This window comes from Phaseolus vulgaris, chromosome 11, assembly GCF_051622355.1.
Source record: "Phaseolus vulgaris cultivar YP4 chromosome 11, ASM5162235v1, whole genome shotgun sequence".
Taxonomy (NCBI): domain Eukaryota; kingdom Viridiplantae; phylum Streptophyta; class Magnoliopsida; order Fabales; family Fabaceae; genus Phaseolus; species Phaseolus vulgaris.
The window spans coordinates 31,209,644-31,281,732 of NC_143508.1; positions in this window are offsets into that span (position 1 = coordinate 31,209,644).

Genomic DNA, 72,089 nt, shown 5'->3' on the forward strand with positions numbered 1-72,089 from the left:
CAATCTTTGGAAAATATAAATGGTTTGTTTATGTTTTCAAACAAGAAAGAGAAACATTTTTGAGTTTTCCAGTTTTGACAAGTTTGATTCTAAGATTTGAACATTCACATCAAGCTTTGGGTTTTCAAGAGAGTGGAATAAGATTGCAATTGTATTGAATTCAGATTGTACTGTGAACAAGTATAATTCTTTCTAAACCTACTGCATTTCGGGTGCTGTGTTGCTAAGGAGTGTTGTGTGTTCTTGATGTGGTAAAGATCAATACTCTTGGTGTGTTTTTCCAAAGGTAGTGTGTTTATTGAAGGGTTCAAGGTCACTACTTTGGTGGTTTGTGTTTTGTAATCTGGTTTGATTACTTAGTGGATTATCCAGTGGTATTCTGGGGACTGGATGTAGCTCTTGGCTTAAGAGTGAACCAGTATAAATTGTTGGTGTATCTCTCTCTTACTCTGAACTCATTTAATTTTTGTTTTAAGCTTTGCTGATATAAATAACCGATTGTTTCGAAGAAACAACCGATTGTTTTTCTGTTGCTTTGCTGTTTTATTGCTTAAACTCTTGGCAAACTTGATTCCTTTTTCTGGATTCACACAAAGAATTTTGTTAAACCTGAAAAAGTTTTCAAAAGCCTCTCTTAAACAATTTACCCCCTCTCGTTTAAGGCCATATATTCTAACATAGTAGAATTTATTTTCTTGTTAAAATTATATTAGAAATTTTATTTGTAATTTTTCCTTAGATGAAATTTGGCACCTAGAAACAACCTAGGTTAAATTAGGGTTTCTAAAACACCTAATTTAACCAAGGTCAGTTATGATTAAGCCATAAAGAAGAGTACACATTTTCCACACGTTCCATATGATACATGTGCTAAACATTTTTCATCACATGTTAAATATGCTTCATGTGCTCCATGTGCTAAGTTCAAATTAGGAGCCAATTTCAAATTCAATTTCATTTGAATTTGGCTTTGTAATTTCGGCCCTCCATTGCTATAAAAGGAGGTGCTTGGCTCAAGACTTTCTCAAGATTAATGAATGAGTGAAATTGCTACCAAAATATTGAGCCAATTCTCACTTTTGTCTTGCCTCTTTAGGATAGACACTTAGTCTTCAAATTTCCATTAGATGAAGTGATTATGCCTCACCTATCACTCTCCATACTTAGCCTTCAAGGAATCCACAAGCTCTACGTGAGCTCCTTGTCTATTTCAATCCATGAAGCTTCTGCATCTCTCCACCAAGAAAATCCAATCGGAATGAAGGCACAAATCCATCACTAGGTGCCTTGTCTTGAAAAAGTGGGATTGGTACAAGCCCAATTCGCTAAGTACACTCCCTTTTATGCTATGTGATACAACCCAAATAGCTATGAAAATGACCAAGGAAGCAAAAGACAAAGCACATGGTGAACAGTCATCTCAGCGAACAATTCAAGACCCCACCAAGGATTACATGGACCTCACCAGAGGAGCTGAGCATAAACCAACACACCAACTATTCTTCCTTTTGGTCTTCTTATAAGATACAAATATGTTGTAACTAATTTGGTCTCTCTTTAGGGATCCAAATAGCAAAGATAGGTTAGAATAAGGTGCCTTTAGCATAATAGGGGGTGTAGGTATCATTTTAGCTTGTTTCTAGCCCTTTAGGGAAGGATTTTGACCTAGTTTCTAGAAGGACAAGCCAAGGGTGCGGGTTTGACTTAGTCAAACCCTAAGGTTGCCCCTTTTCTAGTGTTTCCCATCCTACCTTTCATGCTTTGTTCTCCGAGGCTCCTTCACCTATAAATAGGAGGCCTCCCTCATTGTATTTTCATGTTGAATTTTGATAAGTAAAGAAACTCTGCACATTTTGTGAAAGCTTATAGTGAGGCTTGTTTCCTCTTTACATGGTCTTATCTTGAAGAGTGTGAGGCTCTCAAGTGGCGGCCCTTCCACTTATCTTGGTGGCCTCCACACCCCAAATGGCGTGATCATCCTCACCATCCCTTCCCTAAGTTTCTTCTTCCATCTTCCTTTCCATTTTCCATTCCATTTATGCTATTAATTTTCATATGTTTCCTTGAATTGTGTTCTTGGGTTTTGGCTCATTTATTGAGTATGGATCATTATTTGGTTTGGCAATGACCACTGTTGATGCTTACCATGTTCCCAATTCATTTCCGCAATTGTATTCCATATTCACCATATCTTGTTTTTCCATATTTGCCTTTGTGAAGTGAACCTTCACACTTACTTCACCATTTGGTTCAGTTTGTGTCCAGTGGGAATCTTCCTTAGGTCCTCACCATTAATTGCTAAAATGTCAATCCTAAGTAAAGTGTCACATCTAAAAATGGCTAAATCTAAAATCAACTCACATCACTATGTGAATCTACTCTAGCCTATTTTGGTATTTAGACCCCCAAAGTGAGCCCAATTTATTTACAAACATGTTTTTGTCTTTTAAGAAGACCAGAAGAAAGAACACTTGATTGTTGAGATGACTGCTCACAATGTGAATTGTCTCTTGAGTCCTTGGTCATCTTCTTGGCTACTTGGATTGTATCATGCCCCCCGAGTTGGAGAGAATTCAACCTCAAATTTATAACTCCTGCAAATAACATAGTTAGTTTGTTCACATATAAGATATTGTGAGGTATGGAATGTGAAGTAAACTTATATTCATTAAGCTTTGGGAGTTCATAAGGGTAAGTTCTAGATACAAGCCAAGTTTGGAAAGAATATTTGGGGATGACACGATGTTTTGCTGAAAATCCTCTTAAAAGGTGAGAACCTTTAGAAGGTGTTTGAATTTCATCCCTATACTTCTTTATCCAAGATGTCAAGTATTTAGAATTATCAAGTAATAAAAACGAGAAGGAGGAAGTATATCTAGGAGACGCAGTGAGTTTTGTATGGGTCAACATTATTGTTTTGATTGTGTGAGATCAGATGTCGAGACCCATTTTACTTTCCTCTCTTTTTTCATTTTCTCTTTTGCTTTTCATTTTTATTTGGTCCTCATGAACTTGCTTGGGACATAGGGGTTTTAAGATAACCTTATGCCCTTGGAAATTGAAAGACATTTTATTGGTATGGCCGTCATGTAAAACTTGTCTATCATATTGTAAAGGTCTTCCCAATAAAATATGTGTTGCTTCCATTAGCACAACATCATATAAAACCTCATATTTATACTTTCCTATAGCAAAAGATATGAGGACTTATTTGTTAACCATGATTTCACCCTTTTCACTAAGCCATTGTATGAGAGATAGTGGGTAATCCAAGCTTTTCCATTGCTCTTATACTTGCCACATTAACACAACTACCCTCATCTATTATCATGGAGCATAACTTGTTGTTGATAAGGCAGTGAGTGTGAAAAATATTTTCTCCTTGGGTTTCATCCAAAGGTTTCAGAATTGTTCCCAACATTCGCCTTACCACCAATAAGTCACCTTCACAAGGTATCTCACAGTCATTTTTCACTAGGGGTTTTTGAAGGGGAAGGGGTGTTAGACTTAAAAGATTGATCATTGTGGTCACTTACTACTTGCCCAACCTTAACCATCATGGTTCTTTTGTTTGGACAATAGGAAGCTATGTGCCCAAAATCTAAACATTTAAAAATTTGGTACTTGAGGTTTTGGTTGGCAATTTAGTCCAAAGATGTATACTCATAAAGTTCTACAACATTTTGAATTTCTCTTCTTAATCCACTCACAAATCTAGCAATCTTTGACTCTTCAGTTTCATGCATATTAATCTTTGTCAAAGTTAATTCTAAATCATTGAAGTATTCATCTACACTCCAAGGTCCTTCTTGAAGTCGTTGGAGCTTCAACAAGAGTTCCTTCCTCCTATAGTGAGGAGGAACAAACCGCGCGCGCATGCATTCCTTTAAATCATACCACGAGACCACAAATGGCCTCTTGTTCAAACCAATGTCCATTACAACTTGATGCTACCACTGCATGGCATGATCTAAAATTTCTAGGGAAGCTAACTTAACCTTTAGGTCCTCTTGGACCTCATACACATTAAAGATTTGTTCTACTTTAGCTTCCCATCCTAAATATACATTTGGGTCACTATCCCTACTAAAACTAGGTAACTTTACAAAAGGAAAAGAATTCTTTGGTGGTGGGTGTTGATGGTGTCTCTCTTCAAAGTTAAGCACTCTCCAGTCTTGGTCTTCTTCTTGGCTGCCATAGTGCGTGTATTTTCTAGAGGCTCTTCTTAGTTCCCATCTCCTTTCTCTAAATTGTCTCTCTTGAGCTGCTTCTAATCTTTGCAACCTTTGAACTAATTGCCTCATCTCCTATTCTTTTTGGGCCAAAGTCCTCTTGGTGTCTGCAAGCTCTCCCAAAAGATATGGCTTTTGAGGAGATTGTGGCTTTGAAGATAATCCTGAAGACAAATGAGGCACAGTTTGCCACATAAAAAGAATCCTCTTTTTAGTAATTTTGAACTTCAAAAGTGAATTGCACTAACTTTTTTTGGTCTTTGCTTTTGTTTTATGGATCCAAAATGTCCATAATCATGGCACGCATATTTTAATTCACTTTTAATTTTCAAAAATTGATTGGGATTCAATTCATATGATCACTTGAATTCTTTGTTTGGAACTAAATCAACTTCTACTCAAACAAATTTCTAGTTGCTTTTAGTTCTTCACAATTAAAAGCAAAATAAGTCGAAAGGATTTAAAGACTCATAGAACACTAAGAACATAAGACTCAAGCAAATGACGTAAGGAAAAAAATTGACACAAAAAATAAATTCAAAAGCAGAATTTATAGTGCCTAATGAATAAAAAGAGGAATTGTAAATGACATGAGTTTAAAGGCAAAAAAAGAAAGGTGTTGAATTGTAAAGCGGAAATTAAATTGCTTGACGGTAAAAGAAAAATTTAAAATGTGATGGAATTTTAAGGGTAGAATATCAACTCAGAAAGATAAGCACAATTAAAACCATGCTCTAAATACCACATGATGTGAGTTGATTTTAAGATTGCACATTTTATTGGTTTCTCTTTGTTTATGAGTTTTTATTTTTAGCAATTCAAGGTGAGAAGCCTAAGAAGATTCCCACTGGACACGAACTTAACCAAGTGGTTAAGTAAGTCTGAAGGTGCACTTCATAAGGGAAAAGAGAAAAAACACAAGTATATGGTGTGGATGATGAAAAAAAGGCGGAAACTAACATAAACAAAGGTGAAGATGAAGAAATTTGGACCAAACATAAAAATATAGCGTAAAGAGGAAGCTAAAAGGAATAATTGGAAAAGATGAAGAGATAGAGAGAGCATATGGAGAAAGGATGATGTCACGCAACTTGGAGTAGAGGGACTCTAATATGAGTGATGCAAGAGCCACTTGAGATATTACCCACTCAAGATAAGACCCAGATAACTAGAGTCACCACTTGAGATACTACCCATCCAAAATAAGACCCAATATGAGCTCACAAGTCTCACAAAATCACTCTTGTAGAGTTTCTTTACTATTCAAATTCAAGTTGTCAATACATAAGGGAAAACACGTTATTTATAGGAATGGGTGCCTTCGTGGGCAAGATGAGGAAGGGTAAAATAGACAAAGGGAGGGGGCGCCCATAGGGTGTTGACTAAGTCAAAACCGCCCCTTTTGGAACATCTTCTAGAAGGTAGGTTAAAAACCTTAACTCTAGGTGCCTTGTCTTGAAAACGTTGGCTTGGTACAAACCCATTTCGTTAAGGACACTCCTTTTTATGCTATGTGAACCTACTCTAGCCTATTTTGCTATTTGGACCCCCAAAGTGAGCCCAATTTATTTACAAACATGTTTTTGTCTTTTAAGAAGACCAGAAGAAAGAAAATTTGATGTTCTAGTCTATGCCCAGTTCTTCTTCTGCTGAGGTCGGTCTGATATTTGGTGGGGCCTTGACTTGATTGCTCAGATGACTGCTCACAGTGTGAATTGTCTCTTGAGTCCTTCGTCATCTTCTTGGCTACTTGAACTGTATCGAATTGTGTATCTAGTTACTCCATGATCTTTTAACTCACAGATTTTTGTAAAAGTGTTGTGGGCAAGGAGCTAATCCAAAGTATTTTAACACACGCACACCAAAACTAGTAATACACACACAATTAAGGTGATCTTCAGTGCCAATAACGATGATCAATATCTCATCATTTTGACGTTGTCAAATAAAACTTCCCTATGAGCTTTGCTCCATTAGGGCATCTTGTAAAGAATAATACATATGTTAATCATAATAGATAGGATACATGTATAACTTAAAAATTAAGACATTATTATGAATTTATGATGAACTTGCAATATATTAGGCAATCTCTAGTGATTTGTGAGATGTCATTTGCCCCTTTCTTTAGTTCCAGCTAACTTCTATTTCTCAAGTCGACTGGGAGGGGATGGAGGACAAAGAACTTCTTCAGCAGAAGATGACTCTTTTTGTTTCTTTAACTTTTCATTAGTTTTATTTTTCAACAAATCATGCTTCCCATTTGTGGGACGGGGGTTAACATTCTTTTATTGGATGTATTAAGATTCCTTCCTTGTTTTTTGTAAATAAATAATACATATAAATTATGGATTTCATTATATGATTCAATAAAGTGTGATGTGAAAAGTAACAAACCTTCCATGAGGGATCCTATCAAATTTGAACAAATTGTTGTCATGTCTTTTCATCTATACCATATTTATCACAAGGGGACTTGTCCTTGTATTTTCCATAGAACTCAAAGAATGTTCTTTTTGAATTTCCTCCATGGTGTAGCTACTGATGATACTATCTTGTTCCAAATGAAATCAGAAATCTTAAACTCATTTTTTCTAAAAAATAATTAAATTTAGCACATTATAATTCATTAAACATTCAACATTTTCAATTCTAAAATTACACAACCTTTAAATAAATAACTTACAAAAACATAATAAGATTCTTTTCTAAAAACCATCACATCATCCAGACAACTACCAAAATAGATACGTTTGATTGAGTTAGGATACCAAAATAACTAACAAATTTGTTGAACCAAGTGGTGTTCAATGTTTTGAAGAATCCAAATCCTTTGAAGGATGATGAAGCCTCTGCTTTGCTTGATGCTGCTGTGCTGGTTTTAGCCTTGTTCTGGGGTAGTTCTATGTTGTAATCAACACTTAGATTAAATCTCAAAGCAATTAGCATCTCAATTATATCAAAGCAAAATGATTTTCAAACTAAGTTGAAACAACCGATTGTTTTGTCGAAACAACCGATTGTTTACACTTAGGTGTTTTGAGAAAGTTTGAAAATTGTTTTTGAATGGTGTATTTTGTTAAGTAACAAAACAACCGATTGATTTGAGGAAACAATCGATTGTTTGTTTTAAAACCATAACAGAAAAACTGTTTTCTTTGACTGAGCTTTAAATGCTTTAACTGAATACGCTCCAGTCATTAAATGCTTTGACCAATCAATTTTAAATGCAATTAAGAGTTTGTTAAGATTTGATAACAAACTATATTCTTAGATATATTCTGGAAAACAGTTTTGATTTATTAAGAATCTTGAAACAAAGTTTTTCAACTAAGAGTTTTTCAAAGCATTCTGAGATTGCTAAAGAGTTGAGAGATTGATCAAGGTGCTGAATAGGATTCTCTTGTATTGATTTCAGATTTCCATCTGTAACAAGTGTAATCTTTTGTAAACTGCTCAACAATTCTTTTGTGTGTGTTGCTGAGATTGGCTGTGTGTTCTTTAGGTGTTCAAGATCAGCAATCTTAGTGTTGACCAAGGAGAGTGTGTGTCTTGAGGTTTTCAAGGTCATTCTCTTGGTTGTGGTGTAAGTAATCAAGGTGTGGTTGCTTAGTGGATATCCTCAAGGTTTCTGAGAAGACTAGATGTAGCTCTAGTTTGGAGTGAACCAGTATGAACAATTGTGTACAATCTTTCTATCCCTAACTCTTTAATTTCAGTTTGTTTGTTGTTTGCTGGTATAAACAACCGATTGTTTTTTCTGGTATTACAGTTTTGCTTGCTGTTTTGGCTAACTGAATTGCTGAATCAATTGGTTTCTGAAATAAGTTCATTCTAGCTTTAAAAAGTTTGCGAAAACCCCTTTAAACAATTCACCCCCCTCTCGTTTAAAGCCATCTTTTCTAACAATTGGCATCAAGAGCTTGGTTCTTGTAAGTCATTCAAGTTGATCCTAAAATCTTTCAAAATGGCTGAAAGACTACCGTTTGGGGAAGGTGCCTCAATTTGAATTACCAGTTTTGGAAAGTTAGAATGAATATATTTATGGAATCTCTTGATAAAGGAATTTGGGATGCAATTGAAAAAAACCCTTTTATCCCAACGTTTGAAAAAAATGGTTCTGTCATTGAGAAGCCATGGTCTCAATGGACTGATGCAGAAAGTAGAAAGGCCAAATTCGATTATTGCCAAAAATATTATAATCTCTGCTTTAAATTCTGATGAGTTTTTCAGGGTCTCACAATGCAAATCATCAAAAGAGATGTGGGATGCTTTAGAAGTAACTCATGAAGGAACAAATGAGGTGAAAAGATCTAGAAAGCATGCTCTCATCCAAGAATATGAGATGTTTAGAATGCTGAAAGGTGAAACCATAGCTGAAGTGCAGAAAAGGTTTACACTCATCATCAATCACCTTATGAGCCTAGACAAGACGTTTGATAAAGAAGAGTTGAACATCAAGATCTTGAAATGTCTTGATAGAGCATGGCAACCAAAGGTAATTGCTATTTCTGAATCTAAAGATCTAACATCATTAAGTGTTGCTTCTTTGTTTGGAAAGCTTAGGGAACATGAGCTAGAGATGAATAGACTCAATGTTCAAGAAAGTGAAGATAAGCACACAAGGAGCATAGCCTTGAAAGCATCCAAACATAAGCGAAAGCAAGATTCAAGTGATGAGGAAAATCTAAGTTTGCTGTCAAGAAAATTCAGCAAATTCCTCAAGAGAAACCACAACAAAGACAACAACAAGGATAGGTATGGAAACAAGAAACCAAATGAATTTAATTCAAATAACTATACTTGTTTTGGTTGTGGTGAGCAAGGTCACATAAAGGCTGATTGTCCCAACAAGAGTAAAGAGAAAAAGACAAGCTACAAGGAGAAGAAAGGCAAAACAAAAAGAGCCTACATAGCTTGGGATGAAAATGAGTGTCATCATCAAGTGAAGATGAAAAAGCCAACATATGCTTAGTTGCTGAGGATGATGATGATGATTCATGCAGTTCAAGTGAGGTAAGTTCATGTGCTTCCTTAAATGAACAAAATTATAGTGAATTGCTTGAAGCTTTTCAAGAAACACATGATGAAGCTAATAGATTGGTTCTTTCAAACAACCGATTGAAAGATCTTAACAATGGGCTTGAAAAGAAAGTTAGATCACTAGAAGAGGAACTGAGAAAAGAAAAAAGTGATTTTGAAAAATTGGAAAAAGATTTCAAAAATACCTCTTACAAGTGTGATACTTTCAATTGCACAAATTGTGAAAATCTTAAGAAAAAGGTTCACTATCTTGTTGAAACTGTGGACAAGCTTTCAAAAGGAAAGTCAAACTTTGAAAATGTCCTAGCATCTCAAAGCTGTGTTTTTGGAAAGGCTGGTTTAGGCTTCAATCCACAGAACAAGCAAGATAGGTTTTCAAAAAGTTTTTTGAAAAAATCATAAAAACAACCGATTGTTAAGACGAAACAACCGGTTGTTACATGCTTTTACTGCATGAAGAAAGGCCACTCTGTTAGATTCTGCAAAATTAGAAAATATTATGTTCCTAAAGGTTTTATGAAATGGATTCCTAAGGGATGTGATGTTTCTAACAGCAAAGAAAAGCCAAATGGACCCAAATTTGTAAGGGGACCAAATCTTGCAACTTGTATTTGATTATGCAGGAAAAATGAAGAGAAAAGGAAGAATTGAGCCTTTTGATCAAGTTGTTGAAGAACAATGAAGTCATTGAAGCTAAATTAATGATATCCAAAAGGTCAAAACAATGAAAAGAAGCTTTCTTGATCAACAAGCAATTGGCTCATTGAAGAAACAACACAAGGATAAGACCTTCCTTTTATTTGTTCTCAATTTCTATTTCAAAGTTCTTTCTTATGATTAATTGTCTTAAAATCAATGTCATGTGCCTTAATCTGTTTCTGTTTATGGTTAAAAATTACAAAATCAATTTTTTAACTGCTGCAGAAAAACAACCGATTGTTTTGAGTCTGACAGCACTGTGAAGAAATTGATTTAACTAATTTTTTTAATTTCTAGCCGTTACAGATATTTTTCTAAGGGAGAATCTTGGTCAAAGGATCTGTGTTGAAAGCTGATCACGTTCAGAAAAGAGTCACAACAGTCATAAAGGAATATATTCCAAAATCTTGGAAATTCAAGAGTTTTAATGACTAGTCAAAGATCACATGTGAAGACCATGTGATTTTCAGCTTTTTCTGACATTTTCAGTGTAGAACAGAGTCAAGTCCTCTCTCTGAAAATCAGGTACCCATTGAATGAAATTAAATTCAGATTGATTTTCTTTCTGCTATAAAATCAGGTGCAGACTTCTTTCATCAAGAACAACCAATTGCAACATCTCTTGCACCATCTCTTGAAATTCTCTGTGAAGTGATTTTTCATCTCTGCTGTCATGGAATCAACCCCTCCCACTGCTAAAAGAGTCAAAACCAGAGTTGTAAGGTCTGGAGGAAGGCTTGAAAGCTGGTTTTCTGGTGACACCGATCTCATTGAGAAGTATAAATATGAAACAAGTGTCAAGAAAATAAACAACCCCAAGGTTGTGTGCTTCAACTGGCTGAAGAGTCAAAAGCTTGACAATGTGAGAAAGCTTCTCATAGACCAGTCACTCAGAAAGTTTCTAGAGCTCAAAGGGAACATATATCCAGATTTGGTGAGAGTCTTCTACACCACTTGAAGTTTGAGGGAAACAACTTGGTCTCTCATGTGAAAGGCGTGGAGATGGAGATAACCCATGAGGTTTGGGCTGCAGTAGCTGGGCTTAAGTTTTCTGGATTAAGAATCAACAAAGGAAACCTTGGTGTGGTAGAAGATTTCAACAAAATCCAGTTCTACAAAAGTTGCTTGAAGAACAATCAATCTCAAGTTAGCACTTGCTCGGTTGGAGGCTTGAAGATTGATGAGAGGTTGCTTGCTCTCATTGTAACTTGGATCCTAACTCCTAGGGGGAGCAACCACTCTGTGTTGACTAAAGAAGATCTGGTTTATATCTTCTGCATCACCAAGAAAGTGAAGATCAATTGGATTCACATAATCAAGGAACATATGCAAAAAGCCATGAGGTTAGCCGATTACCATTATCCCTATGTTGTTTTAATATCTAAGTTTCTACTCTATTTTGAAGTTAATCTTGAAGATGAAACTTCTAAGCTGGTCAAGTCAACTCCAGAGTTGAACAATGGATCACTCAGCAAGATGGGCTTCACAAAAATAGGTGGAAAATGGTTAAGTAAGGATGGTGATCATGGTGCCTCATCAAGTGGTGCTGCTCACCTTGCACAAGATGAACCTGCTGACATGGATGAAGATCTAGCTGAAGATTTTCAAGATGCAGGACCTAGTGCTGATGCTGAACATCAAGGAGAAAGAATGCAAACCATGTCTCCTTTTGAAAGACTTATGGTGAATAGGCTAGATACCTTTGCTGAAAATCAAAGAAGCCTTCATGATCTGTGTGTTAGCAACTTTCAGAGGATTGACACAAGGTTTGACAACATGGATACAAGGTTTATGACACTGGACGAACAGATTGAAGATGTCCAGAATCAAATCTTTGATCTACAATTTGCTGATGAAGAAGATTGAAAGAAAAACAACCGATTGGCCATAGAAACAATCGATTGTTTTTGGCTGTTGCTTGTTTATTCTGATGTAATGTGAACAATGTCTTATTTTATCTCTTATCTTTGTCTATTTGTGAAGACAAATAGGGGGAGATATATGCTGTGTTTTCAATTTGTTTTAAGTTTCTGTTTTTCATGTTGTTAAAAACAGTTTGAGTGATGTTATTTGGTTCTGATATTGAATGTCTTAGCTTTAATTGTTTATCTGTATGCTAACAAAATATCAGAAGTTCAATGTATTGCTCAAAGTTCTATTGCAGGAATTGCCTCAGATTTAATCAAAGAACAACACAAGCATCAGGGATTTGTCTTCATCAAATAGGGGGAGATTGTTGAACCAAGTGGTGTTCAATATTTTGAAGAATCCAAATCCTTTGAAGGATGATGAAGCCTCTGCTTTGCTTGATGCTGTTGTGCTGGTTTTAGCCTTGTTCTGGGGTAGTTCTATGTTGTAATCAACACTTAGATTAAATCTCAAAGCAATTAGCATCTCAATTTTATCAAAGCAAAATGATTTTCAAACTAAGTTGAAACAACCGATTGTTTTGTCGAAACAACCGATTGTTTACACTTAGATGTTTTGAGAAAGTTTGAAAATTGTTTTTGAATGGTGTATTTTGTTAAGTAACAAAACAACCGATTGATTTGAGGAAACAATCGATTGTTTGTTTTAAAACCATAACAGAAAAACTGTTTTCTTTGACTGAGCTTTAAATGCTTTAACTAAATACGCTCCAGTCATTAAATGCTTTGACCAATCAATTTTAAATGCAATTAAGAGTTTGTTAAGATTTGATAACAAACTATATTCTTAGATATATTATGGAAAACAGTTTTGATATATTAAGAATCTTGAAACAAAGTTTTTCAACTAAGAGTTTTTCAAAGCATTCTGAGATTGCTAGAGTTGAGAGATTGATCAAGGTGCTGAATAGGATTCTCTTGTATTGATTTCAGATTTCCATCTCTAACAAGTGTAATCTTTTGTAAACTGCTCAACAATTCTTTTGTGTGTGTTGCTGAGATTAGCTGTGTGTTCTTTAGGTGTTCAAGATCAGCAATCTTAGTGTTGGCCAAGGAGAGTGTGTGTCTTGAGGTTTTCAAGGTCATTCTCTTGGTTGTGGTGTAAGTAATCAAGGAGTGGTTGCTTAGTGGATATCCTCAGGGTTTCTGAGAAGACTGGATGTAGCTCTAGTTTGGAGTGAACCAGTATAAACAACTGTGTACAATCTTTTTATCCCTAACTCTTTAATTTCAGTTTGTTTGTTGTTTGCTGGTATAAACAACCGATTGTTTCGAAGAAACAACCGATTGTTTCGAAGAAACAACCGATTGTTTCGACGAAACAACCGATTGTTTTTTCTGGTATTACAGTTTTGCTTGCTGTTTTGGCTAACTAAATTGTTGAATCAATTGGTTTCTGAAATAAGTTCATTCTAGCTTTAAAAAGTTTACGAAAACCCCTTTAAACAATTCACCCCCCTCTAGTTTAAAGCCATCTTTTCTAACAAAATTAAGCTTGATTAGGGTCTGATACCCTGCTAGTCTGTTGGTCTATTTTGCTGGAACTCTAGCATTACCCAAGCACCTAATAGAAAGATTTAACGATCGTGTAACTTCTCTAGTCTTCTTTGCTGACTCAGCCACGTGACCTGAATAAAAGAAAAATACCTTTAAGTTATATATTCAAATTAAACAAAATCAATGTTAATATTAAAATGAAAAACTAATAAATAAACAAAATTATTTCTATTGTGGAAGTATTAAAATTTTCTTTCACATTTCTTTACTGTGATAATTACATGTAGCATGTACTTCATCAACATCATTTTCCTTATTCAGAGGAGGTATTCATCTTGAGAGTGAAAGATTGTCTACACATTGGAATCTTGAATTATCATGATGATGGACATCATGTTCAATTCTTCCCTACATGACAACTAACCACCATTCATTAGAAGGATCTTTCATATAAAATACATGTTTTGCTTAGTAAGCCATGATGAAAGGATCTCCTTTATAATCTACCTTTGTAAGATCAACCAAAGTAAAACCCAAGTCATCAACATTCACTCCTATGTTTCAACCAATCTATTTACACTGAAATATAGGCACTCTAAATTTGACGTAGTAAACCTCCCAAATTTCTTCAATTATTCCAAAGTAACTTATAGTAGTCATTAAAAGATTGTTATGTTTTGAAATAGCAAAGTGCATAGACTCTACCTCAAGGGTAATACCGCTATTTTACATAGTAAAATTGTCATCTTTAGTCTTTGTATAAAAATATAACATATTAATATCACATCCAATCCATGTTATGACATCGAATTTAGGTCCTTGTGATAACTATTTCAATTCCTTAACATAACAATATTCTTGACCAATTTTATCTTTATTTAAAGAAGTTATTGTTATGCTAATTTAACAACCATTTTTCATTTGCATGGGTGTTCATTGACTTCAACAACATTTTGTGTGCATCTAAGTAAGGAAGAACATCATCAATATTATTCAATATATACAAATGTGCTTGGAGAAATTCATGTTCATCTTTTTGAACCACCCTTACACCTTGTGTACCTTTTACCTTCATCCTTTCCTTCATATTCAGACTTTGAAATGCCTATGACATCTACTTCTGATATATATTGAAGTACTCCAAGCTCGTGGTTGATGGAATGATTGGAGTGGCAGTTGAATTGGAGTGAAGAAAAGGCACCGAAGTTGAGAGAATGTGAGAGAATTTGGTAGAGTTGAAGGTGCAATGAAAGGAAAGAGGTTTGGCCAACTTTCTTTAGGTTCACTGGGCCAATTAGGCTCACTGGCAGGAGATATTTGGGAAAAAATGAGATTTCAATTTCTGAACTCTTCATTCAATATTTGCAAATTTGAATACATGAGTGGGATTTAGGGTATTTACAAATGAAGGTAGCTTGCTCCTTAAGCTACCATAACCCTAGTTAAGTGACTTAAATAAGGTGAGCTGTGGTGACTTTAAGAGGTCATATATGCTCCTTGGAGATACTCTAGGAACCCTTACTTATGTGAAATGTTAGGGTTTCTAGAGTGTTTTTGTTTCATCTACAAAGTACTTTTGAAAAGAAACCTTAATATAGTTCCTATTCGGGTTTGTTCTAGTATTTATATAGACAATTCGCTTGTCTTTTAGTCTTGTGTATGGTGGCTTTGATGGTCCTCCATCAGGTTCCCCCCTTCAAAAGGATTGGTCTTAGATCCAATGAAAGTGCCACCTTTATTTGTAATGAGTGAAGTCAAGATCCACTTGAAAAAGAAAATAAACACAAGTAAAATGAAAAAGACTAAATGTTGATTGTTAAGTAAACATGAAACAAACAAAGTAGGTTGTGTGGGACCCGTATAGATAAATACCACACGAAAAGGAGAAAACAATGTAGAATAAAAAGAAATATAATAGGAAGAAGAATTAACCCGATCAAGGGATACAAGCATGAAAACTATTTTTTTTTGTCAAGGTAAAATGGGTATATGTTTTATTTTGTGTTTGAAGATTAGGGTTTTCTTAATCAAGGTTTGTTTTTAGTGTACTAGTATCCTCTCAAACTTGTTTAGGGGTAAAAGAAGATAATTTCTTGTCTTTGCGAGAGTCGAGATTTACCCTATGGATAACAAAAGAAAAAGGAAAAATGGAAAACGTGTTCTTTGGTTCAAGGTCAATGTACTCCTTACGTAATAGGTTGATCGAATAGATCCAAGGAGGACTGTTATTTTTATGTACAGGTGTTAGGGTTTCTACTTCATGAAGTTTCCTAAATGTTTGATCTTGATCTTCGTGGTGTAGTACAAGCAAGTATTCACAAGGGTATTTAAAGGAATCTGTATCATAATATCCTAAAGAATTCTTGACTTACATTTGTTGATTCATAACAAAATGACCATCATTTTGATGCCATAGATGTTAATAAAATGGACAAGGGGTATTTATGTTGTATTTCAACATTTGAATAAACAAAGGTATAACTTGATAACTATCCATAAGAGAAAACCTTAGAAAAATATGACAAGTATTATGAAAATAATTTTCTCTATCAAAGGTTTTAAGTTGATTAACATTTGTAAATACAATATTAGAATCAAGGAAAAAGTTTTTCGAACTAATATGAACATTGATAGTGCTAGTCTCCTATCTTTCAAGCTCAATATTAATCAACTCCTCAGAACATAGCTCTATTGCTTGCTTTGCATTTCCTAGATTGGAGGAGGTTCTATTGTTGGTGTATCTATAATATGAGAAACCTCTTTTTGATGGTTTAGGGATGGAGAAATTTGTGTCCTTTGAAGAGAGTCTAATTTTTCTCTAAATTCTCTTTCTCTACGGATCTTTGTCTCCATCTATAAATTTTTGACCTATTGTAATAAATTTCTTTAGATTTGGAAAACTAGGTTTACAAACAATAAATTCAGAAAAAGATACATTTTAAGAAGTCTTATACCTAAAATGTGGTTTGGATAAATAACCCTCCCTTTTGTAATCCTTCCTAGGGTAGGTTAAGCTAGAATATTGATCCATAATATAGGAGTTATAAAAGAATTCTTTTCTTCGAGAGTAGGTTTTCTTATAAGGTTCAGTGTTTGTATAATACCGTTCCCCTTGTCCAGTCCTAGCTCTATGTAAAATTTCTCTATGTTTATTCCGATACCTATGTGTTTTACTTTCCTGAGAGTGGGTATATTTTAAAAGCATTTCTTTTATCTTAGAAAAATGTATATCATGTTGGTTTAGTCGTGAATGGATATCTATTTGAGTTTGATAATTTATATTGCCAATAACACTAAACTGATGAAATGGTCCACTCATTGTTGAATGTAAAATATTTGCACAAGTATTTGAAAAAAAAATTCAACTAGAGTGAGAAATGTTCAAATCATGCACCCAGGCTTACAAATTTTCAAATCATAAGAAATTAATATTTTGTCGATGAAGTTAATTAAAGGAATCTAAGGTGAGAAATGTTCAAATTCACTCACAGGAAAGCAAGGTGAGTCACAAGGACTTCTTAAGTACCAATGCTTTCCTAGCCAGAGTTTACTTCAAAGAGATCTCTCAATAGGTTTCAGAAGAAAATTTCAAAATAATTTTCTATAACAGGAAAAGATATGTATGGATGGGAATGATTTTAAAACCAAAGAAAGGTTATCTAATGGCAAGAAAAGGAAAAACCCTAAAGTATCACAAAGACGTAAAAGCAGGAAAAAATAAGAAAGGAAGAAAAATACAAAAAGAAAGCAAAAGAATAAATGCAAATGTAATACTAGACGAGTCCTATTGTGATAGTGCAATGAACACTTAGAGCTCACTGACACACTGTCACTATAGTGTATGTAAAACTATTTAAAGGTTTATTGGATTATCATTGAAGCATTTTCCCAAACAACTAAAAATTAAAGGAAATTACACTAGAAAGAATTGAAGTATACAAAATTTTGTGATACTAAAAAATTACAAAGTTTGAGCATGAGGTGTTTGGTGAAAGCACTATAAGTGTTTGACTTGCTTTTTGAAGTGAAGTAGTCCACAATTGCTTCTCTTTGAGCCCTCTTTGTCCTTGATAGAAAGTCTTGAATACCAAATTAGAACCTATAAATTGTTGATCCAAATGACTTCTTGATGAGCACATCATGCACCACCAACTCAGCAAAATTGGGTAATAAAAGGAAGCCAAAGAACAAAGCAATAAAAGTTAAAATTTTGAAAAGCTAAACTCAAAGGGAATAATAATGTTGTGAAAAAAATAATGGAAAGTAAAGAAAAGACAACCAAAAAATTAAAGCAACCAAGAAAAAGGAAGCATAAGCAAAAGGACCTAAGAAATGCTCTAAAAAAGATTACGAAACAAAAATTCTAGAGAGGACTGACACAAACTGTTCCAAAATTTATATTAATTCTTTCACGAAACTTTTAAATTTGAACTTTTTATGGTATATTCTAAACAGAATAAGTAACAATATGCAAAAAAGTTTAGGCGATTTGGTTATGTAGTCACATATAAACAACTACAACCGGTTTGAGAAAACTGCAAACAATGTGAGGGAATTAAACAAGCTAGGTTTAACACTGGCTGAAAATTTATGGTGAGTGTAAAATTTATGGTAATTTTTCTACAATGAATTTTAAGCTGAAATTTTGGTAAAATTTTTAGGCTAAATCACCAAGGAAAACAAGTGTAGAAAGTTGAAAACCGAGAGATTCAAATGCATTGAAACAAAGTTTGCTACAATAAAACGATCTGGCTTTTTTGATTTTTTTAATTTTTTTAATTTGAGATTAGGAAGTGCCTTTTTTTACTAGGTATTGTATACATCTTTAGGTACATACAAAAAACTTGCACAAAGTTTGGATGTAGAAGAAAATCATAATAAATTTTGGAAGCTAGGTGAAAAATCACATAAATATGGAAACTGAATAGAAACCTAAAGAGTTTAATGATCTAGGAACAAAACTTTCAAGACAACAAGTGGAAATTGATGAAAGAAACTTACTAATGAACTAATAGAAAGTAGAAAGACTCAAGAATGTGAAAATAAAAAGGCACCAAAGCTTATACTCAGAATTATACATAAAACTTTTATCAAACAGTATTTGTGCACTCGAAGCATTTTCTCAAACTCATGGTAAATAGCAAAATACATGAATGATTTTGAAAAATTGAAGCAAAAATTTGATGCAACAAATGACATGGAAGTATTAGAAACAAAAGACAAAACCTAAACTCATAAACAAAATTAAACTTTGAAAACCAAAAAGAATTGAAGAATAAGAAATCAAAAACAGTGAAGAAGATGTTGTAAGAAAAGGTTGGCATGTGAAACTTGTTTGACATAGTTTGAGTGCATATAAGCCGTATACAACACAAAATGAACCGATTAAATTGTTTAAAACAAATAATAAATGGTGAATCATCAAGGAAATAACAAAAACAACCAATGAAATTTCTTAGAACAACAAGCATAAATCATAATAGTGAAGAACAAAACTATGCTGAACAGGTTTGCATGTGGAGGAAATTTTAAGCAATTGGAAGATATTTTGATTGAAAAAAAAAGGCTATATATAGAAGAAATTAAATGGTAAAACAAATAAGAAATGGTAAAAACAACGAATTAAAATGCCTAAAACAACAAGAACAAAGAAGAACAACAAGGTTCGGCAACATAAATTTTCAGAAACAAGGTTCGACAACAAGGTTTTCAAATTTGAATACATGAGTGGGATTTAGGGTATTTATAGATGAAGGTAGCTTGCTTCTTAAGCTATCGTAATCCTAGTTAACTAAGGTGAGGTGTGGTGGCTTATGGAAGTCATGTATTCTCCTTTGAGATGCTCTAGGAACCCTTACTAGTGTGACAAGTTAAGGTTTCTAGAGTTTCTTTATTTCATCTACAAAGTACTTTTGAAAAGAAACCGAAATAGAGTTCCTATACAAGTTTATTCTAGTATTTATACAAATAGTTTATCTGTCTTTTATTCTTGTGTATTGTGTATTTGATGACCCTTCATCAAATATGTTGTTCAAAACTCAATTGCTTCCTCAACAATGCATCTCTCAACAATAGATGTTTTTAGATGATATGGATTCTTCACATACCCTTTCAACATCTTCATGCATCACTCAACTAGGTACACCCTGTTGAAATTTAAGATTGCACTAAGTTATATTTGATGCATCCAAACTCTCATGAAGAACAAAGATGGTTATATCAAGGAGGATGAAGACTATGATTGTCTTAGCATGTGTATTGATTTTATTTAGATGTAATCGATCTATGAGTTTCTTTATATCAAAGTAAATAATCCATGAGAAACTAAGAATAGTGTTTTTTAAATGTTTGTTATTGCCTAGAACTTATTCTTGGTATTAAGGAAATTTCAAATGTATTAAAATTATGTTTTCATATGTTAAAATTACTTAAAACCTGAAATTGTTATGTAGAGATGTTTAGTTTCTTAAAAATGTTGTTTAACAGATTGAAATCTCTTTGTTTTAAGGAGGTTGTTATATGTTATTTTTTTGAACAGATTAAAGACTCAAATTACTCAACTATTTTCACCTTACGTGAAATCAATTGGTTGAATCAATTTTTTAATCCATTAAAAATAACATAACAACTGAAAAATTGTTTTGTGAGGTTTATAAAAACATCTTTTGAAAATCTTTTAGAAGAGAATTTTAACATTTTTCTGTTAGAATATATGACCTTAAACAAGAGGGGAATGAATTGTTTATAAAAGATTTTCGCAAACTTTAAAGGTATAATGAAGTTCAAAGCATAATCACTGATATAGAAATCCAGAAAGCAATCAATTAAAATTGTTTAAGTTGATTAACAGAAAATCAACTGGTTGTTTCTGCGATTCAATCTGTTGTTTATATCAGGAGAATTAAAAAACAACTTAAAAACATAAATGAAATGGGTTAAGGGTAAGAGAAAAGCACACAAACAATTTATACTGGTTCACTCTTATCCCAAGAGCTACATCTAGTCCCCAGAAACCACTGGGTATCTACTATGCAATCAAAATCCATATTACAAATACACCACCAAAGAAGTGACCTTGAACCCCACAAGAAACACACTACCTTTGGCAAACCACACCAAGATTGTTGATCTTGAACACCTCAAGAACACACAACACTCCTTGGCAACACAAATACAGTAATCAAGGAAGAAGAGAATAGAATACACATAGGTATTACAAAGCTTAAAGTTCAGAAATACAACCCAATCCTATTCCACTTCTTTGAGAAAACTCAAAAGCTTGAATGCAAATCTTGAAAACTCAAATCTGTTTTCACACTTTCACAAATGTCTCAAAACTGTTATCTAACTTTAAGAGAGTATAACAACCTCTTTAAATACTCCAAAAGATGTTAAAAACATTTAAAGCAGGAGCTTATTCTGTTAGAAAACATTTAAAGCTGATTTGCAAACATAACAAAAATTTTGTTATGAATTTTCAACAAACATTCGGTTGAATTATCGAAACAATCGATTGAATTGGTTTGACAACAAAGTTAACCAAGTCAAACAGTTTCAAACCCCTTTTAAAAAACTCTAAGTGATAAAACCCCGATTGAAACGACAAAACAACAGGTTATTTTTCCACTTCTTTATAAAACAATCTTTTTCAAAAAGGTTTTGATTCCAAACTGTTTTAGATTCAAACAAAGAGTGGATTACATAATATTCTACCCAAAACCCACCCACACACACAGCAACTCCAGCCTTCCATCAAACACCATGGATTTGGAGACATCAAAGCTTCAAGATCATCCTTGATAAACATTTTCAAAGTGAGAAGTAAGTGATTTTTTTAGAGCACTTTTCTTTGAGTAAGTACTTTTAATTCTTGGAGAATTATTGTTCCATTATTGGATTATATATATTGATTTAAGAATTTTTCCTTGAATTTCTAGAACTTGGTAGTTTTTGTAGTAATTCAGGTTTAGTTGTTCCTAGATTCTTTTGTTTTTAAAGTTTTGGTATTGAAATTAAATAGTGTTTTTGATTTCTTTAGAGTAGTAGTGTGTTGCTTGAGGTTTAGTTCATTCTTTTAGGGTTCAAAACTAATAATCTTGTGTTGTAAAAATTCTTTGTCTTAGTGTTATCTCAGCTAGTATGGCTAAAAAATTAGATGTAGCTCTTAAGGAATAGTGAACTAGTATAAAAACCTATGTGTGTTTCTCTTTATCTCTCTCTTTACATTTTTGTATTCAGATTTTTAAGTATTTTTTGTGTGCTAAATAAATCAACTATTTAATTACTTGACCTGATAAATTTAACTAGTTTGTTTTTCTTATTTCTATTGGTGAAATGTATTTTCAATTTTGTTGTTCTATACTCCAATCACTTATTTTTCTTAAGAATTTAATCTTAACTCATATTTTTAAAGAAATTTTTAAAAGTTTAATTCAAACCCCCTTCTTGAACTCGGCCTATATTTTTAACAACTATGTTTATAGTTGGTTCTTAAAATTTATTCAAGTTTCAGTCCTTGCATTTTCGAAATGGCTGAGAATAAATTGCCTTTTGCTATAGTGCCTCAATAAATTGACCACCTATGTTTGGAGGAGTGAATTATCAATTTTAGAAAGTTAAAATGAAGATTTTTATAGAATCAAATGACTTGGGCACATGGGGATGTGATTGTTAATGGTCGTTTTATGCCTAAACATGTCATGGACAATGAACTTGTTGAAAACCCATGGGCTAACTAGTCTGAGTCTAAAAATAAAATAGCTCAATATGATTGTATGGCAAAGAAAATTATAACCTTTTTATTGAATCTTGATGATTTTTTCAGGGTATCACATCTCGACTAAAGAAATGTGGGACATTTTGGAAGTTACTCATGAAGGGACTTCATATCTTAGACATGCTAGGAAATATGCTCTCATACAAGAATATGAGCTCTTTAGAATGCAAAAGGGAGAACAATCGTAGATGTAAAAAAAATTTACACATATTATAAATCATCTCATTGGTCTTGGAAAAACCATTCACAAGGAAGAACAAAAAATCAAGGTCTTGAAGTGTTTGGATAGGTCATGGAAACCCAAAGTCACAACTATTTCAGAATCAAGAGACTTTACCACTTTCACAACAATTTCTTTGTTTAGTAAGTTGATGGAACATGAAATTGAAAAGAATATACTGAATGAGAAGGAAAATGGAGACAAAAGGTCAAAGAAATAAGATTAAGGTCATTGGTTTGAAAATTCTAGAAGAACAAATGATTGCAGTGACACCGAGACATTAAATCTATTGACCAAATTTAGCAATTTTCTTAAAAAGAAAAGGAAAGACAAGGTATAGTTAACGAAAAAGGTCAATTCTAGAAAACCTACTTAATCTGGTTCTTCAAATTTCACATATTCTTGTTGTCGAAAACAAGGACATATCCAAATTGAATGTCCAAATATTTCAAAAAAAAAAAAAGGCTATGATAGGAAAGAAGAAACATGAGGAAAAAATATAAGAGGTTATGTAGTATGGCAAAACAATGATGATGATTCATCGAGTTCTATGCCAATAGAAGATGAAGAAATAAAATTGTGTTTGATAGCTGAACATGAATCTGACACCAACAATGTAAGTTCAAATTCATCTGAAAGTCATGAAAATTACAATAAATTATTAGATGCATTTAAGGAAACTCATGAGGAAGCTAACAAACTGGCTCTTTCATAAACAAATTGCTAGAAAACAAGGTCAAAAGAGGAACTAAGTAATATTAAATCCGATTTTGAAATTCTAGAAATCATTTACAAAAATTCTTCTCGTAAATGTGCTAAAGAAAGTAAATCTATGAATAATTGTGAAAGTTGTGAAGTTTTACAAAAGAATGTTCATTATCTTATAAAAACTGAGTAAGTTTTCTATGAGAAGAGAAAAACTGTAAACCTTGCTTAGATCTCAAAACTATTTTGGAAAGCTAGTTTGGGAGTACAAATCCAAATAAAAAAACAAAACCAAAAAGTGTTTTTTTAAATACAGTAAAACACATTCCAAACCATTTGTTACCTATTTCCATTATTTGAAGAGAGTTCATAGTGCTAGAAATGGCAAAGTTAAAAAGTATGATATACAAAATGGCTTAGTTAGATGGGTACCTAAATATTTGGTTTGGGCTCATTTTTACAACACCAATACCTCTTGTAGGATCATAAATTTCACAAATATGTTAGTTAATTATGATATTGTACTCCTTTTCTTGTAAGTATCCAACACTTAATAAAATACAGTTCAAAACACAAATATATAGCATGTTAGAAATTATTTAAACAAAACCATTATTGGTTTTTGTTTTAATATAACATTGTCCTATCACTTTCACTATAGAGCAATGACCAAACCGTACAGTAGAATGGATATTTTTATTTAGAAATGAAAAAGGATACTTACTTCCACTGATATAGTTAATGCAACCTATATCTGCATGTCATAAATATGGTTCAACATTCTTTATGTCTTGAACAACCATTAACAAAGCCAATTTTCCTCCGTCATTTCGGCTAGATTTAAACCCTCTCCTTTTTCCTTTGTTATAAGGTAAATTGGTATAACATTCAGAAACATAATGATCAAATTTATGGCATCTAAAACATTATACCTTATATTTTTCATACTTCTTTTTCTTACCTTTTCCTTGAGTTTTATCGTTACTGTTTTTGGAATTGTTGTTGAAATATCTAGCTCCTTGTCCCCTCAATGCTTTGCCTCCACCTCTACGCCATCCTCTGAAATTGTTGGAATAAGTTTTGATAGAAGTCTTCAATGTTTGCTCTTCAAATTCTGATTGCTTAATTTTTGGATTAGGATCCAATACTGAACTTTATTGTTCATCGAGTGAAATATCATAAATATCCTTCAACAATTATATGACACATTCAACAAAATTAAATTTTGGTAATAAATATTAAAGTATCCTTTGAATGACTAGTTATTTTGTTTTGTCATCATAATGCGCATCTTGTTCACAAATGATAAAGTATAATATGATTGATTCTTTATACTTAAATTGTTTTGAACTTGTTCTCACTGGTTGACTTCAGGTTGACTGATGGGCAAGCTCTGCTTCTAGTCTGTCTCCTCCTGGCGCACTGGAACAACGCTCTGTTGAGACAGAGGGGTTTCTACCTGTTGCTCACACTCTGACGATCAAGTCAGTGAAAGCATACAAAATAATAATCAGTTTCAGTCTCTAGTACTCAGAAATAGCGTCCCTTTACGGGGGCTCTAAAGCCCCTTTTATAGTTATTCCTCTAATAGCTTTCACTCACGAGAATATAATCTTTACTGAAAGCACAAAATAATAACAGAAAATCGTCTGCTCACGTGCACCTTTCATGTTTGGGTGCTAACAATAGAAAAATATTCTGTCCACAATCACCTTTAGTCACGGTGTTAACAACAGAAGAGAATCTCGTGCGCCTTTATTCTCGAGTGCTCACCACTTATTTAACAACTTCATATATTCAACTAATAATTTTTTGCTTATATTTATTTAACTAACAACTATGTGCATATTCGTATATATTTTATTCTAACAGCTAAATATATATCGACATATATATATATATATATATATATATATTTAACTAACATCTTTATATTAATATATGACCAAACATATTATTTTCTCTATTATAATTATTTTCCACCGGGCTTACCAACGAAACTGGGTTGAGCCCATGACCCACCCTTTGGGCCCAAAAATCGAGCTGACCATACCTAGATGCTTGGACTGAGGTTCCGAGCACTCATGTCCAGTACACAAACCCCACAGGCTCGAGCCGAGCTTGTCTTGGCGAAGAGTCTTACCAGCGTTGGCAACTGACATGGCACTTCCATAGAGAATAGGTGAGGAGTTTACTTACATTTCTTAACAGAATGTCTACCCTCAAGTAGCAACGTCTACCCTCAAGTAGCGATGCCTTCGCAGTTAGAACAACTCTCTACATCAACTGTTTACCGCATCGATTTCTCAATGCCTAACTTCATAGGGTGCCGATTCAAGTAGTTGCACCTATTTCAAACTCGATCATCTTCATCATATATCGTACCAAGTAGTCTCATCTTCTCAGAGCATCTATATTCGAATGACTCTATTCATTCCGAGCTAGAACGTCTTAACTTGTACCAAATTGAATAAATCATCTTCACAAAGGGCCTATACTCGGATGACTTTATTCATTTTGAAGTAGGTCATCTTACCATGCCTTATTGTTTACCAATGTAGTGCGCCTTCTCAGCTAACCGAGTTACATCTTACCATGCCTTATTGCTTGCCAATCCAGTGCGCCTACTCGGCTGATCGAGTTACGTCTTACAGTGCCCTATTGCTTGCCAATGTAGTGCGTGTACTCGGATGACTGAGTTACGTCTTACCGTGCCTTATTAGGGCGTTAACAGGCTTGGCTATGACGTATAAATACATGCAAAAACATTTTACCACACATACTCAGTTAATTAATCTCATAGGGCGCCTATACTCAATTAACTTTTGTTCCGAGTTAGGTCGACTTACCATGTACTAAACAAATTAATCTCACAGGGCGCCTATGCTTGGGTAGCTATACTTACACCGAGCTAGGTCGATTTACCATGTGCTCAACAACAAATTCATCTTCACAGGGTGCCTATACTCAGATGACTCTATTCATTCTGAGTTAGGTCATCTTACCATGTGCTTAACAAAAAATTCATCTTCACAGGGCGCCTATACTCGGATGACTCTATTCATTCTGATCTAGGTTGTCTTACCATGTGCTAAAACAAACAATCCAACAATAAATTCATCTTCACAAGCCGCCTATACTCTGATGACTCTATTCATTCTGATCTAGGTCGTCTTACCATGTGCTAAAACAAAAATTCAACAACAAATTCATCTACAAGGCGCCTATACTTGGGTAGTCGTTCTTACACCGAGTTAGGACGTCTTACCTTGCCAAATACTTCATCTATTTTACCCACAGGGCGCCTATAATTGGATAGTCGTACTGACGCCGAGCTAGGTCGTCTTACCTAACACTAGATAATCAATTTACGCATAGGGCGCCTATGCTCGGATAGTCGTATTGACACCGAGATAGGGCGCCTCTTCGTGTGCTAACTCAACTAAATCAACTAAACTAATGCACCATCTTTCAAGAACAAATTTATCATTAGATGACCTCATTTAAAAAACCCCTTCAAGGGAAAAAGAGCATCACCTTAAACATCAAATTGTTCAAAAAGGGAGCATTAAAACAAATCATCTTAACTGAAGTAAAACTTGATGTTTGCCACATTCCACTTTCAAGGAATAGCTCCCCTCTCCAGGGTTTCTAGCCTATACACTCCATTCCCGAGCACCTCGACTACGTGAAACGGGCCAGTCCACTTCAGAGACAACTTATTTTCTAACTGGTAAGGATGGGCCTTTCGCATCACCAAGTCGGAAACCTTGAACTGTCAAGTTCTCGTCTTGTTCTTTTGCCTCAGCTCCAGCCTTCTCTTCAAAGCCTCCAAGTTAATGCGGGCATGTTCGTGCACCTCATCTAGCAAGTCCAAGTTCACTTCCTTCCTTTGTTGAATTCCTCAACAATGAAGCTTTGGAATCACGAAGAGCTTTTTTCCCAACGAGGTGCCGAGCTTAAAGTTGTTCCCTTTCTTGAACCTCTGCAACAGGTCCGGGTCGCCTCTCATTAACAACTTCTGCCTCCGCAATCCATTATGGCTCCCCTGCCTGAACAATGATTGCGTAAGTTCCTCTCCTCTTCTTTAGTCTACTCTCGTAGATTTTCCATGTTTTCTTCTAGTCGGACTTTATGGTAATCACTCCTCCCTCAGAAGAAGGTAGCTTCATCTTCATATGGGTCGTTGAGGCCATCACACCCAATCCGTTCAGGGAAGGTCGCCCCAAAAGAAAATTGTAAGCGAATGACATGTTAAAAATGATATAGTTGATGGTGGTCGTCCTAGCCGCGATAACGTCAGAGAAGGTCGTCCTTAGCTCTATGTACCCTCATACTTCTACCTGATCTTCGACGAAGTTGACCAAGCACCCATCGTATGGCCTCAGCTGGTCGGGAGACAACTGCAGACTAGGGAATGTTCCTTAGAACATCACATCAACCGAGCTCCCTTGATCAACCAAGACTCTGTGCACCTTCCTTCCTGCGGTGACAATAGATATCACCATCGGATCATTCTCGTGAGGAACCACGACATCCCGGTTCGAGATTGTGAAGCAGAGAGTGGGCTCTTGGGGATGATCAGGTCTCCTCGCCTCCAGAGACATCACTGCTCGCGCACATCGCTTACGTTTGGAAGTAGAGTTTCCTCCCCCTGAAAATCCTCCCGAGATGGTGTTCAACTCTCCATGAACCGGTATCTCATGTGTTTGGTCTCTGAGAGCGACCTCTCATTTTGGTTCTCCCTAGTTAGCCTCAAGATACTCCTTCATGAACCCTTCCTCCACAAGGCTAGCCAGTTGGTGGCCCAAAGCTATGCATCGCTCGACATTATGCCGAAATGCCTTGTGGAACTCACACCAAGCATCTCTCTGTGATCCCTGATTTTGATCTGTCCTCTAGGGAAACTTCAGCTTGTCCCAGATTCTTTGTAGGATACTTGGAACCTGGGTCAAGTATTTAACTCCTCCCTGCCCTTTGTCTTGGGCTCGTCCCTCTTGGCTACGTATGACACATACATCGAGTTCATTCTCTTCTCGGTTGAGGTTTCGTTGACTCGCAAGGGCCGAGCTCCGGCAATTTACTTAGACCTAGGTTGCCTTAAATGCAAGTTGCCATTCTTTCTGACTACGACCTCCTGTACTTCAATGTGGGCAACAACTCGTTCTCGTATCTCGAAAAATGTCTCTGTCAAATTTCTAATCACCGAATCGCAGAACAGTTCCGCCGTGATCCCTTGTTCGAAAACGGTGACCATCACGACTTCATCATGCGTTTGGAGTCTTATTGTAAGCGCTCAGAATCTATTCGAATAATCCTTCAACGGCTCTTCCTCCCTCTTCCTTACGTTGAAAAGGTCATAAAACTTAAGAGGTTGGACCTGGTTGACAGAGAAATGTTATCTAAACAATATGGAGAAGGCGAATAAGGTGATGTGATCATCGAAAAGCCAGTTGAACCATTGTAGGGTGGTACCTGTAAAAGTACTCATGAACATCTTATAGCAGATGACATTCGTTCCTTCAGAGATAATCATTTGGGCATTGAATGTTGTGAGATGGTTTGCAAGGTCCTCTACCCCTGTGAAAGAGGAAATCTTGGGTGTGATGTAATGAGGTGACACAAGCTCCTCCATGATCGCCTGCAAAATGACTTGGGACTATCTCTCAAAGGCAAGTTAAAATCTCATTCCCTGGTTGAACATTAGTCACGTTGGTGTAGATTTCTACGTAAGTCCTCATTGTACTTGCGCAATTCCTCGTTAGCTACCCGAGAGGCCTCGATCTCTGCCTTCAGCCGATCCTACAGAAGTGCTTGCTCAGCTCTGACTTCCTCTCGGATCCGTTCTTACTCTTGTTTATATTGCTCGTTGGACTCCTGGAAAGCCCTCATGGTCTCCATGAGTTGTTGTAAACTGGGGGCATCACTTCCTTCTTATCCCTGTAGGCCTTGCCTTGTGTTTCTCTTCACGCCAAGAAGCTCAAACATGAATGTGGATTGGATCAAGTTTTATCCGGCCCCACGGTGGGCGCCAAATGTTCTTGCCGGTTGACCTCGGGTTGACTAGATGGGCAAGCTCTACTTCTAGTCTGTCTCCTCCTGGCGCACTGGAACAACGCTCCGTTGAGACAGAGGGGGCTCTACCTGTTGATCACACTCCAACAATCAAGTCAGTGAGAGCATACAAAATAATAATCGGTTTCAGTCTCTAGTACTCAGAAACAACATCTTTTTACCGAGGGTCTCAAGCCCCTTTAATAGTTATTCCTCTAATAGCTTTCATTTACGAGAATATAATTTCTACTAAAAGTATAAAATAATAACAGAAAACCACCTGCTCACGTGCACCTTTCATGTTTGGGTGCTATCAACATGAAAATATTTTGTCCACGAGCACCTTTACTGACGGTGCTAAGAATAAAAGAGAATCTCGTGAACCTTTATTTTCAGGTGATCTCCACTTATTTAAGAACTTTATATATTAAACTAACAGCTTTATGCATATATTTATTTAACTAACAACTTTGTGCATATTCACATATATTCTATTTTAACAGCTAAATATATATCGACGTATATTTAACTAATAACTTTGTATTAATATATGACCAAACTTATTATTTTCTCTATTTTAATTATTCATTATTCTCCATCGGGCTTACCAACAAAACTGGGTCGAGCCCATGACCCGCCCTTTGGGCCCAAAAACCGAGCTGACCATACCCAGATGCTTGGACTGAGGTCCCGAGCAGTCTTGTCTAGTACAGAAATGAACACAAAGAGCTCGAAATTGTTGTCGCCTTGCTATTGCATATCTTTATTAATTCTTATTCATTTAATCTTAAATATCATTGGATGTTTCTTTGTGAAAATGTTAGAAAATTATGTAAATTAATTAAATAATGTGACTCATGTAAAATAAATTTTGGACTTTGAACCTAAATGTGATTTAATAATAATATAAAAGGGTCCATTGGTTAATATGTTTTGAAAATGGATGAAAATCTAATCCGATGAAGATTGAGAAATATTAAGAAAATATGGTTTTGTCTATGCATAGAAGGTTGTTCACTATTGACCATAAAAAAAAGGTGTGACAAGAAAAGAATTGTAAAAAGATAGATTCAGAAAAGGGAATCGAAGAAAGTACTCACATAGGGACTATCATGGATCAAGGCAAATATCTATTTCTATTATAATCAAATGTATGGTATGCGAGACTCATAAATTGTAAGATCGTTATGATGTGCATTATAGTGTGTGTTTATGAGAGAGAGCAAATAACTTTTGAAAGGTAACTTTTCATTTATTTGTTATTTATACATTGTACAAAATTATTTTCTTTATATTTGTGAAATATATGCAACTTTTTAAAATATAGTAATTATTAAAATATTTTCATTAGAAATATCAAAATAATAATTATTAATTTTGATATTTTCCATTAGTAATATATTTTAATTTTTCCTTTTCAAATGTTGTTATAAAGTACATAATAGTAAAAAACAACCCCAAAAAGTAATTTAATAAAATTATTTAATTCAATAGCTTATAATATATAATAAATAGTTAAGAATAACATTTTTTTAAAATAAGTTAAAGAAGTTATTTAGTTCTTTGACTGTGTGTGTCTATATATATATATATCAAATTTACAAATTTTCAATAAATTTTGGAAACATTTTCAAATTTTATGTAATTTGCAATATTTACTTTAAAGTTATGTAAATACTAGATGATGTTTAATTTATTTAAAAATTAGTGTACAATTCTTTATTAGCAAAGAAAAACTTAGTTTACACAAGATAAAAATACAAATTTAAGGACAATTAAAAATTAATATATGCAAATTGTTGTTCTATGTTGCTTATTTTATTTAATTGAGGGAAGCTTGTTAGCAAAACTTGATCATGTTGCTCAGTCAACTCCGATCATCAGGTGTGAATCCACAACGAGTCCATGACTCTCATCTAGAGTAGCTTAATCTAAAACTAAAACTGATATTCAATAATAATAAGATATTTCGAGTGACAATAAACTAATTTACATATACACAAAAAAAAAAAAATATATATATATATATATATATATATTCTCGTCGGTTGATTCTAGTGTGAAGTTCCACCTTTCGATCTATCTCTTCTAAAATCTGTTATACGTCTTGTTGCACTTAAATATGGTTCCGTTGAAACAGAGAGGGTTCTACCTGAGTGTCTCAAACCCCTTTTATAGCTTATCTCTTATAACAGCTTTCTATCATGAGAATCTAATCTCAACCGAAAGCATATGTGACAGAAAAACATTCTGTTTATGGGCACCATCACTCACAGTGCTACAGAATAAAAACTTATGTCTACTCAAAGCATAAAATAACAACAGAAAAACCATCTTCCAACAGGGCACCACCTCAGGCACTAATAGTAGGAAAATACTTTGTTTACTTGGGCACCTTATCATGGTGCAACGTTATCTTTTCAATATGCATGCAATTTAACCACTACTTGTCCTAAAACACACACTTAGGTTAAAATATATTCTTCTAATAACCTTATATTAGCATAAAATAAACCTACTATCTTAATTATTACAATTTTAAATAAATTTATTAAACAAATATAAAAAAATAATAATCCAAACTTCGACCTAGGGTTATATTTCTCATTAAATAAACCAAACTCATTTTATCATCTGCTCTATTATTTTAATAATTTGTGTCATGTCTGTTGGATTCAGAGCCTGATCCAATGTCTTTCGCGCATGACTTAAGTTAATAAGATATTGAAATTAGCTTTATTATCTTACGAAAACATTATTTTATTTTTCTATAAATGTTCATAAACGGGTATTTATGTTTAACTTAATTTCTCAAGTATTTAGTACTTCATTAACATATTTAGGTATTAACTATTAAGAAATAATTAGAATACAGATATAAGATTATTCATGTATTAAACATTAGAGAATTTGATTAATATTTTTCCCTTTCAATTTACGATAAATTAATCCTTAAGTCTTTTAAATTCATTTTTTTTTATTTCTCTTAATTTAAAAAATGTTGTTTTAGTGATATTAAGTTAAAACGTAAAAACTTATTATTTAATATAAAGATTTTAATGGTATTTGAGATAGAGACGGTATTTTTAATTATAAAAAAATATTTTAAAATTGTATAATAGAGAACAAATTTATTTAAAATTTAAAGAATATGTGAATATTAAAATATAATAAAGTGATTTCTTTTAGGGTGGTAGTTTGCTTTCTTAATTTTGTATATGCAACAAGTGTGGGCTAAGGGATGCCAAAGGTCAATTGATGACTCTCTTTTTCTTTACTTAGGGCTTAGATAATCATTCATCCTCTTCTACATGCATGCACTTACCACTCGTGCTCTTCTTCAACTTTGCTTACAATAATGGCTTTGCTCAAAGATTTATGACACCCAACGTGTATCTTGTCGGTCTACCTTTTTGCCAAATTATGCCTTCAAATAATGGCCCTACACATCGATTCACTAGAAAAAAAAACTACTTTAACTGCATGCACACCCTTGGGTGAATATGGTCACATCCAATCAACATATCCCAAAAAATAACCTATGATGCTTAATGGATCACAATCATTATCATTGTATAATGGTTTTGGTGGAAATTTCTGTTTGGTGCATGGGATGAGTATTGGAATGTGACATGTTGGAACAACTTTTGTGTATGTGAGAAGAATTAAGGAAGAGTTACTTGAAATAGTCATCTCTTTCGTTTTCCTCTTCCACCCCCTCTTAAACACCGCAATTCTGCTTATGTGGTGCGAATGCATAACGCTGGAGATTACTCTGGCAGCCGGAGATACAACACACACAACGGGTATGCATAGAAAGATAAGCAATAAATGACATACTTTTTCTTCCATTTTGCCATTAATTTCAGCTAGTATAATATGTGGAAGATATCGAACGGATGGAAAGAGTGCAAAAAGTATTTATATACAAAAAAATAAATTAGTGGAGAATAAGATTTGGCCAGATAAAATATAGGCAGAAAATGTAAAGCTTCACGTCAATAGGCCAAAGTTCAGAAAATATTAGGGAAACATGAAATGAGGGAGGAACAATGATCAGGACCCAAGACAAACATTGATAAAAGTAGCAGCCTTGAGAAGGAGAGCTCAACATCAACCTACGCCCAAGATCTAAACGGGGCCACGAGAGGAAGAAATGGAGTGGTTGAAGTCAAGTTAAATTGAACGAATACATAATTGTAATCACTCATTACTGTAAAATGTAAAAAGGTGTTTAGATTACAGTTTTATAACTGTTAACCGACAATTTTAAAATCGTAGTTATGCATACCCGTCTAAAGTAATTTAATATAGACGACAACTTCAACAGTTATCTATATTTTTCCGTATAGGCGATGAATGTTGTCTAAATTGTCGTCTATTCATACAGGTGATGGTGTCTTGACCAACCGTTGTCTAACTTGTGTCGTGTAAAGAACACAGAAGGGGAAACATAGGAGACGGTTATATTGTCTGAATCGTTGCCTATGCTCTTGTTGTGATGTGAGTTGAATAGGCACAAGACACGGAACAACATATATGGAGGCTTAAGGACAGTTCAATGGAGGACATTGTCATCCAAATGAAGAGCCAAACTCATAAGAATCATGAGTGCCATATCCTTACACACAAATATAGGGCGAAAATGGAAAGAAAAACAAGATCAACACATGAACACAAGTAGAAACACAATATAACATAAAAATAGAAGATACACACTTAAACCGAATAGAATTGAACAAGGAATACAATCTACCGAATGAAATTACCAATGGAACAAGTTTAACCGATTAGAATCAAAGAACAAAGCATAGGAAACAAAGCTACCGATTGAAATTTGCTAAAACATGGAAATGGAGATGAAAGGAAGAAAGAACTTAAGTGGAGGAAGATTTTAATGAGATGGAGTTGGAGAGGGACACGCCAGTTGGTGGTGAAAGCTCCAAGATGAGTGTGTGATTGTCGCCACTTGTAGCCCTCCAAAGCACACAAGATAAGACTAGGAATGAGATCAAATCTCACAAAGCTCTCTCTCAATTTGAGTAGAGTTTCTTTACTTAAAATTCAACTTTCAACTTATGTTTACAATGACGAAGCACCTCTATTTATAGCTTTAGAGGGCTGAAATGAAAATGAAACAAATTCAGACTTCCCTCCCAAATGTAATTCAAATTCAGCGCCTAGTTAAACATGAGGAAGGTCTGACCAATTTTCTAATTTTGGCACCTCCTAAAGTACTCATACACCATCCCCCTAAGTCACATGGACAATGTGACTTTATTTTGTATATTAACATTCCTTATTTAATATCCACACCTCCTAAAACTATACAAGAGTAATTATAAGAAGAGTCATCAAATGATGCTCTTCATCCAATGCTCTAGCCATGCTCTTAGTGATCCTTTGGGCTTGGGCCCCCTCTTGGGCTTGGGCTTCAGACGCCTCCTCTACTTGGTTTCCATCATACTCCCCGGGTTGGAGAGAATTCGTCCACGAATTTTGAAAACCTGTAGCAAAGGGAGTTAGATCAGTGATATTAAAAGAATTACTACCAAGATAAGTATTAGGCATATTTAACTCATAGGCATTATCATTAATCCTCTTGATGACTTGAAAAGGGCCTTCACCACGAGGCATAAGTTTGGACTTCCTTAGAGTAGGAAATCTATCATTTCTCAAATGAAGCCAAACCTAATCGTCGGGTTCAAAGATTAATGCCTTGCGCCTTTGGTTGGCAGTTTCAGCATACTTGCCAACTTTCTTCTCAATTTGCAGCTTGATGTGGTTATGCAAGTCTTTAATAAAAGAAGCCTTTTAAAAACCATCCTTTCATAAAACCTCATCAAGTACAGGAATTTGAAGAAGATCTAGAGGTGTAAGGAGATTGAACCCATAAACAACCTCAAAGGGAGAATGGGCAGTGGTAGAATTTACTACTCTATTACAAGCAAACTCAACATGAGGTAATAAATTCTCCCAAACCCTTGGGTTCTTGGAAATAAAGCATCGCAACATTTGATCCAAAGTCCTATTAAACACTTCAGTTTGACCATCAATTTGGGGGTGGCAAGTAGTAGAAAATAAAAGTTTTGTGTCAAGTTTTCCCCATAAGGTCCTCCAAAAGTGACTTAAGAACTTAGAATCCCGATCGGATACTATACTTCTAGGAAGCCCATGTAAACGAACAACTTCCTTAAAGAAGAGATTTGCAATATAACAAGCATCATCAACTTTGTGACATGGAATAAAATGAGCCATTTTAGAAAAACGATCAACTACCACAAAGATGGAATCCTCACCCTTCGATGTCTTGGGTAGTCCTAAGATGAAATCCATAGAAATATCAACCCAAGGCATTGTTGGGATAGGAAGAGGGGTATATAAACCATGAGGTTGGACTTTAGATTTAGCCTCCCTATATGCTATACATTTATCACAGAAGCTATGTACGGATTTGCGCATGTGAGGCCAAAAGAAATGTTCATGCAATGTTTCTAAAGTCTTAGATACCCCCAAAATGTCCCATAAGCCCACCCTCATGAGCCTCTCTAACAAGAGATTGTCTTATAGATCCTTGGGGAACACAAAGTCGTTTTCCTTTAAAAAGAAAACCATTATGTAAGAAAAGTCTTTGTGACCTCCCTTAGAACACTCTTGATAGATTAGAGAGAAATCTAGGTCATCATTATAGAGTTCCTTTATGTGATCAAATCCTAAATATTGAACATCCAAAACATTTAACAAGATATATCTTCTTCAAAGAGCATCGACCACCACGTTAATTTTACCTTGTTTATGTTAGATCACATAAGGAAATTGCTCAATAAACTCCACCCACTTAGCATATCTCTTATTAAGCTTGCTTTGGCTTTTCAAATATTTAAGGGATTCATGATCACTATGGATCACAAATTCCTTTGGAAAAAGATAATGTTGCCAATTTTGCAAAGCTCAAACAAAAGCATAAAGTTCTTTATCATAAGTGGGGTAATTGATATGACTCCCTTTGAGTTTCTCACTAAAATAAGCTATGGGGTGGCTCTCTTGAAGGAGGACAACCCCAATGCCTATATTAGAGGCATCACATTCTATTTCAAATGTCTTAGCAAAGTTAGGAAGGGCTAAAATGGGGGCTTTAGTCAATTTTTCTTTTAAAGTTATAAAAGCATGTTCTTGTTCTTGTCCCCACTTAAAAACCACATCCTTCTTTACTCTGGCATTTAAAAGTGCAGCAATTGTACTAAAGTCTTTCACAAACCGCCTATAAAAACTAGCAAGTCCATGAAAGCTTCGTACCTCATTTACATTGGTGGGTGTAGGACAATGTTGAATTGCTGCAACTTTCGTTTGATCTACATGCACCCCTTTGTTACCTACCACAAACCCTAGGAAGTTTATATGATCTAATGCAAAGAAAAATTTAGCATGATTAGCATATAACTTCTCCTTCCTAAGAGTTTCTAATACTTGCCTAATATGTGACTCATGATCTTCTAAAGACAAGCTATATATAAGAATATCATCAAAGTAAACTACAATAAACTTGTCAATGAATGCCCTTAATACATGATGCATGAGTCGCATGAAGGTACTAGGAGCATTAGTCAAGCCAAAAGGCATGACTAACCACTCATATAAACCAAATTTGATTTTAAAAGCGGTTTTCCATTCATCACCTTATTTAATATGAATTTGATTGTAACCACTCTTAAGATCAATTTTGGAAAATATTTTAGACTCATGTAATTCATCCAACAAGTCGTCTAACCTAGGAATGTGATGCCTATACTTGATGGTAATGTTATTTATAGCGCGACAATCTGTACACATCCTCCATATCCCATCCCTTTTAGGACAAGTATGACAGGCATAGCACATGGGCTCATGCTATCTTGTACCCACCCCTTAGCTATTAAACCCTCAACTTGTTGTTGAATTTCTTTGGCCTCTTTGGGATTGGTCCTATATGCTGGGCGATTTGGTAAAGAAACCCCGGGCATGAAGTCTATTTGGTGTTCAATCCCTCTTAGAGGTGGTAAGCCTTTAGGAGGATCTTGAAACACATCTTCATATTCATTTACCAAATTGTCCAAACATGTGGGACTATCCTTAGCCGACTCACATTCAATAGTCCTAGGAATAGCTAAAAAAATAGGCTTTTGAGCAACTATTACCTTTTTAACTTGTTGTGTGGACATAAGAAGGCTTCTCTTGGAACTTTTTTTATCATGTTCTTTCTCTCTCTTTTCTCTCATTTTAATTTGGTCCTCATGGACTTCCTTATGAGAGAGGGACTTAAGTATGACCTTGTGTCCATGGAAGTTAAAAGAAATTTTGTTGGTAAAGCCATCATGAAAAACTTTTCTATCAAATTGCCATGGCCTACCGAAAAGAATATGTGTGGCTTCCATTGGTACAACATCACACAAGACATCATCTTTATATTTACCAATAGAAAATGCAATGAGGACTTGTTTGTTAACAATGATCTCACCTACCTCACTTAACCATTGTAGTTTGTAAGGCTTTGCATGAGAGATAGTAGACAATCCAAGCTTATCTACCACCCTTGTGCTTGCCACATTAGCACAACTTCCCCCATCCACAATTAAAGAACATAACCTATCATTAATAAGACATCTTGTATGAAAAATATTTTCTCCTTGACTTTCATCAAAGGGTTTCAAAACTTGTCCAAGCATTCGTCTTACTACTAATAGGTCACCTTCATGTGGACTTTCACTCTCTTGCTCACTTGGGGATCTAGAAGGTGAGGAATTTCTAGAGTTTTCAGAATCATGCTCACTAACCACCACCCCATCATGCATATACATATTTTGTTTAGAAGGGCAATTAGAAGCAATATGTCCATAGCCTAAGCATTTAAAGCATTTCTTACTAGACGATTTAGTTTGTGATTTAGGAGTGGAAGTGGAAGTGAAAGGCTTAGAATCTCTAGGTTTGAAAGTAGATTCTTTAGAAGGAAACTTTGAAAAAGATTTATTTATTTTTTTCCAAGAAGAGTGGTAGTAGCCATCATTAGAAGAATTTTTAAAAGCATTTTTCCTTGTAATTTGAGATTCGACTTTGCTAGCAAGGTGAACCAAAGTTTGTAAAGAAGAATATTCTTGAAGCTCTACCACATCTTGGATGTCCCTTCTAAGACCACTAACAAATCTAGCCATTTTAGCTTCTTAACTCTCATTCATATCAACTTTGATTAAAAGCGTGTCAAGTTCTTTAAAATAATCCTCCACATTAAGCGTGCCTTGATGAAACCTTTGGATTTTAACAATAGGTCTTTCATTTTAACAATAGGTCTTTCCTAAAGTGTGGAGGGACAAATCTAGCGCGCAAGCAAGCTTTTAAATCGTTCTAAGAGACAACGGACGACCTCTTGTTTAGCCCAATGTCCATGAGAGTTTGATGCCACCATTACATGGCATAGTCTAAGAACTCTAAAGAAGCTAGTCTAACCCTTTGGTCTTCTAAGACCTCATGTACGTGAAAGATTTGATCAACCTTGGCTTCCCACCCCAAATATACATTAGGATCTCCCTCACCACTAAAGCTAGGTAATTTTACATAAGGCAGATAAGGCTTAGCCACATTTTGGCGCCTTTCTTCATGATTATGGTGCGTCCTCCATTCGTTTTCTTCATGATATCCATAAGAGCTTTGAGAAGTCCTTGAAGAATACCTATGATGATGATGATGTCTTCTCTCTTGGTTTTGATGAGCATCTTCACGGTCCATCTCCAAACTTTGGAGCCTTGCCTCCATTTGTCTTATCACCTCAATATTTTGTGCAATTGTTTGTTTACCATCCTTTAATTCACCAATGAGGTATACCTTTTGAGGTGATTGAGGTTTAGATGATTATCCACTAGAAAGATTAGTCATGATAATAAAGAAACACAAAACACAAAGAGCAAACAAATAAAGAAAACTTGTTAGCAAAGTAAAGCTTGTTGTATTAGGCCAAAAGAATGCACTCAATCCACTCCAAGAAATTTATCTTTCCTTAACCAAGCCTCTCTTGTGGATTGGATGAGCTTCAAGTGAAAAACGCCAAAGCAAACCACACTTACTCAAGAACAATTCACCACAAACTAGAGGAAACAAAAAGACAAGCAAGAAAAGCTAAACCAAAACAGAATTCAATATATAACAAAATGTGGAGAAGAATATGAAATAAAAGACAAACAAGAAAATTAAGGCACACAATGAAAGGCTAGCACACAAAAGAATCCTAAAGAAGAGTACTAGAATAGATGAGAAAAACCAAAAACAGTGCTACTGGAATTTGTGTAAAAAAAATTGTGCGTGACTTAAAATATTTAACTGGAACAGAAAAAGGCAAACTGGAATGTGAAATTTAAACCACTGGAAATTCAAGATGTTATCTAAAAATAGGCACGGGAATCACTCAAAAACAGTAAGCCAATTAATTGTGATAAATTTTCTAAAATCACTGTCGCATCGCCGTTGTTCCAGCGTCAGAATTCTACACTCTATACATATTTCATTTATAATTTTTTTTATATTGAATTTTTCTATGCTTATTTTTTTTAATCTTTTGTAATGCCTCAAACTACTTAAATCCAAAATTTCAGAATTTTTCAGTAATCACATAAATTTTGATAAACCAAACAATTAACATGTTTTTAAGAAAAACAGAGGAAATATATTATGGAATGAAAAACAAAATTAATAACTTCAAAAGACATAATAGAATTAATGTTTAAGAACTTGTATGGATCTAACACACAAGCATGAACTCAAAACTAAAAATAAAATGCACCAAAGGATAAAAAAAAACAGAATCACAAAATTGTACTCAAATAAAATCAATCAACCAAAATGAGCAATAAAAGTACTACAAGGAATTGATGACGTTGTAGGAAAAACATGACTAGACAAACATGGACGAATTCAAAAATTAAAATGACTCAAACACAATGAATTGAAACAGGTAAAACAGCAAGAAATACACAAATAAAGCAAAAACAGAATAAAAGTGTCCAGCAACTAAAAAAAAAATTGTGCACACAACCATAGCTTTAGATACTACATGATGTGAGTTGAATTGGCACAAGACACGGAACAACATATAAGGAGGCTTAAGGACAGTTCAATGGAGGACATTGTCATCCAAATGAAGAGCCAAACTCAAAAGAATCATGAGTGCCATATCCTTACACACAAATATAGGGCGGAAATGGAAAGAAAAGCAAGATCAACACATGAACACAAGTAGAAACACAATATAGCATAGAAATAGAAGATACACACTTAAACCGAACAGAATTGAACAAGGAATACAATATACCAAATGAAATCACCAATGGAACAAGTTTAATCGATTAGAATCAAAGAACAAAGCATAGGAAACAAAGCTACCGATTGAAATTTGCTAAAACATGGAAATGGAGATGAATGGAAGAAGGAACTTAATTGATGGAAGATTTGAATGAGATGGAGTTGGAGAGGGACACGCTAGTTGGTGTTGAAAGCTCTAAGATGAGTGTGTGATTGCCGCCACTTGTAGCCCTCCAAAGCTCACAAGATAAGACTAGGAATGAGATCAAATCTCACAAAGCTCTCTCTCAATTTGAGTAGAGTTTCTTTACTTAAAATTCCACTTTCAACTTGTGTTTACAATGACCAAGCACCTCTATTTATAGCTTTAGAGGGCTGAAATGAAAATGAAACAAATTCAGACTTCCCTCCCAAATGTAATTCAAATTCGGCGCCTAGCTAGACATGAGGAAGGTGTGACCAATTTTCTAATTTTGGCACCTCCTAAAGTACTCCTACACCATCCCCCTAAGTCATATGGACAATGTGACTTTATTTTGTATATTAACACTCCTTATTTAATATCCACACCTCCTAAAACTATACAAAAGTAATTATAAGAAGAGTCATCAAATGATGCTCTTCACCCAATGCTTTAGCCATGCTCCTAGTGATCCTTTGGGCTTGGGCCCCCTCTTGGGCTTGGGCTTCAGACGCCTCCTCTACTTTGTTTCCGTCATGTTGTGTATGACAAAAGATTCACATATGCATTGGTTATAGTCAATCGTCACCTATATTGTCTTGTATACTACGATTTTAGTCAAAATTGTTGCCTATATGTTTTTTTTATATTCATTTTCTTTATTACGTTTCTACTTCTTAATTAACCTATATTGTTTAAAACCTTAGATAAATTCAATAATAATGAAAAAAATCTTATAAATACTTATAAAAATAATATAATGAATCAAACGAAATTATAAAGTAATGTGTAAAGTCAAAATTTCGATATACTATATCATATAAACCAAAATTAAAACTAAACAACCTTTGATTTAACTATTTTGATCATCATATATGCTAGAGTGTTATAGAATCTAATGAAATATGTGGTCCAAGAATTCCACACATAGTCCATTGATTCTGAATCTAGTGGTTGAATATCCATAAAATATTGCATCACAAAATAAGTTCAAATTACTCTATAAACTACACACATAGTTTTATATAAACAATTAGTTAAACATGATTACGTTATCCTAACCACTGTCTATTACGACTCTTACAATGGTTGTCATACATTGCATTACATAATAGACACATTCGTACCTTCTTGTTTGTTTATTGCATTACAATTCAATATTAATGAAAACTTAGTAATGATATTTATTTAACAAGATAGGAAATTAATAATGAAAATTACGATTGTTGGGAACCCCCCATCTGCCAGGGTGGGTGACCTAGTGCATCCTTCAGGCAGTAGCAGCCGAACTAACAAGAAGAGGAAGATGGAGACCACAACTCAGTCTCAGCACTGTACCCCGAGGCATCCATTTCCACCTCCTTCATCTCCAATCCGAATGAGCTCTATATTGTTTGTCGCCACTACTGAAGACCACAGGTCGCTGCTTAGTGGAGGTCTTCACTTTGCTAAAGGTGTTCAAGTTAGCTTGACGCCAAATAGGGAGAATGTGGTGCGGTCGACACCGCGTCGAGAATTAATATCGGCTTGCATTGAGTTGCAAGCTCAAGCCTTGGTGCTGACACAGCTGGTTGCTGATGAGGTCGATGAACAGGCTTTCGAGGAGATCTTTCGACTCAAGCACAAGCTCTCATATGCATATTTAAGTACAAATGTTATCGATCCTAACCAAGTTCATTCCAAAACTATTTGTTTCCAACGCCCACTTTCCAAGTAACAATGGCATCAAAATAGTTATGCTCTTCCTCTACCCTAAAAAGCCTTCCCCGAATCCCTCTATCACCAGGAATTATACTTTGACTTTTGCCCTCTTTTTTAGAGACCACTGGTATTCCTCCCAACATATGTATGTTTAGAGCTTGTCTAACCATACCTGACAACCCGCTTTTTGTTTTTAATCAGCAATAAAAATTTAATAAATAGAAGTACTCGGAGTACTCCAACCCATGTACAAAAATTCCCTATGCTATAGAAATGAGGTTTACAGATAAAATACCAAAACAAAGCCATATTCTACACATATATTTCTGATAAGCTTACACCTGACAACCCCTTTGATGGAGATCCATCCAAGCCACCACAACTTGGGTCGAGAACATCAAAGAAAATGTAACATTATTGAAGGAAATCGTACAACGTTTAAGTTTTCCTTCTTATGTGCCTTTTAAATAATTGTACAAAGTAGAGTAGACTATTATTTGGGCCTTGTATTTGGTTCATGAATAGTTTAATTTAAATAACCTAACCCTAGGAGAGTGAGTTGGTGACAGACTAGGGTATATAACTTAACTTCGGTGCCAAGATGGTGCTAACTTAGAGCTAGGTGGTGCCATCTTCCATGTACCACTTGTCACTCTCTCAATGGAGAGAATTTGAAGGTTGGGCTGCAAGCTACCTTTGCCACATGTCAAATTGTGAGTGGAGAGGATTTTGTGAAAATGGTTCCACAAGGTAGGGTGAGGATTAGGGTTTGAGGCTTCCTTTGTGAGCTTCCTTTCCTATAAATAGGAGTCTTTTGTACATAAAATTCAAACTTTTATTGAGTAAAGAATTACAACCAATTTGGTTTTTGCATTCCTCTTTCAAAGTCTCTCTCAACTCTTGTTTCTACTCTCTTAGTGAGTAAGCTTAAGGAAAAGCTAGAAGGTTGGCCTAACCTTCTTCTTAGCAAAATTCTCCTTCCTTTTCTCACGATTTACATTGCTTCTAATTCTACTCCCTTCCACTGCATTCCTAATTCCTTCACACATAAGTTCAACCAAAAAATCAAGCTTAGAGCCAAGGATAGCTCTATCAAGTAGTATTCAGATCTTCAGTTAGAACAAAAATAGATAAGTCTTTGGTTAACTTATCATATACAAGTGTTCTTGTTTGTTATTTCCATCAATTTCTGTTTGTTTGCTTCAATTTTCATCGTTTGATTTGTTTTCCACAGTTTTATAGGTTGATATTCACATTTAATCATTTCAAAACACTTCCATTCTTTCATTTAAGTTAAAACGACAAAGTCACTAGGTTCTTCATTTTATAGTGCTGACCGCAAGTGTTTGATAATTGTTCTTGAGTTTTTATCACTTTTAATCGTTTAAACTTTTCTAGAATCACTTTCTTTTCCATTTATAATTTGTGCATGTTATTTCTAACATCATCTGACTTCTTAGTTGTCATCAATCTGTGAGCTTAGCATGGTTTACTAATTGTTTGTTAAAATATCTAGCTGAAATACACATAAACTATTTGGTGATTTATTTTGAGCCAAAATTAAGTGTATAAGTGTAGGTGCCTTATTATTTTAAAACCTTTCAGTTCTTGATTTTCTAATAGACCTTTAGTGAGTCTCATTAAACATAAATTGAATTATGTCTTGCTCTTTTGTTCATAATCATTGATTTCTTTAGGTTTTTTCCTTGCTGTTAAAACATTTTTTGTGACCTAAATACGTTTTCAAATTAAGTGAAATTTTATAAGCTTCAACATTTTATTGATCTTTTGTTAAAAATGAACGTCCAAAAAAACAAAATAGAAAAAAATAATAAATCATAAAATCTAGGATGTTGTGTGCTGAAAAGTGTGAGCGAGAAATTGTATTAACTCTTGGGTTTTAATTTACTGCAATTCATTCCGTGTGTCTTTTTATCTGAAATTTTGTATGAACATAACCTATTTTGTTAGCAAATTGTGGTTAACATTTGAACACAAAATAAGACCTAGAAAAGTTTGCATAATTCCTGGATGCACCAATATCAATTTTGATCTAGTCTTATTTTTTTAATCAATTCTAGTGCCTTGGATAGGTTCCTTTTGAGTGTTGTCTATTTTTCTTAAGCTTTAATTTTTTGTTGTCATTTTATTGGAATTTGTTTCAATCTTGTTATTGTATATATTCTGAATTTGAGTTTATCTATCCAAAATAGCTTTTATTGATTTTGCTTCTTGGACCTGTAAAGTGAGTACGGTGCATCAAATTTGGAAGAGGCTACAACCAATTTCTAGCTACACTTCTAGAAGCTCAATTTGGCGTATTAGAGTATTATAAATGAAGACGAGACTTAAAGAATTAGCTGAACAATTGAGAGAGCCAAAGCATCTTATTATAGATGACTTCTAAATTGAGTGAAAAGAGGAAAAAATTGTATTTTGTAATTTTGGCTTGCATGCCTTGGAACCTTTGAGGTTTTATAGTTTTCTCTAAGACAATTCCATTGTACTTTGTAATAGTAAATTGTTCTTAGAGTGGAAGTGTGTCAATTGTCTCCAAGTGTCAAATTGCACTTTCATATATGACCGTCTAGTTTTATTCCCACTTGCATTAATTTGTTTTTGATCTTTTAATTGATTCATTTGTTTACTTGTTATTGCTTTGTATGTCTCCTATTAGGAGCGTCTTTATATAAGACTTTTCTTTGGTCTATAGGTTTTTCAATTGCATCTTACACACAAGTAGGTTTCCAAAATTGTTTTGAAAATTATTTGAAGGAACATTTGTAAGAGTTATTTAAGGTAAGTTTTGGCTAGTAAAAACCTAGTATTTAAGCAGTTCTAGTGCCTTACCTCTATTTTCTGGGAGTGAACTTAGATTCAGTATTATCTTTGAACCTTTGATTAATTTTCACCAAAAAGAAAAAATATTTGTGAAAACCTTTCATTACTCTTGTTGAAAATATAAAAACATTTGTGAAAATATTTTGAACTTTAATGTCAACAATAAGTAATCATAGGCTTAAAAGTCATGAGACTGTCAATCCTAGGGATAAAAGGATAGAAAGCTTAAGAGAGAGTTACGAAACACTAGGAAAGAAATCTCTAATATTAAAAATATGTTTGCTCAATTTTTGGAAACCCTATTTTCCAAGTGAAGAGGTCTTTTGTAGCTACCATGATATGAATAACTACCCTAGCTCATCTTACCGTAGGAAGGTGTTGTAAGTTGATTCTTGCATGATTTAATCCAGTTTTCACTGTGAGAAGTTGTGTGGATTGGCAACGAAAATGAAGTGGGGAAATGTGCACTAGTTGGAGTTGTTAAGGATTGAAAGGGAGAGGTCAGGTCAACTACTTTGAGATCTCTTACACTAGGTTCTATGGAACTCTAGCAAAGAAGAAATTGGAAGAGAATGAGTTATATGAGAAAAAAAATCATTCAATATCATCCAAATCTGATTCACAATAACCTTAGCCACTTATTTATACGATAAGAAGGAGCTAGGTAGCGTGTGGAGCCATGGCAACTATGATGAGGGTTTATGAGTCTCTAAGTGACTGTGAGGTTTCTAAGAACCTTTGCTTGAAATTTACCAGTTTCTAGAGTTCTCTACGTTATTTCTATCCTATTCTAGAAATGACTCAAAAAATACAAGGGCTAAAGCAAATCTCATTCTACTATTTACAATTTTATACAAGTTTATACAATGTAAGAACTAAGATATCTTCTATTGAGCTTGGAAGTGGCCTATGCTCTTGGTAGTACGTTTGGTGGCTAGAAGAGTGATGATGGTCCTTCGTCATGCCTCCCTCTTAAAAAGGATATGACCTCAAATCCAGATTAAGATCAGGGATGCCACCTTATTATTGAAAAATGGTAATCATGTTCCTCCTGGTTCATGAATCCACTTGTAAAAAACAACAAATATAAGTATAATGCAAAAGAAATAGGTAAGGTGTCTGTGGGAGGATGGTGGATGACTAGAAGAAAGGTGTTGTTTTGTATGTTTCTTGTTATCTAAGAAAGGTAAATAAGACACAATAGAAAGAGAAGAATGAACTACAAAAGAAGAAGGAGAAGTGGAAGGAGAAGAAGAAGTACATTGGTTAAATATTAAAAGCATACAAATATTTTTTGACGAGGTGTCTTTAGACATTTCTTTTATTTTATTATGGTTTTCCATGTTTATTTTCTCATTTTCAAATTTTTTTAAATTAATTTCATTCTCTCTTACATGTTGGGGTGTAAGAGGACATCAAAAAAATTTATGGCCTTCAAAGAAGAATATGATTTTATTAGTGTTACCCTAATGAGATGTTCTATGGTCATATTGTCAGGGTCTACCAAGGATGATGTGTCCTATTTTCATAGGGACAACATCACACATTATGGTTTCTTTATATTTTCCAATGGTAATTGGAACACTCACTTGATTTTAAACTATAACACCCTTATCTTGACTAATCCAGTCTAATTTATAAGGTTGAGGATGGGGCATTGTTTGTAAGGCCAATTTTTAAAGTAATCTATAACTACAATAGTTTCAATAAGAGCCACTATCCACAATGACTGAAGAAATATTTTCAAGAACTTTACCATGTGTATGAAATAGATTCTCTCGTTGTGACTAATTGAGTTCTGGTGGGTGACTTTATAAAAGTCTTTGAACTACCAATAATTTACCTTTACAAGGTTGGATTTCTTCTTCAGAAGTCTCCACTTGACTTCTTCTTAACTAGAGGAAGAAGATGAAGTATCAATATTTTTAGTGTCTTGATCTTTTAAAATCAAGTTACGTTTTTTTAGGACACTTAGAAGAGTAGTGCCTTTTTTAAAGACACTTGAAACATTGAACATTTTTTGTTTTGACTTATTTAGAAGAATCATTATAATTATTTTTATCTTTTTCTTTATTTATTTTCCTTTCCCTTTCTTTATCTCGTGGACTTTCTTTGTCTTTGGAAAACTAATTATCTTTTTTATAATCTTTTGTGACATACATAGAGTAGGTTTTTCTAAAAGATGATTTTTTTTAATTGTTCTTCTACTTGAACATAAAGTTGAACAATTTTAATAAAATATTATAAGGCAAAATTTTAACTTTATCCCTTATGTCAAAATTTAGACAACTCTAGAAACGAGCTATAGTTTTTAGGTTTCTCTCTAATATATGTACTTAACATTAGTAACTATATTTAATGTCTATATTTGTTCTTACCGGCTGACCTCGGTCGGACTTGGAAGTGAGCTCCAGACTGAAGCGACTTTGCTTGGAGTGTTAAACCCAGCTGAAGACGCTTTGTGATGAAGGGGGCTCCACCTGTTGATCACACTCTGAAGATCAAGTCAGTGAGAGCATTCAAACTATAAGTCTGTATCAATATCGGGTTCAAAAAAGCTTACCTTTACTCGGGGTCTGAAACCCCTTTTATAAACATTTCTACAACGATTTTCATCAACCAGAGTATTATTTCAACAACAAGAATATAATAACAATATAATTTCAACAGTAAGTACATTATGTTAACGTGTACCTTTTATTTTCGGGTACAATGCCACATCATCCCTAACAACTTTTATTTGCATTTAAAAAATATATACACTTTAACTAATTCAGTTATTCCTTTTGATTTTTTTTACTTTAATTTTCTTTTCTATATAAACTACCAAACATCTGGGCCGACCTCGTAATGTGTCATTGGGCCCATACCTACCCCAGGCCGAGCTGAGTATTTCTCACATAATCTATCCAACCAAGCTTACTACACTTAAGTGCTTGGGATGAGATACGAGCACGTGCGACCAATACACAAGCCCCCTAGGCTCAAGCCGAGCTTAACAAGGCAAAGAGGCTCTCCAGTGTTGGCAGCTGACATGATGTTTTCTTAGGGGGTAGCTGGGGCACGATTACTGAAGCGTCTCGTGAAAAGACATCTCATCTTACTTGATGTGGAGCGTACATGTGGCACCTGCATCAACGATGGGGGAGTCCTGCCGCTTCACCTTCCTCTTTTTGAATATACTTTTTCTTCCTCTTCAATTTCACCATTTTGCTTCCAAATTTCTTCTGCTTCCAAACCTCTTCTGCTTCCAATCTTTCTTCAAAACTTTTCCTTCCACCTTCGCGCCACCACACGTCACCGTCACCAGGAAACCAGGTATGCCTTTCCCACTTACTCCACTGGTGATTGTCATTCATCTTATCGATTTCATTACGAGAAATGTATCTTAATTTTACGCCGATTCGATTCATTTTGGCTTTCTTGAATTGTATTCATATTCTGCTTTTATTTATGCTTTAGTTGCTTTCGATGATGGATTATAGTTCTTCAAACCCTTGCGCTAAAAAGGAAGTCCTAAAAGAGACCTCTTATTACACTACCCGTTTACGAATTAGGGAATTAAGGGAAGCAGGATGTTGTCTGAGTAAAAAACATGAGCGTTTAGTTAAAGTAGTAAAGTGTAAGGAAGGGGAACCCATTTGTTGTTACGAGTCATCGGACTCTGAGGGTCCATTCTATTTTTTCTATGCCACATTCTTTAAAAAGGTCCTACTCTGCCTACCCTTGAACATTTTTTAAAAGGAACTATTGATCGAGATAAATGTAGCCCCTGCCCAGCTACATTTGAATAGTTGGGCATTCATCCAAGGTTTTATGATTTTATACTCTCAACTCGACATTTCACCGACTGTGGAGGTCTTCCTATATTTCTTCGAAGCCAAACATAGGCCACCAGTTGTGGGTCTCCCTAAATTGTGCCCTTGGGAGAGGTTTACTTACCTTCTTCCAATCGTCCTACAAAAATTTTAAAGGTCGATTCCTCAAAATTCGAGCTTCGGCAGGAGATCCATCCCTACTGGACGACTTTTCCTTTGTATTGGATGCCCAATCCTAGGTTCCAAAGTGCTTGGCGCTTGGAAGATCTGCCTCCAAATGACCAAGGAATTTGTGAATTTTTGACAAGTTTGAAAGTCGTCTTTGATACCTCAACGTTGTTGACTAAAGAATATCTTCCCAATGCCCTCAAAGCTTATACCAATACTCCTCCTTTCCTACCTTTGAAAAAGAAACTTACATTGTAATCACTAAGCATTTATTTGTTTTTGCAGATAGCATGCTCTCCAACATCAGCAAGGTTGAGCTGACTAAGCTCACCAAATAGATGAGGGCAACTGCAAATCTGCCTAAGGAGTCTTTGGTGCAAAAAAGAAAAGCTCCAACTATGGTTACCTAAACTTAAATTGACCAAGACGAGCAGACTACCTTAGGGCTCGTTTTCAAAAGGAAAAGACCAACGACCACTCCCCCTACCGAGCATTCACACTCAGATGGTTGAACTCCACATCAAGAGGTCATCACAATTCAGGAGTGTGAAGCAGAGAGCTCGTAGGGAAAGAGCTTATGGGACCCCGACTTTGACATCCCAACTCATGGTGAGTCCTTCTTTTTGCCCAGCGAAGTCAAAGTTAGGCTAATGATTCATGACGAAGATCACCTTCGTCATGATACCATGAAACTACTCGGACAAGCATTTGCCCTGGCTTGCCTAGTCGACGTTAAGGAAAAAGATTGGAAAACAGTCGAGGACCAAAAGATCAAGGAGAACATGGAGCTTCACAAAGAAGTGAAACACATGAGATTAACCGATTGAGTGGTCTGTATCAAGAAGCCAAACGACTCCGAGCTGAGAAGATCCAAGAGGCATTAAGCTTGGTTGGAGAGAAAAGCAAGCTTTTAACTAAAGTTGAAGAGATGAAGAAGGAGGTAACCCAAAAAGGGGAAGACCTTTCCTTCAAGTAACACGTTGCTCGTCAGATTTGAGGCTGCTTTAGAACAAGTTGCGATCGTTCATCCCACCATGGATTTTTCAGAGTTAGACCCTTGTAAAATCGTGGTCAATGGCCAAGTAATGGGGGATTAATTCAAAATCTTATAGATTGTAACATTTATGTGACTGTCGAACTTGTTTAACGCTTTGAACTTTTTGCCCATAGTTATTCAGTACTTTTAAATTCTTTGGTGTACACTATTTTTGAAATTAAAAGGCTTTAGTTACATCACTGCAATGCATGCACAAACGCTTTGCCAATTAAACTAACTCACCCTTTCCATCTTAAACATAGCATAATTAACATAACAAGGTCTTACTACTTAGGTGAAACTAAATGTTAAGAACAATGAAACTTTTTTCTTAATCGGGAGACTAACCTTTTGATGAATGGCATCCTTATGGTTAGAACAACCTTCCACTTCAACTTGACTTGTACCCTCATTTTGCCTGGGAATTGATGACATAATTTTATTTCACGAGTCAGGTAAAGGACACGACATCATGAATTTTATGCATTACTTTAAGCTCAAACCTGGTCGAGCTACCATGGCCTCCGTGTTGGGCTGTCTTACAGAATGAATACTGCATCTATTTCATGATGTCTCCCCTCGCAGGGCACCTACTCGGATAGATGTATCTACTCCGAGCTTGGTCGTCTTATCATGCGCTATCTCGAATGATTCACCTGTTTAACTAATACTTATCGCATGGCGTCTATACTCGGGTAGTCGTGCTTACACGATTTAGGTCGTCTTACCATGGGTCAAATCAAATAATTCATCTCATAAGGCGCTTATACTCGAGTGACTTCATTAATTTTGAGTTAGGTCATCTTACCTGTTAGAACTATAGACCTTAAACAAAAGGGGAGTGAATTGTTTTTAAAAGATTTTTGCAAACTTTAAAGGTATAGAGAAAGCCAATGAAAAATCAAAGAGAAAGGAATCAAGTTAGCCAAGAAAAAAATTGTTTTATTATGTTTCCAGAAATTCAATCGATTGCTTATGCGATTCAACCAGTTGTTTTTATCAACAGTTAATAAAAACAAGCCAAAACATATTTAAATGAGATTAAGGATAGAAAGAATCACATAGTAGATTTATACTAGTTCACTCTTATAGCAAGAGCTACATCCAGTTCCTAGAAACCACTAGGTATTCCACTAAGCAATCAACGACCTTGATTATAAACCACACACCAAATAAGTGATCTTGAACCCTTCAAGAACACACACCTCCTTTGGCAAACAACACACTACATATCACAGGACACCCTCTGGATCTGCACACAACACGTTTACAAAATTACAGTATTCAAGAGAGAAAAAGGATTGATCACACCTGATACAGATTGAAAGCTACAAAGCAGTCATATTCCACTCTTAGACAAATAAATCCAAAGCTTGAAGTAAATCTTGGAGGAAAATTGATTTGAAAGATATTAATCTTATATCTAACTACCAGGAGCGTAAAACTAATTATTAAAACTCCAAAAGGCTGTTAAAAACATTTAATGAACGAGGCAAATCAGTTTTGATTCAATTATATAAGGTTTACCAAACTTAATAAATTCTGTTAAGGATTTTAAAGAAACAATCGGTTGAAATGTCAAAACAACCGATTGAATTGGTTTGACAGCAAAGTCAACCAATTTCAAGCTTTGTCAAAACCTACTCCAAAAATAGTAAGTGTAAAACAACTGATTGAAATGATAAAACAACTAGTTGTTTTTCCACTTCTCTGTAAAACACTATTTTTCAAAAGGATTTGATTTAAACCAAATTTGGATCCTAACTAAGAGTGGATTTACAAACTCGAACTACCTAGAACCCACACACATAAGCAACAACTAGGCCTTCAACCAATCCACACAGATTTAGAGACATCAAAGCTCTTGTTCAACAATCTCCCCCTATTTGATGAAGACAAATCCTTGGTTTTATTGTGTTGTTCTATTTGAATTTGAAAGTACCTGCAAAATAGACAAAATGCATGTACCAGAGAGCAATCATATCCAGGTTCCTCTAGCACCAATGAACCAGTTTTCACCATGTGATATTCATAAAGAAAACCAGCAAAATCAGTGTGAAAAACCAGTGTGAATGAGGTGCACAATCAGAGTATATGCAACAACATACTAAACTAGTTCAAACTAGATTAAAACATATATGTAGCAGCATACAAACCAGATAATTCTCCCCCTATTTTTCTTCACAAATAGAGTAGAAGAATGAATTAAAATAGCAACAAAAAAAAAACTATTCAACGAATTAGCATAGAATAAGAATGTAAAGCACTAAAAGACTTCACTCATCTCTATTGTATTGTAGCTCAAAAAGCTGATTTTGAACAGCTTCAATCTTCCATCAAGGTTCTGAAAACGTGGCACACAGAACTCATGATGACTCTTTTGTTCATCAGCAAAGTTATCCATCATTATCAGCATCAATCTTTTTAATGGAGATATAAAGGTGATGCGTTCTACCATGATTCTAGCACTTGGACCAACATCATCATCTCCAGCATGAAATCCATCATCAATGATCCTGCCTGTTGACCAGAACGTTGGAACCTGCCTCGTCAAAGGATCGACTCGTGCACCGCTTCGAACCTCCGTCCTTCTTCGAGATCCACCTCAAGAACCTGCAAAAGAACAAAGCGGCGCCGCTGCGGCCGATCGCACTCCAACGCCCAAGTCAGTGACCGAACCACCAAATACTAAGAGCAAGAACACTCAGGAAATCTCAAGCGAACCGTGCAATGTTCTCTCTCACAGTAAGCTCTAGAACTCGCAAGCGTAAAGAGTGTAATCTGAACGTGCGTACCTCAGAAAGTTCGTTGAGAACTCTTATATACCTGGTCACTTTCTCTCTCCTGGCAGTTACAGACCTGGACACGTGGCTCGCATCCAGTCGTACACGTGCCATCATCTGGAGCCTCCTTGACTTGGTCGCTGCTTCTGACTCTCTTTTTGGCTAAGTTATTTATGCAAGGTACTGCCCAGTGCATAGCTAACTTGGGAGCGCGATCTCTACTGGAACTGGCGAGTTAGGGTGCCCTCGTACACCTTCCCTGTGGTCTCGCCGGCCGCCTTCATAATCTGCACCACTTTCATCTCTGGCGATGTGCTTGCTCTGGCGATCTCCAATCGCTTGGTCGCCTGAGTTTACATCTGGCGACTTCACCTTCTACCGGGCGATCGCCTGGTATGCTGGAGATCGGAACACGCCAACTTAATCATTGGCGACTTCACGAGCCCCCCGACTTCCTCCCCTTCTGTCAACCTGGCGCCTTGTCAACACGCCTACACTGTAGCTTGGTGCCACGTCATCACTTCCGACTACCAGGGCGGTACAATCAACATCACCACCAACAACAACAATATCAGCTTTCTCTTCTCCACCATCTTTAGCATGAGCTCCACTTGAGGATCCAACTTGATCACCATCTTTGCTGACCCACTTTCCACCAATTTTGGTGAAACACATCTTTTTAAGGGAACCATTTTTTACTTCATGTGATGTTTTGACAACTTTAGATTGCTCCTCCTCAAGATCAACTTCAAAGTAATGCAGAAATTTAGAAATAAGAATAGCATATGGATAGTGGTAATTGTAAGAATGTATGACTTTAAATTAGAGGGGGGTGAATGGTTTAAAGAGGGTTTTCGCAAACTTTTAAGCCAAGAATGAAATTACTTCGAGAAACAATTGATAAGGAAAACAGTTTGCCAAAACACAAAGCAAAAATGAAAGCACCAGAAAAACAATCGGTTGTTTCGCAGAAACAATAGGTTGTTTATACCAGTTTGCAAATATCAAAACTGAATTTAAAGAGATTAAGGATAGAGAGAATGCACACAGAGGTTTATGCTGGTTCACTCTAAACCCAGAGCTACATCCAATCTTCTCAGAAACCACTGAGGAAATCCACTAAGCAATCAAACATAGATCACATACAACACAACCAAAGAAGTGACCTTGATCCCCTCAAGACACACACTTCTCTTGGTCAGCACAACAACACTAAGAATGTTGATCTTGAACCCCTCAAGAACACACAACACTTCTCAGCAACCACACAAGGTTCTTTCAAAAGATACAAAGGATTACACTTGTTACAAAACAAATCTGAAATCAACACAAGCAGAAAATTCTATCTCACACTCTTTGATCAAACTAAATCTCTAAGCAATCTCAACTTTTCAAAATCTCAAAACTTGTTGTTCTTGTTGTAAAACCCAAATTTGTTGTATTGTATTTAAAACAAAGTTGTTTTTTGTTATCAAATCTTGACAAACTATTCATTGCATTTAAAGATTGGTCAAAGCATTAAAAACTGGAGCGTAAATAGTTAGAAAAACATTTAACGCTCAGTCAAAGCACAAAGCAGTTTTCTGTTATGGTACCAAAACAAACAATCGATTGTTTCCACGAATCAATCGGTTGTTTTGGTTTTGACAGCAACTCAACCATAAAAACAGTTTTCAACCTTTTCTAAAAACACCTAAGTATAAAACAATTGGTTGTTTCGACAGAACAACAGGTTGTTTTTCACTTAGTTTGAAAAACATTTTTCTTTTAAAAAGATTGAGAATGTCTATGCTTTGGATTCAATCAAGAGTGGATTACATATTAAATCTACCTCAGATCCTATCTAAAAGGACAACTCAGCAACAGCAAGCACATGAAGCCTTTCATCATCCTTCAAAGGGTTTGGATTCTTCAAAGCTTGAACCCACTTGGTTCAACAGTAATCACTTAACCTCAAGGATTTCATTATATGTTCTTTGATGGTGTGGATCCAATTTATCTTGACCTTCTTCAATATGTAATAAATGAAAAAAAAAAGATTTTCCTCGGTCAACACAAAGTGATTGCTTCCTCGTGGAGTCAACATCCATGTAACAATGAAAGCCATAAGCCTCTCATTTAGCCTCAAGCCTCCCACAGAGAAGTTTCTTACTTTTGATTGTGGATTCTTCAAACAACTTCTATAGAACTACATTTTGTTAAATTCCTCAACCACTCCAATGTTCCCTTTGTTTATCCTCAACCCAGCATACTTCAGCCAGTAATGGCAGTCCAAACTTCATGTGTAATCTCCAAATCAACTCTTTTCAAATGAGAGCAGAGGTTGTCACCAACAATTTGAATATTTGTGTAGAATACTCTCACAAGGTTTGCATAGATATTCCCAGACATTTGCAGGAACCTTTTAAGCAACTGTTCTTTCAGAAGATCCCTCACTTCAGTGAGTTTTTGCTCTTTCAACCAATTGAATGAGATGAGCTTTGGATTGTTGATAGTCTTCCTACTTGTTTCATGTGGGTATTTTTCAATCTTTTCATCTTCTCCATAAAACCAACTTTATAGGCGCCCACCCATTTTCACACCACGGGTTTTCACTCTTTTGGATGAAGGAGGTGTAAATTCGATTGAGCAAAGAGGAAATTTCAGAGAGGTAGAAGAGAACAACAGTTTTAGAGTGAAAGCAGAGAAAATAATGGGTTGATTATGTGAAGGAAAACAACCTAAATAGGCATAGTTATATAAGCTGTAAAAGAAGTCGGCAAAATTTCCTTTTAGGGGTTGTTTTTCAAAGCAAAAAGAATCTGTTCAGAGATAATACTGGCACACATCAACCCTCAAACAGAATGCACAGAACCAGCACATGCATATTTGACTAGTCATTAAATTTCTTAAATTTTAAAAAAGATATGGAATATATTCCTATTTATGATGAAAATAACTTCCAACCAAACCGTATTCAAAGACATAATAAAAGAAATTTTGACTCATAACGTCTTTGAGAAGGAATCAATAACAGAAACAATGCACAAAGATTTAAAACATCTTCAATGAAATGCTGTCAGGGATGAAACAATTGGTTGTTTCGTGAAAGCAATCGGTTGTTTTTCTATGACACCAATTTGTAAGTTTCATGAATCAAAAGCTTTGACAGAGATGAAAATTCATAATGATACACATACATATTCTTGTATGAAGATTGAAAGGAGAGTTTATTTAACAAAAAAAATGAACTAGTGTACAAAATAAAAGAAATGAGTTCAAAGCTTTTGAGAATGTTTTCAATTAAAGAACCATAGTACATGAGTCAAGAATGAATTCCACAAGACTCTCAAGAATAGTGTGCAATTAAAGGCTGTACTTCAGAATCCAATCCTGGTCATTTCTTTTTTGACTTGATCCTTTAATCCAGTGATTCTTAGTCTCTATGAATACCTGTACAAGAACAATATCAAGTACCAAGATTTGGTCCCATACAAATTTGGGTCCATTGGCATTAATTAGATCATTTGAATCCTTATAATTATTAGGATTCTTAGGAACCCATTTATAAATACTTTTGGGAACAGAAAACTTCCTAATTTTACAGAATTTTAAAGAATGACCCTTTTTTCATATAGTAAAAGCATGAAACAATTGGTTGTTTCGACTTTTCAATCGGTTTTTTTTTTTTTCCCGTTGGTTGAATAAGGCTTTGAAATGCCACTTTTCTTGCTCTGTGGATTAAAACCCAATCCAGATTTTCCAAAAACACAATTTTGACATGCTAGAATAGTCTCAAAATTTGATTTTCCTTTTGAAAGCTTATCCACCGTTTTTACAAGATAGTGAACCTTCTTTTCAAGAGATTCACAATTTTCACAAACACTTAAGTCCAATTTGCAAGAAGAGATTTTGTAAATCAATTCCATATTTTCAAAATCATTTTTCAAATATTCTAGCTTCTCTTCCAATGCTTTGACTCTATTTTCCAGCTAATTATTCAAGCCTTTCAACCGGTTATTTGAAAGGGCACACCTATTAGCTTCTTCATGAGTTTCTTTAAAAGTATTAAGAAGTTGGTTGTAGTTTTCAAAATTAATTGAAGTGCTGGAACTTACACTGCTTGATTCGGATTCATTCTTTGCCATAAAACACAGATTGGCTTTTTCATCTCCTGAAGATGAGCTAGAGGAAGAAACTTCATTATCTTGCCAAGCAATGTAGGCGTTCTTGGCTTTTCCTTTCTTTTCTCCTTTCTTGCTTGCTTCTCTTTCTTTATTCTCATTGTTGAGATAATCAGCTTTAATATGGCCTTGTTCACCACAACCAAAGCAGCCTTATTTGTTAGAGTTAAAATCATTAAGTTTCTTGCTATTATACCTATTGAAAGGTTGGTTTTTGTTGTTGTTTTTCTTCAGGAATTTGTTGAATTTCTTGGTCAGCAAGCTTAGTGTTTCTCCTTCACTGTCATCACTTGAATCTTAACTGTTTTTGTGTTCATCAGCCTTCAGGGCATGTTCCTCACATGCTTATCCTCATTTTCTTGAACATTCAGCATGTTCATCTCTAACTCATTCTCTAAGTTTCCCAAATAGTGAGGCAGTGGTCATAGAGGTTAAATCCTTAGACTTGGAGATAGCAGTGACCTTGGGCTACCAAGATCTATCTAGGCACTTGAGGATTTTGATGTTGAGTTCCTCTTTTTCAAACATCTTCCAAAGCAAAAGGATTGATCACACCTGATACATATTGAATTCAAAAGTTACAAAACAGTCTTATTCCACTCTTAGACAAATCAATCAAAAGCTTTAAGTAAATCTTGGAGGAAAATTGATTTGAAAGATATTAATCTGATATCTAACTAACAGAAGCGTAAAACTAATTATTTAAACTCCAAAAAGTTGTTAATAACATTTAATGAACGAGCCAAATCAGTTTTGATTCAATTAAATCAAATTTACCAAACTTAACAAATTTTGTTAAGGATTTTAAAAAAACAATCAGTTGAAATGTCGAAACAACCGATTAAATTGGTTTGACAACAAAGTCAACCAATTTCAAGCTTTGTCAAAACCTATTCCAAAAATAGTAAGTGTAAAACAACCGATTAAAACGATAAAACAACTTATTTTTTTCCACTTCTTTGTAAAACACTCTTTTTCAAAAGGATGTCATTTAAACCAAATTTGGATCCTAACTAAGAGTGGATTTACAAACTCAAACTACCTAGAACCCACACACATAAGAAGCAGCTAGGCCTTCAAGCAATCCACACAAATTTAGAGACATCAAAGCTCTTGTTCAACATTACCATGTGCCAAATGAAATAATTCACCAAATTAATTCTTCTCACTCGGTGCCTATACTCGGGGGACTTCATTCATTTTGAGTTAAGTTGTCTTACCATGTGCCACTTTGGGTTTCTATACAATGTTCCGAGTTAACCTATTTAACACAACGCCTATACTCGGACAACAACTTTATTCCGAGCTAGTTCGCCTTAACATGTGCCATTTCTGACAACGTCACCCGTTTAAACCAATTCATCTCACTATGCAATTCTAGTTGACTTATTTTAGACATCATCTCCCAAGAACAAATTTATTACTAGGTGACCGTGTTAAAAGACCCCCTTTGAGGGAAAAAGAGTGTCACCTCAAACAGCATAATGTTCAAAGGAAAATAAAGAAAACCTAGGTGCCTTAGCTGATAAAACTTGAGTTGTATCGCGTTCCATGTTCGTGGGATGGCTCCTCCCTCCAGGGTTTCCAGCTTATATGCACTGTTTCCGAGTGCCTCGACTATGCGGAACAAGCCAGACCACTTTGGAGAAAACTTGTTCTCAATCTGGTAGGGGTGGGCCTTCCACATCACCAAGTCGACAACCTTGAATTGTCGAGGTTTCGTCTTGGTCTTGTGCTTTAGTTCCACCATTCTCTTTAAGGCTTTAGAGTTTATACGAGCATGATCATGTACCTCGTCCAACAAGTCTAGATTCACTGTTCTTCGTTCGTTGGATTCTTCAACAACAAAACTTTGGAACCTAGGAGAATTCTCCTGTACCTCTCCTGGTATCATGGCATCTGACCCATATACCAAACTAAATGGTGTCTCCTTCGTTATTGATTGCGGGGTAGTGTTATAAGAGCACAAAATTCTCATAATTTATTCTGACTAATTTCCCTTTGCCTTTTCCAATCTCCTCTTCAGTCCTCTCAGTAGGACCCTGTTGGCCGACTCGGCCTACCCATTCGTTTGTTGGTGTTCTACCGAGGCGAATATCTGCTTTATTGTGAGCTCTGTACACACTTTCCCCAATTGTTGGCTAGCAAATTGGGTTCCATTTTCAGATACTAAGTGCCTCGGAATCCTAAATCGGCACACGATTTTTTCCATACAAAATGCTAGACTTTGTGAGCACTTATTTTCGCAATCGGCTCAACTTCAATTCACTTGGTAAAGTACTCAATGGCAACGATGAGGTACTTCATCTAATGTATAGCTAAAGGGAAAGGCCATGGGTTGTAAATTTATCTCAACTCCTCGGTTGGTGCATGGCACCAATCAACGTGCCTCTGACACTGTTCACATCGTTGGACATGCTTCTTGCAATATTCCTTCATTGTCGGCCAATAATACCATGCTCGAATAACTTTCAATGAGAGATTTTGTCTACTGATGTGGTTGCCAAAAACACCCTCGTGAAGCTCAGACATTATTCAGGCGCATTGGTCTTCACCTACACAGGTGAGCAGGGGATGAGTATAACCGTAACGAAAGAGATTCCCATCTATCAGGGTGTACCTTTTTGCGTTGCTCTTGACAATTTTGTCTTTTGTGGGTTCCGAGGGGAGTAATCCATTGGCGAGGTATTGGTTTATAAGGTGTTAGCCAGGAATCCTCGGTTTTGATCTGCATAACCTCAAAATGTTCATCTTCGGGGAATTCATAAATAGTTATTCTTGGGACCTTCAGCGTTTCCTGAACCATCAAACGATATCTTCTCCCTTGTCTTGGACTGACCTACAAAACCTTTGACAACTCCTCTGTGGTTGTCTTGGGCGACTTCGGGTTCTCCTGAATTACTGACCTCTATCAACCTCCCTTTCCCGCGCTAGCCAATTTGGATAGTAGGTTTGCTCTAGAATTTTGTTTTCTGGGAACGTGAACAAGATCGAATGTTGAGAAAGTCACTCTTAAGATCCTCACATACCTGAGGTACAACGCCAACTGCGGGTCCTTGGCTTGACACTCGCCTATGACTTGCCTGATTATGAGCAAGGAATCACTTTTCACCAACAAGCACTAAGCTCCCAATTCCTTTGCCAACAGCATTCCTTCTAGCAAGGCCTCATACTCATCTTGATTATTGCTCGCCTTGAATGCAAACTTTTGGGTTTGTTCGATTAAGAGCCCATTTCGTCCTTCTAGAATGACTTCAACTCCGCTCCCTTATTGTTTGGAGGATCCATCAACCGAAAGGACCCATTGGAAATCGTTAGGATCGAGCTGGGAGTCCTTGGATGAAAGTTCTACCATAAAGTCTGCATATACCTGACCTTTAATTGGCCCTCGTGGTTCGTACTATATGTCGAACTTGGACAACTCAATCGCCTAACGGATAATCTGACCTACAATGTCGGGCTTTAGGAGAACCTTACAAATGGGCAGGTCAATCATTACAATCACAGTGAAGCTTTGAAAATAATGGCGAAGTCACCGAGCTATAAACAACACATCTTAGACAGCTTTCTCGATAGTTTGATACCGAACTTCGGTCCTTGTAGGACCATGCTTACGGAATAAACTGGCTTTTGGATCTTCTCCTAATCTTGCAAAATGATCGAGCTGATAGCCTGATCTGTTATCAAAAAGTAGAGACAAATAGGGATTCCTGGAATTGGTTTACCGAGAACAGGGGACTAGCTAGGTATTCCTTTAACTTGGCGAAAGCTTCTTCGCATTCACTATTCCATGCGAAATGGTTGTTTTTCTTAAGACATTGAAAATAAGGATACCCTTTATTCCACGGGCTGACAAGAAACGAGACAGAGTGTTCATGCGCCCGGTTAGTTGTTGTACTTCCTTCACATCTTGGCTACTATAATTGTCCTTACCTCTTAAGATCATGATCTTTTTGTAGGGGCATTGGGATTCTATATGACCTCTTCCAAGACACTTAAAACACTGAATATATTTAGTTTGAATGTGTGAGGTGTGCTCATTTTTATCTTTGGATGGCTTTTGAGAAGGTTCTGTTGATTTTTCTTTTATATCTTTTCTCTCCCTCTAAAACTCATCCTTGTTATAAGGTATATGAATTTTGTTTTTGACTTAATGCTTTTCTCAAAATTTGTTGTGCAAATTTAATGCAAAGTTGGACAAAGTCATTCAAATCTCTATAAGGTAGAAGTTCAACTCTGTCTCTTATCTCAAGACTAAGACCACTTAAGAAACTAGTTATGGTTGTATTATCTTCTATAATTCTTGCCCTCATCATGTATAACTCCATCTTTTGTTTATGTTCTTCAACACTCAGATTTTTCTAATGGAGTCTTTGGAGCTTATCCATAAGCTCTCGATTATAATAGGAAGGAATATGCGGCACCTCAAAGCACTCTTAAGATCATTCCAATATAAAATTGGAGGTTCATTATGGAGGCGTCTATCTCTTTCTAGGGAAGTCCATTAATACATATCATAACTTTGAAAGCTTAAATTGGACAGTGGTGCTTTTCTTTCCTCGTAACTTGGTGACAGGTAAAAATTTGTTCTACCTTCATTTCCCAATCTAGGTAGATTTCAACATTTTCTTTCCCATGAAATTATGGTAAGTCAACTCTGGCTTCTTGTTTACGACTTTGTTTTCTAGGTATTCTAGTTGTGGGTTGATAATAGTAATGAATTTTAAGACTTCCTTATTCAGTAGGGGATTCACTAGACCTAAAACTCTTAGGGGAATGACTCTTTTAAATTTTTCGTTTATGATATCATCCTTTTCTTTTATCTATCTTAACTCCTCCTGCAAGATGAGATCTATTTCATATTTTTCTTCATCTTTATGTTTTTTGTGTTATTCTTTTTTTTCTCATCTTGTAATTGCCTAAGCTGAAGGGAATGTAAATCCTTTGCAATTTGTTTCAAAATATTTTTAGTGCAACTAGATTCACTTTTGCTATGGTGAAGTAGGTTTATACATTTTAAAAGCTTGTGTTAAAAACAATTACCAAAGAGAAAAGGTAGGCTAAATGCACTGGGTAGGTTCCCAGAAAAGGGAGGTGGACCATTGAGGATCACTAAAGTGCCAAGCCTTTCCTAGATAGATCATATTCCAACAAACGTCACAAATTTTTTTCTAAGAAAATTATTAGAAACACGACAAGATATCCAACAACAAAAAAATCAATAAATAAAGCAAAAAAAAAAATCAAATAAAATTTCTGATGCTAGAATTGAAGCAAGGTGTTTTCCTATGTGAGGCACCTTGAACCTTAGAGACACACACTCACCAACTAAAGCAAAAATATTAGTCCTCTAATTTGAAATGTTAACAATTACAACTCAAAGAAAATACAATTACAATTTTTTAATGCAAAATTTTTTCCTAAAACTATGTATTCCAAGTGTTTGTCTCTCTTGAATTTGATACTTGTCCCTCTTCTTCTCTCCTTGGATATTCAACCTTGTTGAACCAGATGCTCACTTTCTCCAAGTTTTTAATTTACAAAAATGCTTAATTTGAAAAGGACAACTCAAATTGAATTTTTATTTTAACAAAAAAGCAAATGATTAAGAATGGAATGAAAAACTAAAATTAAAGTTTAGAATAACAACAGGAACTTCAAAACAGAACCTAAGAAAGAATCTAAAATGGATAACAACACAAGGAAAATACTAAGAATTGGTAAAAAGAAGCATGCACTTGCTAGATTTAATTTGAAATTTCTATTTAGTTTTTGTCTTTCAAAAATTTTATCACTGAAAATATATTCAAACACCTGAATAATGGTACTGGAATATTTTTCAAACACCATAGCAATTAATTGGCATAAATCTCGAAAAATTTCAACTCAAATCATCGCATTGGGAGCATATTCATCGCGCTAGGTACAATTCATCTTACCTCCATTCGTATTTGATTTGTCAATTTTTTATTTTGATTTTTGATGTACCTAAATCCAAAATTTCAAAAAAATTCTCTAGCGCAATAGATTGTAGTAATTGATTTCCAGTAAGCACAATTTTTTGAAAAATATTTAAGAATGAAAACCTAAAGGATTTCAATGAAAATTGGCACACAAACTCAAGAAAAAATAGAATGTATGTTTACAGAACTTGTTTTCAAACTAACAAGTATAGAACTCAATTACGTAAAATTATTAAGGTCACCAAACAACAGTTGATATTATGAAAATAGATTGCAAGTTGTACTCAAATAAAAGCAGTAAACCAAAATTTCAAAAACAATTACTACATAGAATTGATGACAAACTTTTAGTTAATGTTTTAATGAATTGGAGATCTTCTTGGATATGCTTTGTATATTTCTTCATCCTAGAGTTTTCCTTTGATTGGGCCTAAAAAAAAAAAAACAATTAGACTCATATTTGCAAGTAAGTCCATAAACAACCTCTAGGTTTCATTCTCCTTATTTTTTGGTTGTGTGTGGCTAGATAGTTGCCACCATAGGGAAAACCAACTATAAGCACAACTAAAAATTAAAAGACCTTTGTCTATAACTGAACCAGAAATGGATATCACTCCTTTATAGGAAAACCTTTGAAATAAAATAGCTAAATCAAACTATTAAGTATCTTAATAAGGTAGAAAAACCAATCCATAAGGATAAAACTAAAATCATCCCCTGGATCATATATGTTTATCTATCAATAGGTAAGGGATGCATTTGTTAGAATTAATGGCTTAAACAAGAGGGGGGTGAATTGTTTGTCAAAAGATTTTCACAACGGTTGAATAAGAATGAAGCTTTATCAACAACCACAGATCAAAAAAAAATCAAGAAAAGCAATCAAACAATGCAAAAGAAATTGTTTGCAGAATTTCAATCGATTGAAACTTCGTTTTAACCGGTTGTTTGTGGCAGCAGCAAAAGCAGAATTAAATCAAACCTTTTATAAGAAGTGAGAGAGAGAGATTACTCAGCCAATTTATACTGGTTCACTCAACCTTGAGCTACATCCAGTTCCCAGAACAACCACTAGGTTCCCTTAGTAACCACTCACAGGTTACAATACACACAAACACAAAGAGGTGATCTTGATACCACAAGAACCACTCACCCTCTTTGCTACACACTCCTTTAGTCAGAACACCCTCTGACTTTACAAGATTTCCACACACTTCACAAGTTTATAAAAGAACAAATAGAAAAATCATGAAAGGAACAAATCACACCTGAGTTTACAAGAATCACATAGCTCCTAAGATCAGACCTTGAACCAATGCATAACTATTTAGCAATCTTGCAAACCTTTGAAAAAAATTTCTGAAAATAAATCTCAATCTCACTTTATTTGATATATGTATTGTGTTTTTGTTTCCAAAAGAAAAGCCTTATTTATAGCTCTCAAAACTTGCCATTCTAGCCAGCAATTATGAGTCAAAACAGTTTTGATTCAATAGCAAAACAGATTAACAAGTTTTCAAAAAGATGCTATGAAATGTGACAATCAACTGGTTGAAAAGTCGTTTTAACCAGTTTAATTGGTTAGACTGTTATTTAACCAAGTCAAAAACAGTTTTAAAACCTTCAGACAATCTAAGTGACAAACAACCGATTATTTCGAGGTTTGAACCGGTTGTTTTTCTCTTTGCTTAGAAAAACACTTTTCTCTTTTAAAACGGATTGAGCAAGCTTGTGCAAGGGACTATGAATGATCTTTACAAGAATTCTAAACAACCTAGACTAAGCTCAACCCAAAAGCAGCACAGCTTCAACCTTCATAGATTTGAAACATCAAAGCTCCAATGTTCTACAGCATTGACCTTGAAAGGAAGTTCTGGTTTTACATTTTTATTTTTTCTTCTGGAAAAATATCACTTGTTTTATTGTTTGATTGTTTTTACAAGATGATATTTGACCTTGGAGGAAAATCTACATAAATGAAAAAATAACGGTTCCACCCTTGGAGCATGATGAAGATTTGAGGATAGATTTTTGCTAAGAGGGAGGGTTTGATGGAGGTCCATCCAAACCACCACAACTTAGGCTGAGAAGTTCATAGAAGACGAACATTACTAAAGGAAAACATCCAACGTTTAAGTCTTTCTTCTTTTGAGCCTTGTAAATAATTGTACAAAGTAGAGTAGAATATTATTTGGGCCTTGTATTTGCTTCGTGAATAGATTAGTTTAAATAACCTAACCCTAAAAGAGAGAGTTGGTTACATTCTAGGGTAGATAACCTAACTTAGGCATCAAATTAGTGCTAGCTTAGGGCTAGGTGGTGTCATCTTCCATGTGTCACTTGCTTCTTTTAATGAAGAGGATTTGAAGCTTAGGCTTTGGATCTTCATAATAAGCTTTGCGAATTGATTGATTAGAAATTCCCAAGTTACACTTTTCCTCATTCTCTCTTCATTAATGTAATTTATCATTAATGCTTGATGAATATCACTCTATTTAATTAACTTGATCATTTGGTCGTCAAACACTTTAAGTGAAAATTGTTGATATGATGCATCCTTGATTGAGATTTATATTCCTATGACTATATTATGCATTAGATATTCATTTAATTGCATAAATATACCACTAAACTATTAATTCCTATCAACAATTATCTATTAATTCCAATCTAAAGAATAATATTTTAAATTTTTTTCTTCATTTGTAATTAAAATAGTCATTGTCAACTAATACAAATTGAAACATTTAAACATATTTGAAAATTTTATTTATTTATATTAAATTTATCTATTTTCAAAACTATTTCTGAACCAACATTATCTATTTAATACAGTTTAAAAGAATTTGTATAATAGAATATTAACTTGGTTTCCATAGAAGTGTTGTTATTTCTCAAGTCCATTTTAAGCATGGATATTTATCATTTTAGCGTGCTCTTAGTTTATGGTGCAATTTCATTCATTAAATAAGTTCAAAGATTAATTCATACAATATAAGGAAGACGTTTTAAATAATATGAAGGTCAATGATAGACACTCTCTTATGTTAGATCATCTGGCACGTGTGTTCTATGTGATGCTTGCTTGTATTGCACAGATTGTTTGGTGTGTGTCTGCTCTTTATAAATGTGTTTTTATCATGAGCCTTGTGATGTTTGATTGTGCATACCATTGCACATATTATCTGACATTTTTTTCTAACAAGTTCTCGTGCTGAAAGACCTTCTAATGTCTTTCTAACAATTGTTGCACACTTAATAACTTATTTAGAACACTTAACACATTTGTAGTGTTTATCATCATCAAAACACATAGAAGATTAGATCATGAGATCGTCTGATGGGTATTACATCATCTATTAACTTAACATAATGAAGGAAGGTTTTCACACCCTACATCAACCTAAGATAAGTGTTTCTTAATAAGTGTTTATCCTATATCCTATAATCTAAATAACTCTTTAATTTTTTTTCTCTAGGTGTCATATTGCTTTTGTATATCATATTGCTTTTTGGGCAAGATTTGCTCGTAGGAAGAAGTTTGCATGTTTTTGGGTGGTTAGACTCTTGTGGTTACATGGTTTAGGAGTTTTTAGGGTTTTATTGAGCATGAAAGGATGGGGCTAATGTTACATAACTTTTGTATAAGGGTTTGTCCATCCCTTAAATGTTTCAATTTATTTTATTTTATTTTTTAATCAATAAAAAATATAATCATGTGAAATTATAATTTAATGATTTAATCAATAAATTCACTTTTTTATATATAAAGTTATTAATGCAATAAAATATCATAATAATTTGATTATATATATATATATATATATATATATCGTAATAACTAAGAAAATTTTCAGTTTTCTTTTTATTGACAAAAAATAAAATAATTATAATATTGGAAGGATACTCTAATCTTTATAAAAATATAAAAAATATATAATTTATAGCACATCCAAAAGGGGTGATAATGCCTCCATCAATTTTTTATTATTTTTTGGCTTCAATGTAATATTCCTTGTGAAAATTTCAAACAAAAAATCCTCCACTATTTTTTTTTAACAAGAAAGTATGTTCGAAACCTCCCCTAATTGTACATTTTTTTTAATTCTTAATTTAGTTTAAGTATAACATTAAATAAACATGAGAACTTATTGTATAATTCAAAATAAAATAATTATGGTCTTCACTAATTTCCGTACCACATATAGTGGACTTTTATTATTTTTTTTAGCAAATTAAAATTTTAACTGCATATCACATATACTTTATTTATTCCAAAAAGTTTACTCTTTTCAATTTTTAACAACAACAGTATTTTTTTTTTCAGGTTTTATTATTGTTTTCAATAATATAATCATTATAAACCCAAAACTCTTTTTTTAAGCAAGAAAAGATATATTGGAAACCTCGTACATCTTGTTTTTTTTTTAATTGTTAATTTAGTTTAAGTAAACATTAAATAAACATGAGAACTTATTGTATAATTCAAAATAAAATAATTATAGTCTTCACTAATTTCCGTACCACATATAGTGGAGTTTTATTATTTTTATTAGCAAATTGAAATTTTAACTGCATATCACATATACTTTATTTATTCCAAAAAAAATTACTCTTATCAATTTTTAACAACAACAGTATTCTTTTTCAGGTTTTATTATTGTTTTCAATAATATAATCACTATAAAAAAATATGAAATAATAATTAATTTAAAAATAATAATTAATTAGTTAACTAAATTAGATATTATTTTATAAATTAAAAAACTATTAATATTTAAAATATTTTATATCATTAATAAAAAATTATAAAATAATTTTTAAATTTGTGATATTAGCTACTAGTTACCTAAAATTCTAAATTAATTATTACAAAAATTAATTTAAAATTTAAAGTAGTTAGTAACTAATAAATTTTTATTAATAATAAAAATCAATTTTAATATTAATAATATTTTAATTTATAAAATAATATTTAATTTAGTTAATATAGTAATTAATTATCTTTTATTTTTAAAATTAGTTGTTACTTATTAATTTTCTTGTAGTAGTCTATATAGTTGAGAATGATTAATACAATATCTCTTATATTGAAAAAAAACACAAATTAATTAAAAAAATTAAGGACAGTTTTTATTAAATTTATATTAATTAAATATTTCTTAATTGGTTATAATTTAAAAGACTAATATTCTAAAATTAAAGAAATAGATATTATACCAGTTCTTTCTTATTTTTACACATAACTAAACTCACGATAAACATGTGAAAGATTGAAAAAAAATAATTATATGATTCCAATAAGCTTTTATATGGCATATTGCTGATAAAAAGGAATATGGCATATTATTAACTATTTTATATAATCTCATTAGTAATCTCTAGTGATATACATACCATGCAATAACTTCTTGCTAAAAACACTATTGACTGTAAAGAAGTCTTATTAGAGGGAATTTTTGCTCTAATTAATAACTGTTCACACCAAGTTCATCCTTTAATTGTTGCATAAACTACTCATGTGAGTCTCGTTTTAGAATCATTATCTGCATCAAGTCTCATCATGATCAGTTTGGTTATTATACACCATAAAGGATCAGAGTTGACAGCAAATTGATTCCTGCTGCTGATTCTTAATTTCATGATATTTGTCACTACTCTTTATTTCAAACTGTAGCTCTTTGCCGGCACACTGTTTGACCACTTTATGCATCACACTAATCTTTCTTCTCCCTTTTTCCAGACCCCAAAGTTATAACCTTTCTTTGTTTGGGGGAATTGCACATAAGTCTCAGCCTATTGGTGCTTTCACCCTTCTCTAAGTTGTTCTTCTTTCAAATCAAAGTCCAGTCCATAAAGTTTTGTGTATTCCTTTCTGTTTCTTTCCCCTGAATTTTTAGGGCAACAGTAATTTTTCTCTTTCTTTTTCTTTTGGGTATGAGCTTGTTGTGACTTCAGCTTGAAAACAAAGTTTTGGTGTGCACTTTGTAGAAATAATGTCAAATATAGTCTGATATGCATGGGAATTGCAACATGTTTTGATTTTTGTTATGCATAATTTTATAATTATTCGTAATATTTAGTGAATCACAAATATTACATTACCACTGGACTTGAATTAGATAATGATCACCATTATATATCACTGTCTTGCAATCTTTTGATACCTTTTCGAGTTATAATTTTTGCATCGTTCTCACAGTTCAAATCATTTAAAGCAATCATCTTAGAAGATTAATAGTGTCTATCATTCACCTATTAATTTCATCTAAAGGTTATGATATATTTTAACTTTGAAGGAATATCTGATAGTATAACATTATTTTTAATGGATGTCGAGCTAATTTATATAAAGCTGAATAAGTAAGATCTTTAAGGCATACTATTTAAGATATTTTCCAATAAAGTAATAATAAAAAATAAACAACTTATTAGGAGAAAGACTCGAGAGGAAAATTTAAGCATATAGACCTGTCAACTGAATTACACAATCAAAACATCAATAATGAAGGCTAACCTATATATTATAATTCAAAATTTATTTTCAATATCTTGAAAATAACTTGCTATTCTCATTAAATTATAGTAACTACAACACGTTGATAAAAAAATCTACAACAAAATCATGAAATAGAAATCAATTTTAAAAAAAAAAAATTATTTGTTATAGTAACTAAATTAGAAATCATTTTAAAAACTAAAAAAATTTTGATTTCTAAATTAGTTTATATTATTGTTAAATGGTTTCTAAATTGTTATCAAATTATCTACCTTTGCTACCAAATTTATAATCTAAATAATTAGTAGTTAAAACCTTGGTAGCTAATTAGATACAATTTTAGAAACAATTTAACAATAATATAAACTAATTTAGAAACAAAAAAAAATAGTCTATAAAATGATTTTTAATTTAATCATTATAATAACTAATTATTTTTATCTATAAAATTAGTTTTTATTTTACGATTTTTTTTTAGTGAGCAAAGTTACTCATCAAAGATTAACGTAGAAATATGAAAAATAAATTTCTAGTTATTTCTTTACTCCAAAATTATTTATAGTTGATAAAACTCAGATAACGCCGTGGCATGATAACTAGTGGCAGTGGAAGGTTATTAGGAGAAAAGAGTGATTTTAATGGAAGAATGAAATGGTGGTAAACTTTATGAATGAACCGAGAGTATATCTATTAATATTTATAAGAAAGATGAGTATATCTATTCATACTGCAAAATCAACTTATACAAAGCTAGTGCCACAAAGTAATGATGAGCAACAATTTAATTTTTTTTTTTTTTTTTTTTGAAAAACAAAATTTCTTTCCTCATCTTAATATTTTGTGTGGCGCATCATTAAAGGGAAAGTAGTAACTTATGCAAACTTACAACATAATAAGGGGACTAAAGTTGGGTAACTATATGTAACCCACTTGTTATTTATTTGTAAGGTGGCTTTTAAGGTGTGAAATATATGTGATGTGTGGGTAGGAAAGTCTTTTGTTGATAATAATATGATTGACCAACACTTTAATCAGATTGATCTTATTGATCTAAATAGCAAAGATAATATGGGAGATTTGGAATCAAAGAAAATCTTTACACACTTGATAAAGTATAAATATTCTAATATAAAAAAAAACATTATATTTTAAATGGTGAATTTCTGAAATCAGTCAAGTTAATTTACTATATTTATTTCTTATATTAATTGTGCAATCTTTAAGGACATATAGGGGTATGTCATCAGGTGTGGAAACAGTTTGTTGGTTATGTTCTGAATTGTGCAGGTGCAGGGACTAAAATCTTCAACAACTCTGAAAACCATTTTTGTTGATAAAAAGAACTCTAAAATCCATTTTTTTGCTGATTTTTCTTGTTTGAAAGGAATAAATGCAAATATTTTTCTATAAATCCACTAGAATTTTTTGTTGTATGTAAATGTTGTCTTGAACTACGAAGAGAAAGCCTTTATATTTTACTCAGTATTTATTAAAGTTGAGATCTTTATCTTTTGTCTCAAGGTGAGTATTTGTATCTGGTTGATCACCACATAACTTAGGGGTTTTGGTGTAGACTTTGAGTTGCTTATACTATTATATAGATTTTTATATATAAGTTAGAGTATTCCTAATATTTTTATTTATATATTTTTTATCATTAATAAAAGATTTAAGGTGAAGAAAATTAGTGCTTAATATTTTGATTGGTGCATAACTTATCTCTTTGATTGTGATATGACTGACCTATTGAAATTATATTACTTTTTTTTAATAAGTTTTTGCTGATAAGAAAACCCAAAGCAAAGCAAGAGCATTCATTATATACCATTAGTTGTCTTACATTAACAGAGGTGTTCAGCATTTCTTAAATGATGAGAGACCTGTTTGCTGTTAGGTGACAAAGAAACGTGCACAAATATAATGATAGCTTATCTAAAGATTCCCCATATACACCCATGATTAATTCTCTTTATATAGTAAGAGCAGAAAGTTATAGAGATGTTTCATTTTGCTCTTCTTTCAAAGTCCCCCACCCAATTTTTTCAATCAGTGAAAAATAATTTATTCAAAAGGAGAGTACTAGAAAGTGCTCATAAAAAAACGGTAGCAATTACCTCAAAAAGCATCAAACTTCAACTCCCTCACACCACAAGTTTCTCCCTTGAACGTGGATGACTTTGGCATTTCCCACAACTACAAAACCTTCCTCCATTACATCCAACGGAACTTCCAATGATACTGTTTATTTTCTCATGGTTTTTTTTGCATTATCAGGACCCAATCTATTGTTAATTCTTGTAGCTTTACTACTACCTGTGCAGACTGTTATTAACCTAACTGTAGACAAGTCAATTATATATTTACTATGTAAAAGCTGGTAAGCTTTAAGGTCCATTCCATGATCATATATCTCTCTCTCTCTCTCTCTCTCTCTCTCTCTCTCTCTCTCTCTCTATATAT